The sequence below is a fragment of the Zingiber officinale genome, chromosome 3A, assembly GCF_018446385.1.
Source record: "Zingiber officinale cultivar Zhangliang chromosome 3A, Zo_v1.1, whole genome shotgun sequence".
Classification (NCBI taxonomy): domain Eukaryota; kingdom Viridiplantae; phylum Streptophyta; class Magnoliopsida; order Zingiberales; family Zingiberaceae; genus Zingiber; species Zingiber officinale.
Window position 1 is genome coordinate 2,738,609 of NC_055990.1, and position 72,089 is coordinate 2,810,697.

At 37.6% G+C, this 72,089-nt stretch overlaps 3 protein-coding genes across 3 annotated transcripts; 1 reads left to right on the forward strand and 2 right to left on the reverse strand.

The window, feature by feature from the left end:
* Positions 1 to 6,607: 6,607 nt before the first annotated feature.
* LOC122051031 (nuclear poly(A) polymerase 1-like) lies at positions 6,608 to 10,266 on the reverse strand. The gene is made up of 11 exons (XM_042611942.1): positions 10,074 to 10,266; positions 9,549 to 9,727; positions 9,397 to 9,474; positions 9,210 to 9,317; positions 8,846 to 8,908; positions 8,519 to 8,680; positions 8,029 to 8,142; positions 7,822 to 7,884; positions 7,407 to 7,736; positions 7,050 to 7,214; positions 6,608 to 6,973 (listed from the first exon to the last, which is right to left on the reverse strand). Exons 2-11 carry the CDS (start codon positions 9,660 to 9,662, stop codon positions 6,698 to 6,700), a joined length of 1,473 nt encoding a protein of 490 aa, XP_042467876.1. The 5' UTR covers positions 9,663 to 9,727; positions 10,074 to 10,266; the 3' UTR covers positions 6,608 to 6,697.
* A 506-nt stretch (positions 10,267 to 10,772) lies between these two features.
* LOC122051032 (LEAF RUST 10 DISEASE-RESISTANCE LOCUS RECEPTOR-LIKE PROTEIN KINASE-like 2.7) lies at positions 10,773 to 14,178 on the reverse strand. Its single transcript, XM_042611943.1, has 4 exons — positions 13,335 to 14,178; positions 12,471 to 12,503; positions 12,309 to 12,338; positions 10,773 to 12,221 (listed from the first exon to the last, which is right to left on the reverse strand). The coding sequence occupies exons 1-4, from the start codon at positions 14,092 to 14,094 to the stop codon at positions 10,921 to 10,923; spliced, it is 2,124 nt and encodes a 707-aa protein (XP_042467877.1). The 5' UTR covers positions 14,095 to 14,178; the 3' UTR covers positions 10,773 to 10,920.
* Positions 14,179 to 14,565: 387 nt separating this feature from the next.
* Positions 14,566 to 16,882, forward strand: LOC122051033 (rust resistance kinase Lr10-like). Its single transcript, XM_042611945.1, has 3 exons — positions 14,566 to 15,431; positions 15,556 to 15,582; positions 15,654 to 16,882. Exons 1-3 carry the CDS (start codon positions 14,600 to 14,602, stop codon positions 16,739 to 16,741), a joined length of 1,947 nt encoding a protein of 648 aa, XP_042467879.1. The 5' UTR covers positions 14,566 to 14,599; the 3' UTR covers positions 16,742 to 16,882.
* The last annotated feature ends 55,207 nt before the right edge of the window (positions 16,883 to 72,089 follow it).

Genomic DNA, 72,089 nt, shown 5'->3' on the forward strand with positions numbered 1-72,089 from the left:
GTTGATAATGTCCTCAAGAGGAGCTCATAAGGATTGTCATGTTAAACCCTGCAGGTGGACTTAGTCCGACATGACGATAAGGTTGAGTGGTACTACTCTTGGACTAAGATATTAATTAAATGAGTTGTCAGTAACTCACTTAATTAGTGGAAATTCGATATCTTAAACACAGGGAGACTAACACACTCATAATAAGAAGGAGCCCAAAAATGTAATTTGGGATTGGTGCGGTAGTTCAATAATAGTTCTCTAGTGGAATGAATTATTATTGATAAAATTAAGTTGTGTGTTCGGGGCGAACACGGGATGCTTAATTTTATCGGGAGACCAAAACCAATTCCTCCTCTCGGTCCCTATCGCAGCCTCTTATTTATAGAGTATTATACCCACCTATACCCACCTTCTATATCCACCAATAAGGGGCCGACCAAGCTAGCTTGGGAACCAAGCTAGGGCTGGCCTAGGTATAAGATTGGGTGGCCAGCCCTAACTTGAACCCAAGCTAGTGGGGGCCGGCCAAATTAAATTAAAAAAGAAATTTAATTTTAATTTTTATTATGTGGAAGATATAATTTATTAAAGAGAATTAAAATTAAAATATCTCTCTTGTAAAAGATCTACAAAAGATTAAAGAAAGAGATTAGATCTCTTTCCTTATTTGTAGATTGGTGAGATATTTTATTTTCTCTTTAAAAATTATTCACATGTTGTAAAATTAAAATTATAGAAATTTCTTTTTTATCAACCATGAAGAGATTTGAAGAGAAATTTTATTTTTTAAAATTTCCGGAAACAAATTAGGAAGTTTTAATTGTTGATTGAAACTTGTCCAATTTTGTTTCCATTGATGTGGCCGACCATAAGATTTCAATTGGGGAAATTTTATTTTATTTTTCTCAATTAAATTATGTCAAGGAAATTGAGGAAATTTTATTGTAATTAAATTTCCTAATTTGCCTAGGCCAAGGAATATAAAAGAAGGGGTGAGGGTGCCTTCAAGAGATAACCTTTATTATTTTCTCTACCTCTTTTCCTTGGTGTTGTGGCCGGCCATCATCTCTTCTCCTCTTCCTCTTTGTGGTGGCCGAAACTCTCTATTGCTTGGAGCTCTTGTGAAGGCCGGATACTACTTGGAGAAGAAGAAGAAGAAGGAGAGAAAGCTTGCATCTCTTGGAGCTTGGTTAGTGTTTTGATTTTCTTCCTTGGTGAAGCTTCTTTCTTTGTGGCCGAACCTAGCTAGGAGGAGAAGAAGGTGGTTGGTGGTTTCTCATCTCGGAAGATCGTTGCCCACACAACGTCCGAGGTTAGAAGAGGAATACGATAGAAAATCAAGAGGTCTTTCTAGAAGGTATAACTAGTAGTTTTTCCTTTTCTGCATCATACTAGTTATTTATGGAAATAATACCAAATACAAGAGGCTTACGTTCTAGTATTTCGAATATGTTTTTCGATGTTGTGTTCTTTTGTTTTATTTATCCTTGTGATTTGATTGTTCTTTTCGGTTAACCTAAAGTTATTTTAGGAAATTAAATATTAGCTTTCTATAAAAGGTTTTGTCTAGTCGGTGGTGGTTGCTCCCATATCCAAGAAGGTCATGTGCCTCGCCACGTCAGTACTGGGAACCGATTATGGAAATTAATATTTAATGAAATTAATAACTTAAGGCGATTTGGGTCGAACGTGTTAAGTTCCGCAGGAGACCCAAGTCAAAACCTAAAAGAACGAATAGATTAAGTTTTGGATCAAACGTGTTAAGTTCCGCAGGCGATCCAAAATTTAATTTAAAAGAACACATGGTAGCTAGGAAAAGGTTCAGACCTTTGTACAAAATTTTTGTATAGTGGAACCTCTAGGTTTTCCGAGTAGCAACCAACAAGCTCTCCACCTCATTCTCTCCTTTGTCGTGCAACTCCTGCTCGGCAGAGTGCCTATGATAGTGATCGGGTGTCACTCAGTTCGTCGTGACCACCAATTCTTGGTGGGGTTCACGGTCAGGCCGTTGTATCCTGGGGAGCAGACGACCCGAGTAAGCTTCGAAGCACAGCCGGAGGTGAGGACGAATTTGTTTCAAGGAAACTGCGACTCTTGCATGCCTCGGTCAGCCCACCCTGTGCTTGGCCGACCTGCCCCGCTCGGCCGATCTGCCCTCCGATCGGCTGACCTGCTCGCTCGGCCGATCCGACCTGTCCTCTCGGCCAATCCACCCTCCGCTCGTTCGATCCGCCCTCCGCTTGGCCAATCCGCCCTCCGTCGACCGATCTGCCCTCCGCTCGGCCGATCCACCCTCTATTAGGCCGAATCGCCCGCTCGGCAACACAGATCTAGTGCTTGGCCGATCTGCTCGCTCGGCAACATAAATCTGGTGCTTGGCTGATCCGCCCTGTGCTTGGCCGACCTGCCCTCTTGACCGATCCGCCCTCCGCTCGACCGATCCACCCTCTGCTCGCCCGATCCGCCCTCTGCTTGACCGATTCACCCTCCTCTCGGCGGACTTGCCCGCTCGGCTGATCCACCCTCTGCTCGACCGATCCGCCCTCCTCTCGGCCGACATGCCCGCTCGGCTGATCCACCCTCCGCTCGGTCGATCCGCCCTCTACTCGGCCGAACCGCCCGCTCGGCAACACAGATCTGGTGCTTGGTCGATCCGCCCGCTCGGCCACATAGATATGGTGCTTGGCTAATCCGCCCTGTGCTTGGCCGACCTTCCCTCTTGGCCGATTTGGCCTCTCGGCCGACCCACCCTCCGCTTGGTCGACCTGCCCTCTCGGTCGATCCACCTGCTCGGTAGCACAGACTAGCGCCTCAACTGATCTTCTTGCTTGACAATTCTTCGGCTCGTAGCAGAAATCAACCCCTACTGATAGCCTGAGATTATCCGCTCAGGTTATCTTGATTGTAAGTTAAATTTAATTAAAACAATTTAAATTCAACTAATATCCTGTATATCTATGATAATAAATTATTTATATCTAATATTATATAATTAAAATTATAGATGATAACTTGGATCCAATAACACATATTGAGAAGCTCGCTGAAGACATCAATATCTTTTCCTCTGAATTTTGACACTTTAAAAGTTTGAATTAACGCTAAATGAACATTGTCGTGCCTTCAGTATTTATTATTACATCAATCACTTTTTGGCCATTAAATTACGCTTTTTTAGCTAAAACATTAAATATTATTACAAGCTAAAATTTGCACGATTCTAAAAAAAAATGAACTAGGACATTTGGAAGGGTCGTATAGGAATATGTATCCAACATATGTACAGAGTAATAAATCTCTATATAAATTTTTTTTATTCTGTACATCCGATTAGTGTATACTCCTAGATAATCCGAACGTCTCTATTTTTAAAAATAAATTTGGACATCCAGGAGAAACTCCGAACATCTGAACATGTGAGAATTGCTCAGGAATATTCACATGTACAAACTAACCACCTCTATATAAACTTTTATTAATTTATACATCCATTCGATATATATTTTTTGGATGATGTTCATGTGTCTGGACGTCCCGATTTCCACCAATAAATTTTTTAAACCGTAAATATATTAATTTTTTCTTGTCCGCACCTCTAAATAAATTGGGCATAAAAAACTAAGTACAACTATGGATAAAAATACACTGGACACGTGTAACGTCTTTTAGCCGTTGGCGGGGCTGGACGGCTCCTCTCATTCGGCTACGGCTGGAGATTCATCGGCGTTTACATTTATTGCGGATTTGCCGGTCGGTAGATGTGACCATTCCGGGCAAGGATTCAGGGACCGATCCAAATCAAAATTTGGCACCGAGCGTATTTTAAATGCTAATAGGGGTTGGCGGAATCCAACGGCGCAGGATGCGGTTGGGTTGGATCGCCAACCCTACCCACCGTTGATTTGGCATCAGTCAGTGGTCCGTTCGGCCGGCCGACCAGCAGCTCCCGTCGCGGAAATGTCCAGCTCATCGGGTGGTCCCACCGCGGACGGTAGCTCCGGATTTGATTCCAAATTCATAAAAATTGGACGAGGGAGACACTCCAATTTGTCCGCTGCTGCCTCTTCTCTTTCTTCCTCTGCTTTTAACACTTTGGTCCCTGTTGTATTATTATATTATATATTTCAGTACGGACTCGTCTTTTTTCCGGATCCGCCTCTTTTCACTATATAAAGCTGCTGCCGCTCCGCGTCTTCTGCCACCGTGTGCCGGAGACGAAGACTAGGTCTACAGGACGGGATTCGATGGAAGAATCCGGCGGCTGGAAGAGGGGCCGCGACGAGGGAGGGGAGAAGGGGAGCTCGCCGGAGGCCAAGCGCTTCCGCGACGATCTCCTCCGCAGTATCCTCGAAGGCGACGACGACGCCTCCGGAAGCGAGGTTGCTTCCGTCATGAAAAGTCTCGAGGAGGAAATCTCGCTCCCCTCCGCGCCGGTCCCGGGATTGGCGGCTTCCGACCAGCCCGACTTGGGGTACCTTCTCGAGGCCTCCGACGACGAGCTCGGCCTGCCGCCGGCGGCGTCGAGCTCGTCAGGCGTAGGGTGCGGCGCCTCCGAGGCGGCGATAGCCGTTGGAGATGGGGGAGAGGTGGATGGCGTTGAGTTTGGCCAGATCTGGGGGTTCGCTGACGAGATGGACGGATACAGTGGTCTCGGGTGCGGGATCCGGCCGGAGGATAAAGTGGAGGCGGCGGCGGAGGGCCTGGTGTACGATGCTGGGCTCTTTAATTACTCCGACGATCTTTACGCGCCGTCCGATTTGCCGGAGTTCTCGTGGCGGTATTGAAGATTCCGGCAGCCGGGAGGCTTTGGGGAAACGACAGTCTGTAAATTTTACGTTTAGATGGAAAAAAGAAACCGAAAGAAAAAAAATCTATATCTAAAAATTACAGAAATCAAACTCCTGCTTTTCTTAAATTTCCCAAAGACATAAATCGATCGTGTACCTTCAAATTCTTAAATTATTCTTAAAATATTCCTTCAAATCAAATTAATAATAATAAAACATATTTGGATGAATAATTTATTTCTATTATAATTTCTACTTTAAGTCTTTAACAAAGCTATTAATGGGGACGAAGTTCTTGGTTTAGTATGACTTAAATATCATTCTAAGACAAAAAAAAAAAAAAAATTATCCTCTCATGACGATCTAATGTTAACATATGAAATGTTAACATCATGAGTATACGGAGATACAATTTTATTCACACTATTAAATTTTCATATGTAATTTGTCAACCTTTTAGTTTTGGGAGTATTCACATTATTAAAATTCTTTTCATACTTATCCGTATTTAACGGATTAGGGACGGATCTAGTGAGGGACGGTATTGACGATTACTCTCTTTATTGGTGATGGAGATTTTATCTGTGAAGATAAAGAATATCATCTTTTATTTTCCGTATAAAAATAAATTTTTTATATTTAAATTTTTGGATCTACCATTTACCAAGGCCCTGATCCATTATAACGAATTATGATAGATAAAATTTAATGAATCCCACCTACTAAACAAGCAAGGGCCTATGCCTAATCCTGATCCAGAGGTTCCCGCCTGACTTGGAAGCGGCATGAATCATGGCGGATGGAACTTAACTTTCGACGAGTAAAATCACTATGTTTATCCATTAGACCATCTCCAATGCACATCACCAAATTTGGTGCAATTTTCACATCAAAATGGTGATATTTCAACATCAAACACTATTTTAACTCCAACCCATCATCACCATATCACACCAAAAAGAAATATTCTTTAGAATATTCTATAATTCTTATTAATTTTTTTTATATGATAATTATTATATTTAAAATTAATACTTCTTAATATTTGATATTTTAAATTTTTTAAAATTTAGTATCCAACTAATTAATATATATATATATATATATAATTTTTATTTTTAATTAGTGATCTTCCTGAATATTAGTATTATAATATTATTAAAGTAATTTTAAGTTTATGTGTGCTTTAATAGTATCGTTTGTACCATGTACTTGTTTGTTAAGCTTAGTTAATTATGTTTTTAAATTTATATTAGTAATATTTTAATTTAATGTCATTACTATCTTTATTTTGTATGTCAATATAATGGGTAATGTATTGTATATTTATGCATATCAAAAAATTTAATATTTTATTGTATTATGTTTATGAAATTAGTGATAATTTATAAATGTAATTATAATTAAAATATATTAAATAAAATTAAAATAATAATTTTAATAAATTAAATATTTACAAATATACATAATAAAATTTAAATATTCTATTAAATGCACTTAATTTAAATTTATAATAAATAATAATTACATTTAATTATACTATAAATAAAGAAAAAGAAAATAATAATTATTAATTAATTACATTTGATTTTATAATAATATAATAACAATAAAAATAAAAAAATCTCTCCATCACCAAATATGGTGATGTGAATAGTGCACCACCAAATATGGTGTTGCACTATTCACATCACCATATTTGGGATGGGTTTTGGTGTATGGGTTGGAATAATTTGGTGTCAAATTGACACCAAATTTGGTGTTTTGGTGATGGATTGGAGATGCCCTTAGATTTCAACACAGTTGAAGTTGACAGAGTGCATTCTGGATTAGGCTATTAGTTTGCAATATTTATAAATAAGTCCATTATGTTTTAGAAATCACAAGTTGGTCCTCGAAATAACAAGAAGCCAAGATGGTCATACACCACCAGCGAAAACGAATGGTGGCACATTTCTTCGTTTTACGTGGCTAACTCGAATCTCCATTCCAGGTTTCCACAGGGTATACATGCTGACAGAATGCTTAAACTCTTCCACAGTTGCCCTTATGTCAAATTGTCCACCTTCCTCTACCGCTACTCCTTGCTTTCTCTGAAGGCCCATAAAGTAACAGCAATGAAAAGGTCTAGATCTGTCTGAAAAATCACGCGGACAAGGGTGACACTGAAGCATGCCAAAAGTGTGCCTTTCAATCTGTGAAAGAAGTTCCAAGTTGTTAAAAACCAATTATTTAACAACCAAATACATATACTTCAATTTAGTTGTTTACCTTTAGAGTCAATTTACAAAGACGCGATTCCACCCAACCTTTCCAGTTCCTAAGGTCCGAATCATTTTCAGCAGTCATATCAATCTCCAGATAATTTTTGTAGGCTTCAAAAAAGGGAAAAGGCTCAAACAGACGATCCCAGTCAGCTTTGCTAGCCTCCATTGCCTGACACATTGTCCACCATAAGACACTTTGAAGATAGATAAAACTTGTCAACAAGATTGGTTAATTATGACATGGATACAGTTGATTAACTATAGTAAAACACTGGCTTACTACTGTAGACAACAGACATCAAATTCATGCAAATTTATATGCTATCAATTGGAAATAGTAAAGTTATATAACATAATTTACCTCACATATTTGATTTCCGCGTCGAAACTCTTCCATCATGACATACAATGTGCTCGATGATACATTGTAGCTAGAATTCATACAAGGATATGCAGGTGTTATTATGGGCATTTGATGAAGTCTGTCTCTCATGTTTCTTCTTGGATCCCACATAGGAAGACCAAGAGTGCCCTCTTGAAGCTCACAAAGCATCACAGGATTTGGCCATCGCCACTGGGTGTAAACACGGAAAAAGCATGATACCAGCATGCTTGGCAGTGCATTTGGGTACAATTGGCATATTCGAGCAACAAGTAATGCACAATCTATGCCACCAAGGAACCCCATAACCTGGCAAAACTTAAGGAAAAATCATGAGGAAAAACTATCGTGTGGTGAAGGAAAAAGATACCAACGTAAAATATGATAAAGATACATTTGAGTATACTCCACGACGCTTTGCCCAAAACCTCATGCAGCGCAAAGTTGTGCGAAAATTCTGGAGCAAACAAAATAAAATGTATAGAATTTATAAGATCGCACAAAAGTACAAATTGGGTAACTCAAAAGAAGGTATACATGTTTGCTATTTGTTTTACGGTTCATGACTTCTAAAATTCAGGGGACTATGGCAAAGTGGCACCTGAATATTTGGCACCAAGCGTAAAATTTGTTCAGTGTCTTTGCACTGATTCAAACTGCGAACACTCTGCTCATCAACATTTTGTAATATTGAGTCATGTGAGATATCTAGGTCCTGAAAGGCAAAGATATGAGAAATTATAAACAACTGAGAATATAACAATGCTACAAAAGAACATTGAATCAGATTTAGTAATTCCAGAAAAGAAGAGATAGCCAGACACCCAACGCGCATGCAATCAGTATAGGCGCCATAATAGGATCACACATAATGAAATACATAACTACTGAATATTTAAACTCTTTACGCAAGATATACCAAACTGCATCCCCAATTCTAACCCACTAGCAAGTTAACATGAATTTATCATGGCAAAAGGATATGAAGACAAACTTTCTCAACCACCAAAGGAAAGGTTTGACACCATAAAGCAAAATCTTCTTCACACAGTAATAAAAGAACCGTTTGAAGGAAAAAAAGGAGAACTTACTTCAGGAATGACCCAAAGTGATAGTTTAGCATATAGAAGATATATGGAAACTCCATTGAGCTTAAACTTCATTACAGGGACATAAGCATCTGGAATAGGGTGCAGTTCTGTTACTTGTGGCATCTCAAACAACATGTTATGCAGTTCTGTGAAGAAATCTTCCTGCAAAACCATTAAAACATTCAAACATAGGTTGTAGATACAAGTACTTATTTCAAATCTACAGCAACACAGCCATTAAGTTGTATACAAATTGCTCATGTCAAAAAAAGTGAAAAAAAACAAAACAACAATATCTAAAGATAGATATCAATCTATAAATCTTACTTCTCTAGTAACTTGTCGTGGACCCACACACAAAGTGTTTATATCCTCACCAGGCCCGTGCACCTAAGATTAAGAAAAAAAAGAGAGAAATTAGAGAGCATCACACATCATATAGAATAGGCACAAACTCAGAAATTTTCAAAATGCTCTAACTATTTCTAATAAACAAAAATGTAAAAGTAAATTTGGGGCCTAATCCTCTCATTATCAATCACGTCCAAAATAACACAAAAAATGTATGAACCTTTCACGATAGTTCCTCATATCCTACTGGATAAAAATGGTTTCATGTGATGAAAATCGGTGTTTAACTAGCAGCAAAAGTGGCACAAAATTGCAGAATTTTATAGAAAGATGAGAGCACCCCAAGTCGGTAAGATCCAAAAGTAAATATCTTTGCATTTGCCTCTTGGACAGATACTTCATTGAATCCCTTAGCCCTGCTAACTTTCTTTACCCAAAGCTTCACAATCTACAAAAACTCAAAAAACATTAATACCAGAAAAAAGAGGCGAAGAATATAAAAAAGGCATCAGTAATAGATGTCCAACCTGCTCCAATTTTTTCGGAACCTCTTCTCTGGAGACTGCTTCTTCCATACTTTCATACAACCCAACATGCTCAATATACTGATGAAAATATTACAACAACACAGTCATTGACAACAAGTTTAAGGGAAATCATCTGGTTTACAAGGTTGAACCTTTTCCAGCTCCTGTGTCTTGATGAGATCATACTCTGTCGGCCCACTCCACGCGATTGGCTCAGTGACCCCAAGATGACCGTTAGTCTGTTTAACGACTCCAGAGTTCTCCATGGGTGATAGATAACCCTTGCTTGCCAAAAAGATCTAAAGTTTTATATTTCTGATATGCACCGTGCCTGGTCAATAGAATTACTGAACTAAATCAAAACCCTACACCTCTTGATTCAATTACAGGAAAAAAATTGAACTCTTAAAATATTTTTTATCCTAAATTTCATACAATAAGCATCTAGAGATGACACTATAACACCATCTAGGAATGACTACTTACAAATGCAAAGACACAAGTAATCCATTCAGTTCAAATGGAGACTTATTTCAAGATATTGATATCAAAGCCTAAGCACAACAATGCACCCAAAACTAAATAACCATCAACAAGATTTTTTTTTTTTTTAAAAAAATGAACCAAATATTAGACAATTGAAGAAAATAGGAGAGATCCTCTGGAAGAAAACTTACCGCGATGGCGTTGCTTCTCGCACCCTTGCTCAGCCTCGCCGATGGGAACCGCTGGCGATGCCGATCTAGTCTTCCCAGTGGATAAATCGAAGGAGGAGGCGGAGAACTCTAGCGAAATGTGGGAGAATGATCCGGGGAGAACGACGGCGAAGACCAAGAGGCGAGTTGTAGTATAAGACGCAAAAGACCGGGTTGATCTAACTGAAGTCGTTGGCTGGTAAAATCAGTGTTGAGAAAATCGGACAGGACTGGCCGGTCCGATCGGTCGAATCGTGAATCGATCTGTGATCCGATTCGGTCAATCATTAAAGTCCAAAAAATAAAAAAATCAGTTAAAATCGATCAAAACCATTTAAAATTGGTTAAAACAGTTCAAAATCACATGTTTAAATAGGATTGAAGTATCAATTTTAATTATTGAAGCATTTTATATATATATATAACTAACTGTTGAACCATCAATTTGACCGGTCAAACTTAAAAAATCTACGATCCAATTATCTCACCGGTTCAATGACTGATCCGGTTTTCAAAACATTAGATAAAATAAATTTTATTAAGTGAAATAAATAATTTGAACTAAATTCACTATAATAATTATTTGAGAAAAAATAATAACAGATTATTTTTAAAAAATATATATATAATTTTTATAATACAATTCATTTAGATAAGATATGAAAGATGCATCTTTTCTTATCTCTCTTCTCAAACCCTTGCTCATATTGGATTCTTTATTGAACAACATTCTTGTCTGAAACAACATCTAGACACCTTAAATTAAACATATCGAAACATTGCGTTGACATCATGAAAGAACATCTATCTATATTTACTTGCTCTAAATTTAAACATCTAAATGTGTATCGTTTATGTAGTCACTAGAGCAGCTATGTTCAAGCATATCTGAACTCTCTGAGCTTTCGGTCTCAGTGATCTCTACCATTTCAATTTCTGATGGAAACAAAAGGGAAGGCTTCGGTGGCAATGCCAGATCTTCCAAACTCCCTTCCAACAGTTCTACAACTTTATGCATAGAAGGCCGATCGTCTGGCTTTATTTGTATGCACCACAATCCTACAATTGCTAGCTTTTTCGCCAACACTGATTCGATTTCTTCTATTTCAACATCAATTATTATGTCCTCACCTTTCAGCACCTGATCATAGAGCCAAGCAGGGAAGTAGAACTCACTCGACTGTTCCTCAATAGCAACCACTTGTGGTTCATTGATGGCCCCTATGATCTCCAAAATCATCCTCCCGAAACTGTAAACATCAGACTTATAGGAGATGCGTCCTAAGCTTCTATACATCAGTTCAGGTGCAATGAAACCAAAAGTCCCTTTGGGAGTAGACACTGAGACCGCACTATTTCCGGCCGGGTAGAGCTTTGCTAATCCAAAATCTGAAATCTTTGGTGTGAAACTCGCATCAAGTAGAATGTTGTGAGGCTTGATGTCAAAATGAAGAATCTGCATTTCGCAACCGCGGTGCAGATACTCGATCCCTCGAGCTACTCCAAGAGCAATGTCATACATTTTTTCTAGCCCAAGAGCACCACTTTTAGTTTGTTCTTGTCGCTTGGTGTAGATGTACTTGTCCAAAGAACCATTTTGCATGTAATCATATACTAGTGCCCTTTTGGATCCCTCGTAGCAAAAGCCTATGAGACGGACCACATTGACATGGTGAACCCTTCCGATCGTTGCAACCTCGTTGATGAATTCTTCGCCGTTGTTGTCTCTCGACTTGCCTAACATCTTCACGGCAACCATGTGACCATTAGTGAGTGTACCTTTATAGACAGTTCCAAATCCTCCTTGTCCTAGTTTTGACTTGAAGCCTCTTGTCATCTTCTTGATACTGCTGTAGGAGTACCTAGTTGGAGTTAGATTCTTGTACTTTGCAAGAAATAGCTCGATCTTTTCATTCTTTTTGAGATATTTCTTCCATAGATTCTTGTACTTTTCAAGAAACAGCTCAATCTTTTCATGCCTTTTGAGATACTCCTTCCATAGATTCTTGTACTTTTCAAGAAATAGCTGGATCTTTTCATTTTTTTTGAGATATTCCTTCCACAATTTATAGAACAAGTAGGAGAGTAGGCACAACATTCCTGGTGCACCTCGAATAGCCCAAACACAACCTAAATGAAACATAAAAATTTGAATTCGTCCATATATATTACATATTTCAGAGGTAGATCATGTAGGCATATCTTCAAGAATTATACCTGCTATTTCGAAGAACTTCAATGCATTATCTGAGTATGTGAGAATCAACATGCACATTTTAAAAAGATTGATTAGATAATATGCTAAAATTTAGTTTTTTTGCAGCAATTTCAAAAGTTAGAAAAGAAAGCATAAGCATAGTCAGCTTATTGAAGCATTACCTCTTAGTAGTCTTCTCAAGTGATTAAAGAAACCTACAAGTTGAAATTGAAATCAATAATTGATATGCAATTCAAACGGGATGATTTATTTTTCATTATTTTGCATCATTACTAGAGATGGAGAATTGATCAGCTAAATTACATGCATTTAATTCGACTGATCCAAATAAAAATTGAAGCTTACAAGATTTGACTGACCCATCTCTAAGCTCAAACTCACTAATTCCACTGACCTGACAAGTCTAACCAACCATCTAGATGCAATCTATCCAACTAATGATTTGCTTAGATTAACTAGTTCACTGATCTAATAGGCCAGCAAGACTCACACAATCAATCCACTCAGCTTGATTGGACCAGAGCTAAGAAAATTAGTTGGCTAGATTGATACTTTATTAATATTATGAAAATAGAATGGAGTTAATTTTTCAACTCTTAAAATAAGAAATAGATTTCACTTCAATTGTAGATTCATAAGAAAAACCAATCATTTTGATTATCTATACAATAGATGGACTACAATAGATTATTCATTGCAAGGGATGATTCCACCTCAAATTCCACCTAACTCAACACGCCCTTAGGACAATGCTACTGGGGTGTTGGCTAAGTTTTTCTTTCCATTTTGTATTTCTATTCATATTTTCTTCAATTTATGCCTAATGTCATTGCCTTGCATGTTAATTTACTTTTACATTCCCAATCATCTAACATTTTGAACTAACATTATACTTTAAAGAGATGTATCAACTAGATAGATTTTAAATATCTTAATCTTAAAGCTACAGAAAGCTGTGCTTGTAAAAGATTTTTAAAAAATGTACAGTGACAGAGGCTAAGCAAGAAGTTGGTTAAACTGCTTACAGTGCTTGGATTGGAATGCGCTGTGGCAAGGATTATAGCACCAGTCTGAATCATCATAATCATAAAAAGACTCGCGATATATGCAGCTTCCACCAGCGTCTTCACATATGGGGCACTGGAAAGCCTTCCAAGAAACTTGAAAACCAAGAACTAAAGCAGTGGACCAAATGTCCAAATAGGAAGCCCCGTCTTCAATGGAAGAATCCACTAAATTATAAGAGTAGCTACAGAACCGTCTGTAGTCGGGTACGGACGTGTCTTGAAGCCTAACATAGTGGTGCTCATCGGTGGAGTCTACAGTGCAAGGGCTTGTCGTTAAATATGACGTATCATCATTTACTGGCTGCTGGCAAATCACGAACGAGACGACAGTTGTAATTGGATATGGGATGTAGTTGATATCATATCTATCCACCGATGAAGATAACGAGATTGGCCAAGAAGAGCAGTTGTTGATGCGTAGACCAGGATCGAGCAGTCTCATGGTTTGGTTGTGGTATGAGATTGATACAACTTGAAAATTTTGGCTGCTGTAGTTTACGAGGGTGCGGTTGTGCTGGCAGAGCAGCTCGTACTGGGGCATCCCGCAGTGGCTTGGATCATCCGGAAGCCGGAAGGGGTAGCTGATATTGGTGATGCTGCCACATGAAGAAACACACTCACTTCCTTCGATGGAGGTGCAAAACCCCAAAAAGAGGATGAAGAGAAAGGAAGAGGAAACAACTACAAGGAGACGGAGTGGTGGACTTTTGTGATTCATGTTCAGAGGAGATTTCAATCAAACAACTCCGGAAGTAGGAGATGATAATAATACAAAGGCAAGCGCCACAATTTGGATGTAAGAGTAATTAGAGAACTAAATATTGGAAGCAGATAAATAATGGACTAGTTTAGTAAGCAAATTCAAAGTCAAGCAAACTTGAGCCAAATCAATCCGATTAGTTTTCCACTCATAGTCAATCAAACGAGTAGAACCATTAATTCCACACGGAGCCCATCAAACAAGCAGGTGGACTATTTTAGAGCGCAAATACAGAGTCAGTCAAACAAATAAATCAAATAAAATTAATTTTCCATGGAACCAATCAAGCAAGTAGCATTATTCTACATGGAGTTAATTATCAAACAAGTAGAAGTCAGATCACGCGCCTCTTGAGTTGCTTGTGTTCCACAAGAAGCGGTCAATACTATCCATCGACTGTTATATTAGTCACTAGCCATGGAACAAAGAGAAAGGAGGTCAAGCTTGCTTGGTTTGCAATCTAATGGAGGTTCCCTCCGCTTTCTTCCCTGTCATCCTCATTCTGTTTATCAGCAGCAGCAGCAGCATCCAGACCTGGTGTTTCATGCCCCAAAGCGAGAATAATTGCTCGGTTGCACCGCACATTAATGGCGATTCTGTCGAGATAAGGTTCCCTTTCCGGCTCAGTGATCAGCCAGAGTCATGTGGGTATCCAGGGTTTGAACTCTACTACGAGGGCGAGGGCGAGGGCGAGGGCGAGGGCGAGTCACTCATGCTCAAGCTTCCATTTCTTGATCAGCCATTTGGAGTTTATTATATAGACTATGGTTACCAAGTCCTTTTGGTGTCTGACCCAGGCGACTGCCTCTTCATGAGACTTCTCAATCTCAATCTCTCATCGTCGCCCTTCCGCCTTTTTAATGCAACAGATTATGATACCCCGGAGGTGTATATTCTCGGCCGTTCCTATTATAGTCCACGAATTTCTAACTACGAGCCATATTATGGATATAATAAGCCTCTCAATTGTTCATCAAGAGCATCATCACATGGTGGCTATTTGGCAGAAATTTATTGTGCAAGCCATCTTCCTGGTTACTACTACTGGGCCACGGACTTACCCTCGGAAACACTTGCATCATTCCAATGTCAAGTATTGACAAACGATAAGTTTTTTATGTTTATAAACGACGATGGGCCGCTATATAATCTTTTGCTCCTGAAATGGGATCAACCAGACTGTGGATATTGCGATTATGGTTGTAGACTTAACAGGATAAGCAATGAAACTGATTGCTATGTCCCGACATGGAATGATCCTCCATCATTGTATCTTGATCCAAGTTTCGGCAAAGGTAATGATTAACTTTTATTTATTTATTTTTTTCACTTCTCTGCTTGCAAATTTGATCAAATTTTAACTTGCAAGCAGAGATGTCATCCAAGCAAATTTGATCATTTTGTTTTTTCTTTCTGCAGCTTCCCGAGCAAGGAATCTCACCATAGGCGAGTTCCTCCCTCTTCGATCTCTACAATTTGATTTACATGCACCATCTAACTTAATTTTACTCCTGCAGGTCTTGTCATTTCGATAACTTTTGTGGTAGTAGCAATCGCAGTTCTGATAACCCACATAATGTTAATGAGAAAGATGAAGCATAAGAAAAACCTCAAGATTGAAATTTTCTTGAAGGAGTACCAGCACATGAAACCGACAAGGTATTCCTATTCGCAACTCAAGAAAATGGCAGACAACTTCAAGGTAAAACTAGGCCAAGGAGCCCACGGCAGTGTGTTCGAAGGGAAGCTACCCAACGGATTGCCCATGGCTGTTAAGGTTCTTGACAATCAAACTCTAAGTGGAGAGGAGTTCACCAACGAGATTGACACAATTGGGAGGATCCACCATGTCAACATCGTTCGCCTGTTAGGATTCTGCGTCGAGGGACCTGCAAGGGCACTTATCTACGAGTTCATGCCAAATGAATCACTAGAAAAGTACATAGCCATGGAAGAGGGAAAGAACGTGTCCGTCTTCTCTTGGACCAAGCTGCACGAAATCAGCATGGGCATAGCTCTGGGGATGGAGTATCTTCACCAGGGATGCGACCAACGAATCCTTCACCTCGACATCAAGCCACAAAACATCTTGCTCGACCAAGAATTCAACCCGAAGATATCCGATTTCGGGCTGGCAAAATTGTGCTCCAAGGAGAGGAGCCTCGTGTCCATGACTGCGGTCAGGGGCACCGTCGGCTATATAGCGCCAGAGGTTTTCTTAGGCAGCAACAGCACAGTTTCGCACAAGTCCGACGTCTATAGCTTCGGAATGCTGCTGCTGGAAATGATTGGTGGAAGGAGAAAGATGGATGAATCGGACGAAAGTTCTCGCCAAATTTACTTCCCGGAGTGGATCTATCAGCAGTTAAAGCAAGGGGGAGAGCTAGGATTGGTCACTGACAAGGAGGAAGACGTTGAGATTGCAAAGAAGCTGACGAAGATTGCGTTGTGGTGCGCGCAATGGAGACCAGTGGAACGGCCATCCATGAAGCTGGTAGTTCAAATGCTGGGAGCAAGCCAGGAAAACTTGCCGATGCCGCCTAATCCCTTCGCTTCTTGTCTGGAGGAAAAGATTCTGGATTGCATAGATATCGTAGAGGAATAAAAGGTTGCTTACATCGATGAATGTAAGAGAGAGAAATTATGTATGCATATGGACTGCCTTAATGTACTCTGTTTGTATAAGTTTCTTTGTCAAAAATGTTTGAAGAAACTTGATAAGAAATCAATGTTGGTTATTATCTTTAATTTGTAGACTTAATTGTGAGTTGTGTATACCAGTAAAATTAAATCTATTAAAGTAATAAAATTTAAGTTTATTAGATTTCAAGTTATCATATGTGAGTTGAATGTGTAGAACTTTAGCCCTATTTGTTATCATTTATACGTTGATAACAGATTGATTGTCTATATAAAGAGAGTTTTTCAAAGGTTTAGGATATCATCTTTAAGATGTTTCTTCATTTCTCATTAAGAGGATTTGATGCCGTCAACCATAATCCTCTTAGAAGATCAATCTTCTCTTGCTTCCACTACTTTTTCCTTAGGGTTTTTGGATCGTTTAGATGACGCTAGAGACAAAGACAATGACTTTTCAATTACGTTTCTTGTCTTTTGTTTATGTTTTTTTTTTTTGGTTTTCTTTGTCATGCTTTCATTGAAATTAGATCCATGCTCATGTTCTTATATTTCCTATTATGAGTTCTTATTTTGTTTCATCGAATTCATATGATTTGGAGATTTATGAGAACCTTTCAATTGGTATCACTGCTAAGGCTCTGCTTCTTCAATTTCATGGTAATACAATTTAGGTTTTTCTTCAATTTATTGTGTTCATACTAGATTAGGTTTTGCTAATATACAACATGTTTAATTGTTGAAATGCTTCAATCAGAAAACCTAGGAAAAGCTTGCTCTTCTATGTTTTCATGATTTTCAAGAAGAACATGAAGAATAGAAGTGAACCGCTGCCATCTTCAAGAAGAACTGCCATGTTTGATCCATTTTAGGTCAAAATTGTGACTATGTAATGGATCCCCTTAGTCGGGCAATCGATTATCAAGTCTAAAATTATGAACAGAACCAAGTCGAATCAATTTCCCAATTGATTCAATTGACACCAATCGATTAGCACGATTGAGTTAAATACATGATCAATTTTTAATCAATCAGGTTAATCAATTTAATGTTACCAATTGATTGACAATTTTTTTTCAATCAATCAGCTTAAAATCATGACAAATTGATTGGAATCGATTAACCTAATTGATTGATACTATTAATCGATTAGGAAGTTTATCCAATCGATTAATAGAAAGAAATCATGATAAAATTGATTGGAATTGATCAGCCTAATCGATTGGTGTCATAATCGATTAGGAATTTGAGACAATCGATTATACCCTTAAAATCATGATTTAGAAGGGTTTAATCGATCAGCCTAATCGATTAGTTTCACCAATCGATTAGGAATTTGATTCACTCGATTATAGCCTTAAAATCATAGCGAGAAGGGGTTTAATCGATCAACTTGATCGATTGAGGTGGCCAAATCGCTTTTACCCCAATTGATTGGCAATGTTGAAATCAAATATAGAAGGCTTTTAGATCGATCAGTCAATCGATTGACTCAAATCATTAATAGATTACTTGCTCTGATGTCGCATACAGTAAATTTTTAATCGATTGAAGTAATTGATTGGGTGATACTAATTAATTGTCATAAGATATCAATGATTAATAAACCTGATTTTGGGTTGTTAATGTTGATTAAGTGATTATTTATTCGGTTAAAGTTCCTAGGATTTTCTTGGATCTATCTCCAAACGTACTACTAAATTAAACTATTGTGTAAATCCAAAGAAAGACACATTAGGTAAATTTAGTATATCTTGTGTCAATAGATATATATCTATGCTAAAAGTAATTAGTCTAAAGTAAAATTACTTTTATGCTAGATATATGTTTCCAAGTAATCTACAACTATAGAATAGAATTTATTTTGTTCATCATGCATAAAATATGTCACATAAAGGAAGATATATTGTATGACATATTAAAGTTGTTGTAAGCTATTGACCAATTTATAACTCGTATAAATTATCGAATTATGTGCATAATGGGTCGGCTTAAAAGAAGGTTCATTATGTAGTCAATTAAAGTTCGAGTTATATTAGAGAGTATCGTTAATAAATTATATTTTAGTTGATAGAGTAAAATATAATGTTATATTAGACATCTAAAGAGCCCATTTATATATATTTAAAACTTCATTTTATTTGCATAATCTTATATTTTATTCTTGCTCTTAGCTTTATTTAAATCGTGAACTTATATAATCTACACTTTTTAAATTTTAGTGAAATCTGTAACTGCCCAGTATTAATTGTAGGACCGTTGAGAATTAAAGAGAAGGGGTGGTGAGTCTCGTATCTTTAAAAACTTTTCTTTTTATAAAACTTATCAAGTATGCAGTCGAAATTGAAACAAGAAGATTAAAAATGACATTTGATTTTTTATTTGGTTTGGAACCTCCAAGAACCTAGGACCGTCAGATTGTATCGATAGGTTAATTCATTAACAATATTTCAAGTACAATGATATGATAAGATATGCAATTAAGTACAATATTACCATCAAAGGAATGGCAGTAGTTGAAGCGCTTTGTTGGTGTTGCTCTCGAAGCAGAGACTTGTTTGAAGATGAGCTTGGCGTAGAGAATGAGAGCACGATGTTGAGTAGTTGTTTCTTTAGCAAAAGTGATAATGGACTTTGTCCTTAAGCCCTCTTTTCATAATCGAGCTACCAGCTGATCAAATTCCACTGATCCAACTGAACTTTTGAATTCGGATTTCATCAGTCGACTGATCTTAATAATTCATTGATGGAACCCAACCTTCGTAGGTTTCCTTCTAGCTTCTCGATCTGATTCACCGTGAAATTAATTTGATCCGTCGACTAATCCATTCTATTAGTCGACTGAATCCAAACTTTTCATTTTGATAGATCTGGCCGATCAATCTGATCTTCGTGATATCTCCTGATTCGTCGATAGAACAAAGCCTATCTGTCAACAGAATCAATATTTCCTTTTCGCTGGATTTGGTTGATTGAATCTAATCTCCGTAAATCTTTGATCCATCGATTGATGAACTTGATCAATCAACGGAACACCATTTTTCCTTTTGTGTTTTGATCAGGAACTCAATCATTCTATGTTTCCACAAATTAGTCAACGAACCTTCTTATCTATCGATGGAACCATTAAAGTTCACTTCCTGCAAAACAATATTAGAACAAAGATAATATTTACTCCACAAAATTGAGTTAGATTATATATATGCATGAGTGAGACGGTTAGGACTGTATTGATCTTAACTTAGAAACCTCGATTAGTTTCTTCAGTTGAATCGGCGCCTAAGGTTTGTCCCTACCGGGACATGACCTCACTACAGTCCCACCAGGAGCTTACCTCAACTCACTTGTCAAACATTTGGCCCTTCAAACTTGTTTGGTCTTTTTCTGCTTAGTGTTTGATTGTCTGATTCACTAAGACTTTCCTTGCAATACTAAATTAGTACAACAACAACAATAATAATGCAAAATAGTGTTGGTAAAACTATACATAAGTTTACCAAAATTCGCTGGTCTGGTCGACCGTGCACGGTTGACTGGAAACCTTTCGGTCAACCTTGCTTGGAGTTCACTCCTCCAAGACTTCTCATCACCTAGGGTTACCTCCCCTAGGATTTTCCACTAGCTATCTTCACTCACCAGGACTTTTCACTATCTAGTTTCACTCACCAGGACTTTCATCACCTAGATTCACTAACTAGGGTCTAGCTTCATTCACTAAAACGTTCACTTTACTTGGAGTTCACTCATTCAAGACTTCTCATTACCCTCGTAGTCATTCGGTAGACTACTCGCACGAATAGGTCAACCTTGACTAAGCTCCATTAAACATATTGTCAAATAAACATCAAAAATCCTAGAAGTTGATTACATCAATATTAATAACATCCTTACACTAGACCTGACCCCGGGCCGGGTCTAGCTTGGGCCCATAATCGGGTTAACTGATCAATTGCCAGTTGACCCAGTTTTTTAGGTCGAACTGGAATAGTCCCGATAGGTTCACCACAATTCTAGAGCTTAAAAATCAACGGATCGCTAGTTCGGCCTACCGGTTCACCCCAATTTTTTTTTGCGCAGATCCTAGCAGTTGGAACCGCTGGTTAACCGGCGGTTCATAGCTGTTGAGGGGGGTGAGAGTGTTTTTGGATATTTTTTCAACGGTTAAGATCATTAGACCATTTTTTTATAAATGACTATGATTTAGTGTTCATTACTATTTAAACTCTATAAATAGAGTTTATTTCATTATTTTCACACCCATTTTCTCTACTCTTAATCTCAATTTCATATTCTCTATACACTTTTGTCTCCATTTCTATGCACTTTCATTTCTAATTTTCAATTACAATAGAAGGAGGTCGTGGAGGTACATCATCTCTGTTGATACAGTCTGACCTGGCTGTTGTTTTGATGTTGACACTGATTTAAGTTTGTATCAGATGTTAATTGAACTCGGATTGATTACTGATCAAGGTTGATCATGTGGAAGGGAAAAGTCCAAGTTGGAAACTTGGCACGCGAAGTCGGAGAGAGCTCGTTCTCCGGACTAGGTCAGAGAGGGCTCGGTAGCTCGTTCTCTGGACCTGACAAAGTCGGAGAGGGCTCGGTAGCTCGTTCTCCGGACTAGGTCAGAGAGGGTTCGGTAGCTCATTCTCTGGACCTGACGAAGTCGGAGAGGGCTCGGTAGCTCGTTCTCCGGACTAGGTCAGAGAGGGCTCGGTAGCTCGTTCTCTGGACCTGACGAAGTCGGAGAGGGCTCGGTAGCTCGTTCTCCGGACTAGGTCGGAGAGGGCTCGGTAGCTCGTTCTCTGGACTGGACGAAGTCGGAGAGGGCTCAGTAGCTCGTTCTCCGGACTAGGTCAGAGAGGGCTCGGTAGCTCGTTCTCTGGACCTGACGAAGTCGGAGAGGGCTCGGTAGCTCGTTCTCCGGACTAGGTCAGAGAGGGCTCGGTAGCTCGTTCTCTGGACCGGACGAAGTCGGAGAGGGCTCGGTAGTTTGTTCTCCGGATTAGGTCAGAGAGGAACCTAAGTGGACATTCCATGGTACATTGGATCGGTCGGCAGACCGATCCAGTGATACATAAGATAGTGAAACTAAGTTTCCATGGATCGGTCTGGTGACCGATCAGGAAACACTCAGTAGCACACTGAGTGTAATCTGATCGGTCTGTAGACCGATCAGGAAACACTCAGTAGCACACTGAGTGCAATCTGATCGGTCTTGGAGATCGATCAGGAGATGTATTGCGAAGAGAAGAAGGCGGGGATCGGTCGTGGAGACCGATCCACCTGCAGTCTGATCGGTCTCCACGACCGATCAGACAATCTGTGGACCGATCAGGATATGTCTTGATCGGTCCATGGATCGGTCTGGTGACCGATCCATACACAATTGTTCGCTGTTTCTGCGATTCCTCCACTGCATTTGATCTGCCTGATTCATGTGATATAACCCTCTGTGCTGTTAGCTTTTGAGTTTGCAGGATCACAGGTATCATTCCAAGCCTAATTTCAAATTAAGTCCATAAGAGGAATACGACAAATGGCCTTTCTGCTGTGATTCGCGGCGCATGGTGCATTTGAAGCATCAATGGCTACTGGTGTGATCTGGCTGCGATCTGCTTGACTCCTGGTGATTGGTTCGAGCTCAGAAGACACCAGTGAAAACTGTGATTTCATTGGTGTGAGTTCAGAGAACCAGGTAAGGAGGAAGAAGGGATTGGCTGCAGCGATGATTCTGTGCAGTTTGACCACGATCCGTGACAGCAGAGAACAGGGGCTTAAGAAGCAGTAAAAAGCGAGAGGAAAGAACAACAAGAAAGTAAGAAAGTGAAAAAACGTTCTGTTGATCGTTGAGGTGTGCTAAGTTCTTGAGCTCTCGGGTGAGATACTGCGATCTGTGAGTTCTCTGTTTCCACTGATCCTCGCGTGGTTGTAAGCGTTAGTTCATTCTTCTTTGCCACCGAGCTCTGTAAGTCTTGTGCTTTAATATATATATTTCTTGAGACTTTGTGGAGAGGTTACTCCACCGACAAGGAGGATCTTTAGCCGGAATTTATCCGGGGTGCGATCTACCGAAGATCAAGGGGCCGTCCACCTTACGGACACGCCGAGGAGTAGGGGCAAGTTATCCCCGAACCTCGTAAATCCGTGTGTTAGTGTGCTTGTTTCCTCTTTGTTTTAGTTTCCTAATTCCGCTGTGCTAACAAGTTTCTTTGTAGAAATTTGTGTTTAAGTTTTTAAGAGGCTATTCACCCCCCCTCTAGCCATCTAAGATCCCAACAAGTGGTATCAGAGCCTGGTGCTCTTCATCTGGACTAACATCCTAAAGAGCAAGAAGATGGCCATGAAGGAAGGATTCAACACCAATCGTCCTCCCTATTTCGACGGAGCAGATTTTCAGTATTGGAAGAGTCGCATGGAGTATTACCTCAAGACTTATATCTCCACGTGGTTCTCGGTCAAGGAAAGATTCACACCACCGAAGGATGAAGAAGGTAAGGAACTCGATTCATCAAGGTGGTCTACCGAACAAACTCGTAAAGGGCAAGCCGATGCCAAGGCGGTAGTCACCTTACAATGTGGGATTGCCAAGGACCAACTCGTCAAGGTAGGTCCATTCTCGAGTGCAAAAGATTTATGGAACAAGCTTATCGAGCTCCAAGAAGGAACTCGTGATTCTCGGATAGCCAAGAGGGACCTATTCTTGAATCAACTACAAAATCTCACCATGAAGGAAAACGAAACGGTAAGTGAACTACATGGGAGGTTCAAGGAAATCATCAATGGTCTACATTCCGTAGATGAACGCGTGGAGAATCGCGATCTAGTAAGGTACGCTCTTAAAGCCTTTCCAAGGAATGCCTTGTGGTCATCTATGGTAGATGCCTACAAGGTTTCCAAGGATCTTTCCATTGTTAAATTAGACGAATTCTTTTGTGAAATGGAACTTCATGAACTTGCTAACAAAGGTCAAAGAGAGAAAGGTATTTCCTTAGTTGCAGAACCAAAGAACAAGGATGGAAGAAGAAAGAGGGAAAAGAAGAAGGAGAAAGAGATTTCTTCATCTACATCCTCCTCCGAGTCTGATGATGAAGGCGGATCATCATCAAGCGAGATGGCCAACTTCGTGAGGAGAATTATGAGAAGAAGCCGAAGATACAAAGGAAAAGGTAAACCTAATGATCAAAATATCGATAAGACTAATGTTACTTGCTATGAGTGTAGCAAGAAAGGCCACTACCGGAGTGAATGTCCAAAACTCAAGAAGGAGGAACGGGCCAAAAAGAAGGAGGAAAGAGCCAAGAAGAAGAAAGCTCTCAAGGCCACTTGGGATGAATCTTCCTCAAGCTCATCGGAGGAGGAAGAGAAGAAGGAGAAGAGTACTCGGCAATTGGCACTCATGGCAAGGGAGGAGTCCGAGTCCGAGAGTGATGACTCAAGCACTTCAGCCGCGGCTTCATCATCTTCGGATGATGAAGAGGTAACCTCTTCTCACTTAGAAAAATGCTATAAGACTATTACACATTTGTCTACCTTGCTTAAAAAATCAAAAATAGAAAATAAATTATTAAAAGAAGAAGTAGAAAACTTGAGGGCCCTTAGGGAAGATGAGGTTGATGACCTACATCTAGAGGTCCTTGAGGATGAGAACAAGGCCTTGAAGGGTGAGGTTGAGAAACTCAAGAAAATGCTTGAAAAATTCTCAACTAGCTTTAAGACTCTAGACATGATTCTAAATGCCCAAAGGGCGGTCTACAACAAGGCTGGATTAGGATACCAACATAAGGAGTCTAGCTTTATTTCTTTAGTGTCAAGAACCCAATTTCATAGATCGCATGTTTCTAGGGTTCATGAGATTAGGAAGAAGGTAACAAAGGCATGGGTGCCTAAGTCTTTCATTGTAGATGCATTAGGTCCCAAGATTTGGGTACCTAAAACATCTATCTTTCGTGTCTTATAGGCATTGGTAAAGGGGGAGCGTCTATCAACTTGGTTTGTTGATAGTGGATGCTCCAAGCACATGACCAGGGACAAGTCACTATTTTCTACCATTCAAAACAAAAATAGAGGTAATGTGTCATTTGGTAATAATGGTAGCCTTAAGGTTATAGGAGTTGGAGAGATTCATATATCCGAATATCTCCAAATCAAGAATGTCCTTCTAGTCAAGGGGATGACTTTTAATCTCCTAAGTGTCAGTCAATTGTGTGATACGGGTTACACAATTGAGTTTCATTCGAGTCAATGTCTAGTCAAAAACATTGACATACTTGACACGGTACTAGTAGGCACAAGGGTAGATAACATTTATCAAGTTTCTTTTAAAAGTGCTACTAATGCTCTTGCTAAGTGTTTCATGTCAAAAGAAGAAGAATCGTGGCTTTGGCATAAGAGGTTGGCTCATGTGAACATGAAGAATATCCGGAAGCTGGTCAACAAAGGGTTAGTGCGAGGCTTACCAAGCATCAAGTACCAAAAGACCAAATTGTGTGATGCATGTCAGAAGGGTAAGCAAACTAAAGCGTCTCATAAAGGTAAAAGCGCTGTAAGTACAACTACTGCCTTAGACTTATTACATATGGATTTGTTTGATTGCAGTAGTGTTATTTCATTAAAAGGAAGTAGATACTGTTTAGTGATTATCGATGACTTTACTAGGTATATATGGACCTTCTTTTTGAAAACTAAGGATCAAACCATAGATATTTTTATTTCCTTTTGTAGAAGAACTGAAAATGAAAAATCAACAACAATTAAAACCATTAGAAGTGATCATGGTGGCGAATTTCAAAATCATAGGTTTTTAGAATTCTGTCAAGAAAAGGGATATAGGCATGAGTTCTCTACTCCAAGGACCCCACAGCAAAATGGGGTTGTGGAGAGAAAGAACCGAGTCTTACAAGAGGCTGCACGAAGTATGCTCAATGAGTACTCACTACCGAGTTACTTATGGGCTGAAGCTGTAAATACAAAACCGAATCCTGATATATAGGTTTTTAGGAAAGACTCCCCATGAACTTTGGTTTGGAAAACCCCCTACAATTAAACATCTTAGGGTGTTTGGTTGTAAGGTGTTTATTTTGAACATCAAGGACCATCTTGGAAAATTTTCGGCCAAGGCTGATGAAGGGATACTGGTCGGGTACTCGCTTACCAGCAAAACCTATCGAGTCTACATCAATAGGACTAAATTGATTGAAGAGTCCTCTGATGTAGCTTTTGAAGAAATCCCTAACTTAAATGATCAATCAAGGGATGTAGGAGAAATTCAATTTGAACTTAGAAGGCTAAGTTTGAATGATCGAGACATAGAAAGAGTCGAAGTTGACTCTGATGATGATGAGCAAAGGCAACAAAGAACTCAATCTGATCCTTTGCCTGATATTGAGTCCTTGCCTGTACCTAGTGAGACCATTCATGAGGCACCACCAACACCAAGACAATCTAGGATAGCCACTAGTCATCCCCAAGACCAAATTGTGGGAGACATCCAACAAGGGGTTAGGACTAGGTCATTCTTTAGAAATGAGTCTAATGAAGTCGCATTGATTTCAGAGATTGAACCAAAATTAGTTGATGAGGCATTGCGCGATCCTGATTGGATCATAGCTATGCAAGATGAGTTAGGTAAATTTGAAAGGAGCCAAGTGTGGGATTTAGTTCCTAGACCTACGAAGACCACCATTATTGGAACTAAATGGGTCTTCAAAAATAAGTTAAATCAAAAGGGAGAAGTTGTAAGAAACAAGGCAAGACTTGTAGCCAAGGGCTATAGTCAAGTCGAAGGTCTCGATTATGATGAGACTTATGCTCCCGTGGCCCGATTAGAGTTCATTCGTTTGATGCTAGCTTTTGCTGCACATAGAGGTTTCAAGCTCTATCAAATGGATGTTAAATCTGCCTTCTTAAATGACTTTATTAAAGAAGAAGTCTATGTTGAACAACCACTGGGGTTTGTGAATACCGAAGCTCCAAACCACGTGTACAAGCTCAAGAAAGCACTTTATGGGCTTAAACAAGCACCACGAGCTTGGTACGAAAGGTTGTCAACATATTTACTAGAAAAGGGTTTTGTAAGAGGCCAAATAGACCCAACACTATTTCTGCGTAGAGATGGTGAAAATATTTTTGTAGCCCAAGTGTATGTCGATGACATAATTTGTGGCTCAAATAACAAGGGCTATTTGAATGATTTTATTTCTCACATGGAAAGTGAGTTTGAGATGAGTCTAGTAGGAGAATTGACATTCTTCCTTAGACTTGAAATCAAACAAACTCGAGATGGAATTTATGTCCATCAGACGAAATACACTCAAGAGATGCTCAAAAAATTCAAAATGAGTGACTCTAAGGAAGTATCCACTCCAATGGCGACAAACACTCGTCTTGACAATGATGAGAGTGGGAAACCAGTTGATCTAACACAATATAGAAGCATGATCGGTAGTCTTCTATATCTCACAGCTAGTCGACCGGACATACTTTTTGCTGTGGGCATGTGCGCTAGATATCAAGTTTGTGCCAAGGAATCTCATTTAACTGCAGTTAAGAGAATTCTAAGATATCTCAAGGGCACAATTAGAGTAGGACTGTGGTACCCTCGTACAGAGTCTTTTGATTTGATAGGCTATACCGATTCCGATTATGCTGGATGCAAATTGGATCGGAAAAGCACTAGTGGGGGTTGCCAATTTTTAGGTTCATCGTTGATTAGTTGGTCAAGTCGGAAGCAACATTGTGTTGCTCTCTCCACGACCGAGGCTGAATACATTGCTATGGGAGAGAGTGTATCACAATTGTTGTGGATGATTCACACTCTAGAAGATTATGGACTTTCATATAAAGGAGTGCAAGTATTGTGTGACAACATTAGCACAATAAACCTAATGAAAAATCCAGTCCATCATTCAAGGACCAAACACATTGAAGTGCGTCATCACTTCATTAGAGATCACGTAGCTAGGGGAGACATTGCACTCACATATGTTGAGTCAAAGTCAAACTTAGCCGACATTTTCACCAAACCCCTTCCGGAAAATGAATTTAGTCATTTAAGGAGAGAATTGGGGATGTGTTTAGCTCAATAGACCATTAGGATTTCATCATGATCAATAAGGACAACTAAAACTACAAGAGAAATTGGGAAATTAATTTGGGCAACTTGGGGACATCTCACACAAACTATAAGGTTTAACAAATTATTTTTGTTTGCTAAATATGGGGTGAGATGCTAGGATCAACCAAATTATTCAAAATGTATCATGCATCCCTTAAATAATTAGGTTGAAGAGACATAAATTGAGTATGGGGAAGACCATTACATAATTCATGTGTATTTGGCTCCTAGATCTTACTCATATATTCCAACCAAGGAATCTTGGTTGGACCTGTGTCTAGAAATCATCTAACCTTGTTGATATGTTGATTGATACCCTTGATTGATACCTTCCTGATTTTGATTGAAAATAGGACAAGTTGACATATTTTGACAAACTTGTAACTACTCATAGCAAGGATATATTTCGAACCGATAGCCTGAGCAGATTTATTACCTTGGTTCACTATAGATCATAGTTTCAGCAAACAAACAAAACAAACTTCTCTGGTTTTGAAACTTTGAGATTCAACACATTTGTTATGAAGTGTCTGAAACTTTCGAGCCCTAAATAATTCCAAATCATTAAAGCTCATCATTAGGAAATATTCATTGGTATCACTGAATATACTCTGTGGGCTCTTCAGATCCTAGGTTCTTAACTTGGAAGTTGTTGAACCAAGTTTCAGAGCTTTCGATACGAATTTCAGAGACTGAAATCATTGATTATCAGACACTGATCGGTCCAGAGACCGATTAGGATGATATCTGATCGGTCTCTACGACCGATCAAGAGAGTTCCACCTCACTGTTCGACTTCTGATCGGTCCGGGGACCGATCAGGAGGTTCCCTGATCGGTCCCCATGACCGATCAGGAGGCTCTGGCACGCTGATCGACCTCTGATCGGTCCGGGGACCGATCAGGAGGTTCCCTGATCGGTCTCCACGACCGATCAGGACACTCCCTGACCGATCAGGACGTTCCCTGATCGGTCAGGATTTCTCCTGTTCGGACAGCCGTCCGATCTTATGATCTGCTTTAACCTCCCCCAATCCTTCGTCCTCTCATTTCACGCCGAAAACCCTAGCCGAACCACTCCTCAGTCCCGACTCTTCTCTTCATCTTCTCCGAAAGCCTCAAATGGCGCCCAGGTAACTTCCTTTCTCCCCGAAATCTGTTCATTTTTGGCATTTTAGTTTCTTTTCACAGTGTATCTCAGTGTGTTGTCTCGGTTCTCCACTCTGTGGCTCCTGTGGACTCCCATTTGCCCCGACCATGTCCCATTTTTGACCTATTTAGGAAGAAATCAGCCAGTGAGGGTACGTCTAAGTCATCTGCTGAGAAATCCAAGTCCCAGGCACCCTCCCGACCTCAACCTGCCTCTTCTTCGAGATTCCCGAACCGACAGTTTGAACAAGTGTTTCAACAGAGGACATTCAAGCTACTCCCATGTCGATCTGTGGATCGAAAGTACATGGATGAGTTTTGTCCCTCTGTATCCGAAACCCTGGCATATTACAAACTTGACTCGTTAGTCTACCTAGAAAGGGACATCAACTATGACATAGTATCTGAATTCTACAATAATCTACATCAAACCAGTGATGGTGCTTATAGACCAGAGTCGCTAAGAGAACTATCGATTTCTCCGTCGTAGAATTCTTTTGGTATCTAGGTTGCCGAATGGTTTCAGGAGATCCTTTTCCCATTTATCCTGATTTACCCGATCCTTTACCTCCTCCATTTGATGTCTCACCTGATTCCATCTATGAGTACTTCTTCGGTCATCCTAGACCAGGTGGACTGGATGAGTTGGATGTTGATTTTCCCACCTTTGCCGCCCTACGACTATCTGCCCCTGACTATATTCTTTTTAAGATAGTCACAAACTGTCTTCTTCCAATCACATCCAAACCTCTAGCAGAGATCCGACCCTATCATTGTTTGATGCTTTATGGGTTGCGTCGGCGTCTCGACTTTGACATTATGTCCAGCATATATTCTTCGATCATCTCATATACTCAGCCTAGCAGCTCCACTATTTATATGCCTTATGAACATATAATTACAGATTGGCTCGAGACCCTTCTGATAGATGTGTCTAAGGGTAGGATAGTGAAGATGGTCATACAGGATTGCCGACTTGGGAAACGGGCATTTTCCAAGTCCGGTATCTTGGGACAGAATGGGGCTGTTCGGTGGAAGGATGGGAGAGGTCTGGGAGAGTTACCACGGGCACTTCCTCGACAGGTTGCTGCTCCTCCTCCTGCTGCTGATGAGGCCGATCCTGATCTGCGCTGGCAGATTGCTGAGCTAGAGAGCCGCTTCGATCAGCACGATGAGCTGCTGTCTGTCGAGCTCCATGGATTGCGTGTTCGGATTGACCAGCGCTACGATGACTTACGCAGTCAGCAGTTGGTGATGCAGCAGCTGCTTCTGGGTTGGATGGCCAACTACCCATCTCCGCAGCATTTCTCGGGTCATCCACCTTCGAGCTCCAGCATGCCGCCTCAGGGTTACATGCCTCCCGCAGATGATGATGATGTTCCTCGTGTTGAGGACATTGATTGATATATTCTGTGTGTGTTTTGGATGCTATTTGTTGGATATCTTTGTCTGACCTGGATACTTATGCTACTCATATATTTTTGCTATTCATTTGTCTATTTCTTGCTTTTCCTTATGCTTCAGTTCATATTAATATGTTGTTCCTATGCCATGACTTGATTGTATCTTATCTCTTTCTTACTGTCATATAATACACTTAGAGGGAACTCTAGGTGTATTAAGAAAAAGACAGTATGAGTTAAGGGGGAGCCTTTTGAGTTTTGTCACCTCATTTGCACCTTTTCGGTGTTTGACAAAGGGGGAGAGGATACCTAAGTTTAGAGATGTATGAAAGCTTGATTTTAGAGGAGAAGATAACGGGAAGGATCTTGATTCCCGTTATTGACTTAGTGGTGTATCCATCTTGGGGGGGGGGGGGATCTTGATTCCCCTAAAATTATGAAAATAAGAACATTTCTGATCTAAACTTAAATCGTGTTGTCAAACAACAAAAAGGGGGAGATTGTTGATACAGTCTGATCTGGCTGTTGTTTTGATGTTGACACTGATTTAAGTTTGTATCAGATGTTAATTGAACTCGATAGCTCGTTCTCCGGACCAGGTCAGAGAGGGCTCGGTTGGAAACTTGGCACGCGAAGTCGGAGAGAGCTCGTTCTCCGGACTAGGTCAGAGAGGGCTCGGTAGCTCGTTCTCTGGACCTGACGAAGTCGGAGAGGGCTCGGTAGCTCGTTCTCCGGACTAGGTCAGAGAGGGCTCGGTAGCTCGTTCTCTGGACCTGACGAAGTCGGAGAGGGCTCGGTAGCTCGTTCTCTGGACCTGACGAAGTCGGAGAGGGCTCGGTAGCTCGTTCTCCGGACTAGGTCGGAGAGGGCTCGGTAGCTCGTTCTCTGGACCGGACGAAGTCGGAGAGGGCTCGGTAGCTCGTTCTCCAGACTAGGTCGGAGAGGGCTCGGTAGCTCGTTCTCTGAACCTGACGAAGTCGGAGAGGTCTCGGTAGCTCGTTCTCCGGACTAGGTCAGAGAGGGCTCGGTAGCTCGTTCTCTGGACCGGACGAAGTCGGAGACGGCTCGGTAGTTTGTTCTCCGGATTAGGTCAGAGAGGTGTTGGTTGCTACTCGGAAAACCTATAGGTTCCACTGTACAAAAATTTTGTACAAAGGTCTGAACCTTTTCCTAGCTACCATGTGTTCTTTTAAATTAAATTTTGGATCGCCTGCGGAACTTAACACGTTTGATCCAAAACTTAATCTATTTGTTCTTTTAGGTTTTGACTTGGATCTCCTGCGGAACTTAACACGTTCGACCCAAGTCTCCTTAAGTTATTAATTCCATTAAATATTAATTTCCATAATTGGTTCCCAGTACTGACGTGGCGAGGCACATGACCTTCTTGGATATGGGAGCAACCACCACTGACTAGACAAAACCTTTTATAGAAAGCTAATATTTAATTTCCTAAAATAACTTTAGGTTAACCAAAGAGAACAATCAAATCACAAGGAAAAGAAAAAAAAAAGAACACAATATCGAAAAACATATTCGAAATTCTAGAATGTAAGCCTCTTGTATTTGGTATTATTTCCATAAATAACTAGCATGATGCGGAAATAAAAATTACTAGTTATACCTTGTAGAAAAACCTCTTGATCTTCTACCGTATTCCTCTTCTAACCTCGGACGTTGTGTGGGCAACGATCTACCGAGATGAGAAACCACCAACCACCTTCTTCTCCTCCAAGCAAGGTTCGGCCACAAAGGAAGAACTTCACCAAAGAAGAAAACCAAAATACTAACCAAGCTCCAAGAGATGCTAGCTTCCTCTCCTTCTTCTTCTTCTTCTCCAAGTAGTATCCGGCCACCACAAGAGCTCCAAGGAAGGGAGAGAGGTTCGGCCACCACAAGAGGAAGAGAGGAAGAGGATGGCCGGCCACACCAAGAAACAAAAAGGGGAGAGAAAATAATAGAGGTTCTATCTCATGAAGGCACCCTCACCCCTTCTTTTATATTCCTTGGCCTAGGCAAATTAGGAAATTTAATTACAATAAAATTTCCTTAATTTTCCTTGACATGAATTAATTGAGAAAAATAAAATTTCCCAATCAACTTGTGATGGCCGGCCACAATCAAAAGAGCAAATTAGGAGAGTTTCAATCAACAAATTAAAACTTCCTAATTTGTTTCCGGAAATTTTAAAAAATAAAATTTCTCTTTAAAAATCTCTTCATGGTTAATAAAAGGAAATTTCTATAATTTTAATTTTATTATCATGTGAATAATTTTAAAGAGAAAATAAAATATCTCACCAATCTACAAATAAGGAAAGAGATCTAATCTCTTTCTTTAATCTTTTGTAGATCTTTTATAAGAGAGATATTTTAATTTAAATTCTCTTTAATAAATTATTTCTTCCACATAATAAAAATTAAAATTAAAATTCCTTTTTAATTTAATTTGGCCGGCCCCCACTAGCTTGGGTTCAAGCTAGGGCCGGCCACCCAAATTCATACCTAGGCCGGCCCTAGCTTGTTCCCAAGCTAGCTTGGCCGACCCCTATTGGGTGGGTATATAAGGTGGGTATAGGTGGGTATAGAACTCTATAAATAAGAGGCTACGATAGGGACCGAGAGGAGAAATTGGTTTTGGTCTCCCGATAAAATTAAGCATCCCGTGTTCGCCCCGAACACACAACTTAATTTTATCAATGATAATTCATTCCACTAGAGAACTATCATTGAACTACCGCACCAATCCCAAATTACATTTTTGGGCTCCTTCTTATTATGAGTGTGTTAGTCTCCCTGTGTTTAAGATATCGAATGTCCACTAATTAAGTGAGTTACTGACAACTCATTTAATTAATATCTAAGTCCAAGAGTAGTACCACTCAACCTTATCGTCATGTCGGACTAAGTCCACCTGCAGGGTTTAACATGACAATCCTTATGAGCTCCTCTTGAGGACATTATCAACCTAGTATCTCTAGGACACAGTTTCCTTCTATAATCAACAACACACACTATAAGTGATATCATTTCCCAATTTATCGGGCTTGTTGATTTATCGAACTAAATCTCACCCATTGATAAATTAAAGAAATTAATATCAAATATATGTGTTTGTTATTATATTAGGATTAAGAGCACACACTTCCATAATAACCGAGGTCTTTATTTCTTTATAAAGTCAGTATAAAAGAAACGACCTCAAATGGTCCTACTCAATACACTCTGAGTGTACTAGTGTAATTATACAGTCAAGATAAACTGACACCTAATTACACTACGACCTTCTAATGGTTTGTTCCTTTCCATTTTGGTCGTGAGCTACTGTTTATAATTTATAAGGTACTGATAATATCATCTTCTGTATGTGACACCACATACTATATTATCTACAATATAAATTAATTGAACAACTACAACTAAATATAGAAAATTTGACCAAATGTGATTCTTTATTTATAATGAATGTTTACAAAGCTTAGGCTTTCAGTATACACTCCAACAATCTCCCACTTATACTAATGACTAAGCTGCCATATCTTCTACCATACATCTGATTCCCATTCCCTCCACATGCCGATCGAAAGCTTTCGCCGGAAGAGCCTTAGTGAAAGGATCTGCCAGGTTATCCGCTGATGCAATCTTGGCGATAACAACTTCTCCTCGTTTCACGATATCTCGTATCAGGTGGTACTTGCGCTCTATATGTTTACTTGCCTTATGAGCTCGTGGTTCCTTCGAGTTTGCAACTGCACCGCTATTATCACAATAAATTGTGATGATTTTGGGCAAACCAGGAATCACATCTAAGTCCATTAGAAAGTTCCTGAGCCATACTGCTTCTTTAGCTGCCTCAGAGGCTGCTACATACTCAGCTTCCATGGTTGAGTCCGAAACGCATTTCTGCTTAACACTCCTCCATGAAATGGCTCCACCTCCTAAAGTAAACACATAGCCTGATGTAGACTTACTGTTATTCCATTGGAAATTCCTGTAACCCAAATCGTGTGCTTGGTAAACTAGCATATAATCTCTAGTCCTTCTCGGTACTTTAATATATGCTTTACCGCATCCAATGTCCTTGTCGAGTTACTCGATATCTGTGACCATGCCCAAAGCAGGATATCGTGTCTCGTACATAGCATTGCATACATTATGCTTCCTACAACCGGAACCGCTTTCATGTCCTCTATCTCTTTCGACGTCTTTGGAGACATCTCTTTAGATAGAGCTACTCCATGTCTAAAAGGTAAGAAACCTTTCTTGGAATCCTGCATGCTAAAACGAGCAAGGATTGTATCTATATATGAAGCTTGAGATAGACACAACATTCTTTTCTTACGATCCCTTATAACTTTGATCCCAAGAATGTGTGCACAATCTCCTAAGTCCTTCATATCAAATTGTTTGGACAACCATACCCTTACGTCTGATAATACCCTGACATTGTTGCCAATTAACAAAATATCATCTACGTATAGTACAAGAAATACCACCACGTTTCCGTTACACTTCTTATATACACAAGACTCATCCGGACTTTGAATAAATCCATATGACTGGATTACTTCATTAAACCGGATGTTCCAAGACCTTGAAGCTTGCTTCAGTCCATAAATGGACCGATTGAGCTTGCACACTAGATGCTCTTTGCCTTTTTCAATGAACCCTTCTGGTTGCTTCATATGGATGTTCTCTTCAAGACTTCCATTAAGGAAAGCTGTCTTGACATACATTTGCCAAACCTCATAATCCATATGAGCAGCAATGGATAAGAGTATCCGGATAGACTTAAGCATGACTACCGGTGAAAAGGTTTCCTCATAATCGATTCCCTCTTTCTGAGTGTACCCTTTCGCAACAAGCCTAGCTTTGAAGGTTTCTACCTTCCGTCATCCCTCTTTTCCTTTTGTAGATCCACTTACATCCACGGTTTTTACACCATCGGTGGTTCTACAAGCTCCCGACCTTATTAGAGTACATTGACTCTATTTGAATTCATCGCCTTTTGCCAAGATCCTGCATCATATCTTGGAGTGCTTCATCATATGTCCGGGGATCGGGTTCATGTTTACCGGATCAAATCCAAGACTCTCCCAAAACATGAATCTTTCGGTTGCCTTACAACCCTCCCACTCTGACGAGGCACTCCGTGGTTGTGTATCATGTGTGACACGTGTTGCGGTCTCTTGTGGTACTTCATCTTGTCGTTGGTACTCAAGTAGACGTGTCCTCTCTAAGTTCTTCTAAAACAACTTTGCTCTTGGGCTTGTGATCCATTATATAGTCTTCTTCTAAAAGCGGGCATTGGTGCTAACAATGACCTTCCGGTCTTTAGGACTATAAAATAAACCACCTTTCGTTCCTTTGGGATATCCTACAAACACGCAAACTTCATACGAGATTCTAACTTATCAAGATCGTTTCAGACATGTTTTGGACTACCCCAAATCCGAATATGTCTTAGATGGACTTTCGCCCATTCCACAATTCTATGGGAGTAGAAGAAACGATTTAGAAGGTACTAAGTTCGGAACATACACCTTGTTTGGGTATATCCCCAAAACGAATTTAGTAATTCAATAACTCATCATTGATCTAACCATCTCCATAAGAGTCCTATTCCTTCGCTCGCTACACCATTATGCTGGGGTGTTCCAGTGCAGATTGGGATTGAATCCCGACCTCGATAAGTAATTCCTAAACTCTCCTAAGAGGTATTCGCCACCACGATCTGACCGTAGTATCTTGATACTTTTACCTAGTCGTTTCTCCACATCAGCCTTGTATTCTTTGAACTTATCAAAGCACTCGGACTTGCGGCGCATTAGGTAAATGTATCCATATCTTGAATAATCGTCTATGAAAGAGACAAAATATTCAAAACCTCCTCTTGCCTGGACAGACATAGGACCACACAAATCAGAGTGAACCAATTCTAACACTTCTTTGGCTCTATACCCCTTGGCCTTGAATGACCTCTTGGTCATTTTACCTTCCAAGCAAGATTCACAAGTTGAAAAATTTTCCAACTCAAATGAACTCAAAAGTCCATCGGCTATAAGCCTCTGAATCCTACTTAAGTTAATATGACCAAGCCTTAGATGCCAAAGATATGCTTGGTTCATTTCCGAAGGTTCTTTTCTCTTATTAGAGTTAGAAGATGAGTTATAAATTTCCATGTTTTGCTTTGTGGAAGAAATTAGATTTAAAGTATACAAATTGCCAACTAATGCACCAGAACAGATAATCACTTTATTTCTTTTAATAACTACATCGTTACTGAAAGAAACTGAATATCCATCTAAAAACAGTTTAGAAACTGAAATTAAATTCTTTCTAAAACTGGGTACATAAAGACAATTTCTTAAAATCAAATTTCTATTTCTACTAAAAGATAAGTAGACGTCTTCCACTGCAACAGCTGCCACCTTAGTAGCATTGCCCATGTAGACGGTAATTTCTCCTTCAGATAGTCATCGGGTTTCCTGGAACCCTTGCAAGGAATTGCAGACATGATCAGTGGCTCCCGTACACACCAGGTGTTGGTAGATAACACCGCTAAACATGTTTCAACAACTAGAGTATGAGATATACCTTTGTTTTGGTTCCTACGAGGACGATCCGCCTTCCAATGTCCTGCCTGCTTACAGATGAAGCACTTGCCCTTCGACTTCTTCATTCCACTTTAAATCCGTACTCGAGATTTATTCACTTTCTTTCTGAACCCACTTGTTTCTTCTTCTTCTTTCCTTTCGGTTTAGAAGTAGAACCATTTTCAAGATAGTGAATTTGAGCATTGTGACGAAATAATCCTTCTGCTTCTTGAAGTCAGTAGTTCCGCTAATGAATAAACCATCTTATTCATATTATAGTTCAGATGCTCAAAACTTCTAGGTAGCGTTGGAGGATCATATCGATCTGGGTTTCCCATCAATTTCTCCTCCAAGGATCTATCTCGTTCGGATAAGCCATCATCTTTAGGATATGATCCCTTACGGGAGTACCCTTGCATGGTGGCTGTCATTATCTTTCTCATGGCTTCTTGCCTAGAAGCCCTATCACGATGACCAAAGAGTTCCTTGAGATTGTTCATAATATCATAGTCGTTGGTAAATTGTTGATGTTGCAATACATTTGACATTGAAGCCAAAATGTAACAACGCGTCTCATCCGCTTACCCATTTCCTATGATATTCAATCTCCTCTTGGGTAGATTCACCAATGGGTGCATCGGACACGCTCATCAAGACATATTTATAGCTTTCAGCAGTAAGAACAATGTCCGTGTTTCTTTTCCAATCTATGTAGTTTGGTCCAGTCTATTCTGTTGAAGTATGATGGACGGTGGGTTGAAAGACATCCTAAGAATCACAAATAACTTTTGGTCGGAACTCTAAATTTAGAATAATATTGATTCCTCAAACAATATTATTTTAAATTAACCAACACCTTATAACACAGTGAATTTTGTATGCCACGTTAGTGTGGACGTATACAAAATCAACATTTGTAAAGGATGGTTTTAACCCATTAATTTTATTATCTTGTCAACCTAACTTTTGACAAATAAAATTAATAGTTGGTATCATTTGGCCACACAAATAATAGCAATGACTCCGTTGAGGAGGATACTATTAGATGTGTCTAAGTGTATACCATTACTTGACACTAAGTCCATTAATAAGATTATGCCCCTTCCGTTGGGGAAGATCACACGCTCTTAATTAACTTCCTATAGTCATCCAAAAATGGAAGTCTGTTCTAGTGATCCGCAAACAAGCTCATCCGTTATGGAGGAAGGCACTCAGAGCCAACGCGCAAGCTTGTTTGCATCACTTACAAACCAGTAATGGAGACCATGGGATTTATTTAAAAATCCCTCTCCCACTTAGTTATTTATAAATGAGGAATTTTAACTATGCTAGCCTACTTTACTTGTAAACTAACATGCACACACAGCATAATATAAATAGAGAAACTAATTTTCAACTATTATGGCTTTTATCTCTAGTTGTCCTCCGTGTGTTGTCATCCCAAGCTGCTGCCATATTTGGCCACCGCCACCGGGTCTACTTTTGCATCCATCTTGCTCCTTGTTCCGCTGCGCCTCTGGTCCTTAGAAGGTTCCACGCTTTGCAAGATTCGATCCGCGACATAAATAGAATTTTACATTTTTTATCCTATATTCCATAAAAGGAATGTACATGTATCTAGATCAAAAATAAAATCCTAATAAAACTAAATACAGCTCCTGCTGTATTTGAATACAATCATGCACACACATAAAAATGCCCTTGACATGTCCAAGGGTCCAATCACACACATAATAACTAAAAGCCATAATAGTTGGATCCTGCATCCACAAAGTTAGCACATCCTACTATTAACCTGCCTAAATTATGTATGACATGTGCATAATTAAACTAAATACCAAATATACAGAGGCAAAACCCTAGCTCTGATACCAATTGTTGGTTGCTACTCGGAAAACCTATAGGTTCCACTGTACAAAAATTTTGTACAAAGGTCTGAACCTTTTCCTAGCTACCATGTGTTCTTTTAAATTAAATTTTGGATCGCCTGCGGAACTTAACACGTTTGATCCAAAACTTAATCTATTTGTTCTTTTAGGTTTTGACTTGGATCTCCTGCGGAACTTAACACGTTCGACCCAAGTCTCCTTAAGTTATTAATTCCATTAAATATTAATTTCCATAATTGGTTCCCGATCGACGTGGCGAGGCACATGACCTTCTTGGATATGGGAGCAACCACCACCGACTAGACAAAACCTTTTATAGAAAGCTAATATTTAATTTCCTAAAATAACTTTAGGTTAACCAAAGAGAACAATCAAATCACAAGGAAAAGAAAAAAAAAGAACACAATATCGAAAAACATATTCGAAATTCTAGAATGTAAGCCTCTTGTATTTGGTATTATTTCCATAAATAACTAGCATGATGCGGAAATAAAAATTACTAGTTATACCTTGTAGAAAAACCTCTTGATCTTCTACCGTATTCCTCTTCTAACCTCGGACGTTGTGTGGGCAACGATCTACCGAGATGAGAAACCACCAACCACCTTCTTCTCCTCCAAGCAAGGTTCGGCCACAAAGGAAGAACTTCACCAAAGAAGAAAACCAAAATACTAACCAAGCTCCAAGAGATGCTAGCTTCCTCTCCTTCTTCTTCTTCTTCTCCAAGTAGTATCCGGCCACCACAAGAGCTCCAAGGAAGGGAGAGAGGTTCGGCCACCACAAGAGGAAGAGAGGAAGAGGATGGCCGGCCACACCAAGAAACAAAAAGGGGAGAGAAAATAATAGAGGTTCTATCTCATGAAGGCACCCTCACCCATTCTTTTATATTCCTTGGCCTAGGCAAATTAGGAAATTTAATTACAATAAAATTTCCTTAATTTTCCTTGACATGAATTAATTGAGAAAAATAAAATTTCCCAATCAACTTGTGATGGCCGGCCACAATCAAAAGAGCAATTTAGGAGAGTTTCAATCAACAAATTAAAACTTCCTAATTTGTTTCCGGAAATTTTAAAAAATAAAATTTCTCTTTAAAAATCTCTTCATGGTTAATAAAAGGAAATTTATATAATTTTAATTTTATTATCATGTGAATAATTTTAAAGAGAAAATAAAATATCTCACCAATCTACAAATAAGGAAAGAGATCTAATCTCTTTCTTTAATCTTTTGTAGATCTTTTATAAGAGAGATATTTTAATTTAAATTCTCTTTAATAAATTATTTCTTCCACATAATAAAAATTAAAATTAAAATTCCTTTTTAATTTAATTTGGCCGGCCCCACTTGCTTGGGTTCAAGCTAGGGCCGCCACCCAATTATATACCTAGGCCGGCCCTAGCTTGTTCCCAGGCTAGCTTGGCCGACCCCTATTGGGTGGGTATATAAGGTGGGTATAGGTGGGTATAGAACTCTATAAATAAGAGGCTACGATAGGGACCGAGAGGAGGAATTGGTTTTGGTCTCCCGATAAAATTAAGCATCCCGTGTTCGCCCCGAACACACAACTTAATTTTATCAATGATAATTCATTCCACTAGAGAACTATCATTGAACTACCGCACCAATCCCAAATTACATTTTTGGGCTCCTTCTTATTATGAGTGTGTTAGTCTCCCTGTGTTTAAGATATCGAATGTCCACTAATTAAGTGAGTTACTGACAACTCATTTAATTAATATCTAAGTCCAAGAGTAGTACCACTCAACCTTATTGTCATGTCGGACTAAGTCCACCTGCAGGGTTTAACATGACAATCCTTATGAGCTCCTCTTGAGGACATTATCAACCTAGTATCTCTAGGACACAGTTTCCTTCTATAATCAACAACACACACTATAAGTGATATCATTTCCCAATTTATCGGGCTTGTTGATTTATCGAACTAAATCTCACCCATTGATAAATTAAAGAAATTAATATCAAATATATGTGTTTGTTATTATATTAGGATTAAGAGCACACACTTCCATAATAACCGAGGTCTTTGTTTCTTTATAAAGTCAGTATAAAAGAAACGACCTCAAATGGTCCTACTCAATACACTCTGAGTGTACTAGTGTAATTATACAGTCAAGATAAACTGACACCTAATTACACTACGACCTTCTAATGGTTTGTTCCTTTCCATTTTGGTCGTGAGCTACTGTTTATAATTTATAAGGTACTGATAATATCATCTTCTGTATGTGACACCACATACTATATTATCTACAATATAAATTAATTGAACAACTACAACTAAATGTAGAAAATTTGACCAAATGTGATTCTTTATTCATAATGAATGTTTACAAAGCTTAGGCTTTCAGTATACACTCCAACAAGAGGAACCTAAGTGGACATTCCATGGTACATTGGATCGGTCGGCAGACCGATCCAGTGATACATAAGACAGTGAAACTAAGTTTCCATGGATCGGTCTGGTGACCGATCAGGAAACACTCAGTAGCACACTGAGTGTAATCTGATCGGTCTGAAGACCGATCAGGAAACACTCAGTAGCACACTGAGTGCAATCTGATCGGTCTTGGAGACCGATCAGGAGATGTATTGCGAAGAGAAGAAGGCGGGGATCGATCGTGGAGACCGATCCACCTGCAGTCTGATCGGTCTCCACGACCGATCAGACAATCTGTGGACCGATCAGGATATGTCCTGATCGGTCCATGGATCGGTCTGGTGACCGATCCACACACAATTGTTCGCTGTTTCTGCGATTCCTCCACTGCATTTGATCTGCCTGATTCATGTGATATAACCCTCTGTGCTGTTAGCTTTTGAGTTTGCAGGATCACAGGTATCATTCCAAGCCTAATTTTAAATTAAGTCCATAAGAGGAATACGACAAATGGCCTTTCTGCTGTGATTCGCGGCGCATGGTGCATTTGAAGCATCAACGACTACTGGTGTGATCTGGCTGCGATCCGCTTGACTCCTGGTGATTGGTTCGAGCTCAGAAAACACCAGTGAAGACTGTGATTTCATTGGTGTGAGTTCAGAGAACCAGGTAAGGAGGAAGAAGGGATTGGCTGCAGCGATGATTCTGTGCAGTTTGACCACGATCCGTGACAGCAGAGAACAGGGGTTTAAGAAGCAGTAAAAAGCGAGAGGAAAGAACAACAAGAAAGTAAGAAAGTGAAAAAACGTTCTGTTGATCGTTGAGGTGTGCTAAGTTCTTGAGCTCTCGGGTGAGATACTGCGATCTGTGAGTTCTCTGTTTCCACTGATCCTCGCGTGGTTGTAAGCGTTAGTTCATTCTTCTTTGCCACCGAGCTCTGTAAGTCTTGTGCTTTAATATATATATTTCTTGAGACTTTGTGGAGATGTTACTCCACCGACAAGGAGGATCTTTAGCCGGAATTTATCCGGGGTGCGATCTACCGAAGATCAAGGGGGCATCCACCTTACGGACACGCCGAGGAGTAGGGGCAAGTTATCCCCAAACCTCGTAAATCCGTGTGTTAGTGTGCTTGTTTTCTCTTTGTTTTAGTTTCCTAATTCCGCTGTGCTAACAAGTTTCTTTGTAGAAATTTGTGTTTAAGTTTTTAAAAGGCTATTCACCCCCCCTTTAGCCATCTAAGATCCCAACAATCTCGAGCTCAGAAGGGAAAAGAAATAGTGAATCCATGTGAGGATTCTAACATTTAATCCACCAATGATGAGACCAAGCACCTTTCGACACCTGAAATATAAGTAAGTACTGATGTAATTACTTCTAAGGTTTAGGAAATTTCTCCTCTAAACTAATAATTTCTTATTTATGGTCGCATCTATCTATAATAAAATAATGGAGTAAGTTTTGTAAAACTAATGGAATGAGACCTAAAAATTTTTCACGTGATATACCAACACGTTAAAATTCTAACATATCAATTATTGCAAAATTCATTTCAATATAAGAAATTATTATGTTTATTTTTTGTACAAAATACTAATACTAATATATATTTATTTTCACACCAATGAAATATTTGTACTAGTATTTGTAAAATTTTATCACGTGATGTTCCATTGTTCAATTAGTTTTAGAAAATTTTTCTAATATAATATTAGCTTTAAATAAACATATTAATAATGAATTTTTATTTTCTTGCATATTACCTATGAAAACTAAATGGAATAAATATTTTTATTTTATTCCTAAAATTTATTTAATTACATTTGCTTTAGATCCTATATTTATAGAATAGGTAAAGTGAGAGAAAGGAAAACAAGAGATCTTAGCCAAATAAAATGTATTAAAGATGAATGTAATAGGGTATTAGTAAATGATGGAGAAATAAAAGAGTGGTGGAAGAGGTATTTTCATCAACTTTTTAATAAAGGTTTAGGTGACCAACTTAACTTAGGTAATTTAATTAAGTCAAATGAGCATAGAAATTTTAATTTTTATCATAAAATTCAAACTTCAGAAGTAAAACAAACTTTAAATAAGATGCACAATGGAAAAGCCGTTGGATCAGATGATATTCCGATAGAGGTATGGAAGTGCTTAGGGAAACAAGGTATTGAATGACTTATAAAATTATTTAACATGATATTGAAAACGAAAAGAATGTCTGATCAATGGAGGATAAGTATTCTAGTTCCCTTATATAAGAACAAGGGAGACATACAAAATTGTGTAAACTATAGGGGTATTAAACTAATGAGTCATACTATGAAACTTTAGGAAAAAGTAATAGAAAAAAGATTAAGGAAGGAGACCACAGTGACAGAAAATCAATTTGGGTTCATGCTTGGAAGGTCGACAATAGAAGCTATACATCTCCTTAGACAATTAATTGAAAAATATCGGGAGCAAAAACAAGATCTACACATGGTATTCATTGACTTAGAAAAAGCTTATGATAGAGTCCCAAGAGAAATTATATGGAGAATTTTAGAAAAGAGAGGTGTTAGCGTAATATATATTGAATTAATTAAGGATATGTATAAGGATGTAACGACCAGAGTAAAGACTTCAGGCGGAGTAACTGAAGCATTTCCAATAAAGATAGGGTTACATCAGGGATCAACCCTAAGTCCCTATCTTTTTACACTAATTGTGGGCGAACTCACTGTGCACATTCAAGACACAGTACCGTGGTGCATGTTGTTTGTAGATGATAGTATTTTGGTAGATGAGACACGTGAAGGAGTAAATGCTAAGCTAGAATCTTAGAGGGAAACACTAGAAGGGAAATGTTTTAAGCTTAGTAGATTAAAGACAGAATATATGGAATTTAAATTTAGCAATATTAGAAGTAATGAAACAATTGTTAAGATAGGAGAGGACGAGTTGCCTAGAACCAAGAGATTTAAATATTTAGGATCATTTTTATAAAATGATGGAGGGATTTGTTAGAGTGTATACTAAAAGCCTAGCTTTTGGTATAAACATTTATCTAGAAATAAGAATCACATTGGTCAAATGTCTATATTTATGATAAATGTAGTTGTTCAATTAATTTATATTGTAGATAACATGGTGTGTGGTGTCACACACAGAAGATCATGTTATTGGTTCCTTATAAATTATAAACAGTAGCTCACGACCAAGATGGAAAGGAACAAACCATTGGAAGGTCGTAGTGTAATTAGGTATTAGTTTATCTTAACTATATAATTACACTAGTACACTTAAAGTGTATTGAGTAGGACCATTAGAGGTCGTTTCTTTTATATTGACTTTATAAAGAAACAAAGACCTCAGTTATTATGGAAGTGTGTGCTCTTAATCCTAATCGAATAACAAGCACATATATTTGATATTTATTTCTTTAATTTATCAATGGGTGAGATTTAGTTCGATAAATCAATAAGCCCGATAAGTTGGGAAATGATATCACTTATAGTGTGTGTTGTTGATTATAGAAGGAAACTGTGTCCTAGTGATCTAGGTTGATAATGTCCCCAAGAGGAGCTCATAAAGATTGTCATGTTAAACCCTGCAGGTGGACTTAGTCCGACATGACGATAAGGTTGAGTGGTACTACTCTTGGACTAAGATATTAATTAAATGAGTTGTCAGTAACTCACTTAATTAGTGGACATTCGATATCTTAAACACAGGGAGACTAACACACTCATAATAAGAAGGAGCCCAAAAATGTAATTTGGGATTGGTGCGGTAGTTCAATAATAGTTCTCTAGTGGAATGAATTATTATTGATAAAATTAAGTTGTGTGTTCGGGGCGAACACGGGATGCTTAATTTTATCGGGAGACCAAAACCAATTCCTCCTCTCGGTCCCTATCGTAGCCTCTTATTTATAGAGTACTATACCCACCTATACTCACCTTCTATACCCACCAATAGGGGGCCGGCCAAGCTAGCTTGGGAACCAAGCTAGGGCCGGCCTAGGTATAAATTGGGGTGGCCGGCCCTAGCTTGAACCCAAGCTAGTGGGGGCCGGCCAAATAAAATTAAAAAAGAATTTTAATTTTAATTTTTATTATGTGGAAGAAATAATTTATTAAAGAGAATTAAAATTAAAATATCTCTCTTGTAAAAGATCTACAAAAGATTAAAGAAAGAGATTAGATCTCTTTCCTTATTTGTAGATTGGTGAGATATTTTATTTTCTCTTTAAAATTATCCACATGTTGATAAAATTAAAATTATAGAAATTTCTTTTTATCAACCATGAAGAGATTTTAAAGAGAAATTTTAATTTTTAAAATTTCCGGAAACAAATTAGGAAGTTTTAATTTGTTGATTAAAACTTGTCTAATTTATTCCTTCATTGATGTGGCCGGCCATGATTAATTAATTAGGAAATTTTATTTAATTTTTCTTAATTAATTGTTGTCAAGGAAAATTAAGGAAATTTTATTGTAATTAAATTTCCTAATTTGCCAAAGCTAAGGAATATAAAAGAGGGGGTTGGGGTGCCTTCATGGGGGATAACCTCTATTATTTTTCTCCCTCTTTTTTTTTCCTTAGTATGGTGGCCGGCCCTTCCCTTTCTCTTCTCTCCTCTTGATGGCCGAAACCTATCTTTCTGGTGGAGCTTTTGTTGGTGGCCGGATCAAGGAAGGAGAAGAAGGAGAGAAAGCAAGTCTCGTCTCTAGCACCCCTTGGAGCATTGGTGGTGGCCGAAATTCTTCATGCTTGAAGAAAGTTATTTTGGCCGGCCATCTTCTTCTTTTCTTCCTCTTTGTGGTGGCCGAAACTTATCTCTTGCTTGGAGCTCTTGTGGTGGTCGGATCTAGGAAGAAGAAGAAGGAGAGAAAGCAAGTCTCGTCTCTAGCATCTCTTGGAGCTTGGTTGGTGTTTTGATTTTCTTCCTTGGTGAAGCTTCCTTGTTGTGGCCGAACCTAGCTAGGAGGAGAAGAAGGTGGTTGGTGGTTTCTCATCTCGGAAGATCGTTGCCCACACAACGTCCGAGGTTAGAAGAGGAATACGGTAGAAGATCAAGAGGTCTTTCTAGAAGGTATAACTAGTAGTTTTTCCTTTTCTGCATCATACTAGTTATTTATGAAAATAATACCAAATACAAGAGGCTTACGTTCTAGTATTTCGAATATATTTTTCGAAATTGTGTTCTTTTGTTTTTTTTTCCTTGTGATTTGATTGTTCTTTTCGGTTAACCTAAATTTATTTTAGGAAATTAAATATTAGCTTTCTATAAAAGGTTTTGTCTAGTCGGTGGTGGTTGCTCCCATATCCAAGAAGGCCTTGTACCTCGCCACGTCAGTACTGGGAACCAATTATGGAAATTAATATTTAATGGAATTAACAACTTAAGGCGATTTGGGTCGAACGTGTTAAGTTCCGCAGGAGACCCAAGTCAAAACCTAAAAGAACGAATAGATTAAGTTTTGGATCAAACGTGTTAAGTTCCGCAGGCGATCCAAAATTTAATTTAAAAGAACACATGGTAGCTAGGAAAAGGTTCAGACCTTTGTACAAAATTTTGTACAGTGGAACCTCTAGATTTTCCGAGTAGCAACCAACAATTGGTATCAGAGCTAGGGTTTTGCCTCTGTGTATTTGGTATTAGTTTAATTATGCACATGTCATACATAATTTAGGCAGGATAATAGTAGTATGTGTTAACTTTGTGGATGCAAGATCCAACTATTATGGCTTTTAGTTATTATGTGTGTGATTGGACCCTTGGACATGTCAAGGGCATTTATATGTGTGTGCATGATTGTATTATAAAATACAGCAGGAGCTGTATTTAGTTTTATTAGGATTTTATTTTTGATCTAGATACATGTACATTCCTTTTATGGAATATAGGATCAAAAATGTAAAATTCTATTTATGTCGCGGATCGAATCTTGCAAAGCGTGGAACCTTCTAAGGACCAGAGGAGCAGCGGAACTAGGAGCAAGATGGATGCAACAACTAGACCCGGTGGTGGTGGCCAAATATGGCAGCAGCTTGGGATGACAACACACGGAGGACAACTAGAGATAAAAGCCATAATAGTTGAAAATTAGATTTTCTATTTATTGCTTTTATATTGTGTTGTGCGTGCATGTTGGTTTACATATTTAGTAGGCTAGCATAGTTAAAATTCCTCATTTATAAATAACTAAGTGGGAGAGAGATTTTTAAGTAAATCCCATGGTCTCCATTACTGGTTTGTAAGTGATGCAAACAAGCTTGCGCGTTGGCTCTGAGTGCCTTCCTCCATAACAGATGAGCTTGTTTGCGGATCACTAGAACAGACTTCCATTTTTGGATAACTATGGGAAGTTAATTAAGAGCGTGTGATCTTCCCCAACGGAAGGGGCATAATCTTATTAATAGACTTAGTGTCAAGTAATGGTATACACTTAGACACATTTAATATTATCCTCCCCAACGGAGTCACTACTATCACTTGTGTGACCAAAGGGAAACCAACTATTGATTTGTCATAAAACTAGATTGGCAATATAATAAAATTAATAAACCCCTCTTACAAATGTTTGAATTTGTATACGTCCACACTAACGTGGCATACAAGATTCATGGTGTTTGAGGTAATTTTATTTGTCAAAAAGTTATATTGACAAGATAGTCAATGGGTAAAACCCTCCTCTTACAAATGATGAATTTGTATACGTCCACACTAACGTGACATGCAAAATTCACGGTGTTTGAGGTGTTGGTGAATTTAAATAATATTGTTTGAGGAATCAATGTTATTTTAAATTCAAACAGTTTTGACCAAATATTTGATCAAAGACAGATCAACTATTAATTTTATTCGTCATAAAGTAAAGTTGACGAGATAATAAAATTAATGAATAAAATCTCCTCTTCGATTTTGTATACACAAAATTCATGGAGATTTTAAGGAGTTGATCTTGACCAAATATTTTTGTAATTCTTAGGATGTTTGTCAATCCCTAGTAGTCATACTATAGGAAAAGACTTAGTAGTCCCAATTGTAATGATTGAAAATAGGACTTGTGTAACGACCTAACTCCTGGGTACTAAGCTGTGAGCCGGATCGCTACATTAACTACTGATGCTACTGTGCGGAAACTGGGAAAAATAAAATTTCACTAGTTGACCCTATTAAACTGACAACTGGTACACCCATGCTGTTATAAGGAAGAGTTCAAGACCTTTCCGGTTGGGGTATATGTGCTAAGGAGGATACTTGACCTCCCATCTGAGCTAGAACTCGAATCTAACTTCCCAGCTAGCTGTTGTTCGATCCACGGATCGATCAAACTTGCCGCGATTCTGTACTCCGCTGGATCGGTCTGCGGATCGATCCAGCAGAGGCTGGATCGGTCGGCAGACCGATCCAGGTGTATCTGGATCGGTCTGCAGGCCGATCCATGCACTCTGTTCGATGCTGGATCGGTCGGACGACCGATCAGATAGATACAGAGCTCTGATCCATCTGGATCGGTCGGCTGACCGATCCAGGAGAAGGAATGGCACTGGATCGGTCTGCTGACCGATCCAGGTTCTGATAATCTGAAACGAAATCAGAATTCCTGATTTCCAGCACTGATTCGTGCCAAAACCTCACACTACCACTATCTAATGCATAATAAACATTCTAGCAACATGTAGTACCAATTCTAAACTTAAGCTAAAGCATGGTTTACTAGTTCACGGCATTTTAACAACTTAAAGTGCATGAAGGTATGAATTTCTAAAAGTTCTAATTGCTTAAAACATGAAACTAAACCAAATAACTGAAAAGTGCTAAAGTAAATGCTAAATCCCCAGAGGATCTTTTATTCCAGTTCCTTCCACACACATCCTCATCTGCATTGACCTCCAACCTCCACTACTAATCCATTTTCCTTTTTCCTGTATCTGCAGTATAAGGAAAATAGTATCTGTAAGCTTTGAGCTTAGTAAGAAACCATCTACCTCACAAAAACATGCAACGATGCATTTCATGACTTTTAAAACATGCTATTTGAAAACTGAACTGAGCATGACAACATGGCATGGCATACAAAAGCATAAACTGGAACTGAAACATGGCATAGCATATAGATTGAACATGCTTTAAACTGAACATGGCATACTTATAAGCTGAGCATGAAACTGAACTAGTCATGCATATATCTAAATCTGTACATAAACTCAAATCATGTAACTGAACCTGAACTGAACTGAAAGCTAAATTAGTGTTCTCATCACTGGTTTCAAATTTGAAAACTATACATATAATAGATGAAAATACTAAACATCCTGCTGGGGCCCTATTTACTGTGCGCGATCCCTGCAAGTTCCGAATCCAGCAGGGTTACTAGGTTATCTGAACCTAGGGACGACTGTGGGAGTCCAGCCCATGGATATCTGATCCAAATACAGTGCCAACTGAATAAAAGTAAAATACTGAATACTGTTTTATTTTACTTTGCTGTTCTAGGTTATCTGAACCTAGAGCTAGGTTATCTGAACCTAGAGGCTACTGTGGGAGCCCACCCAATGGATATCTGATCCATTTAGCTGTAATAACTGATAATAAGCTGAATAAAATGTTTCTAATACATTTTACGTGCTGTTAGGACGCCTACTGGTGCATCCTTCTGAACTGGGCATTCTACCGAATGCTTGGTGTGCACTAAAAGCACACCCTAAAACTGAAAACTGTAGAACTACTGAACTAATGCCAAAACTAACAAGCGAGAGCAATTATACTGCAGGTGAGGGGTTTCTTACCTCAATCGCAAGGTTTTCTTACGATTCTAACCGCTAGGTTTTCCGGAAAACTGCTTCGTTCGACGAACCGCTTATGTCCTCGCGTTCCTCTCGCGGAGAAGAACCTTTTTCGTGTTGGAGTCATCGCCGGAAGATGTTCCCTTGACCCTTGGCTTGGTGTGCCGTGCGTGAGGAAGAGGGGAAGAAGCGGCGGTGAGGTTTCGGTGGTGAGGGTTGAGAGATTGCCGAACCCAAAAATAAACCAAAACCCACTTAAGTTTATATTTATATTAAGTGGATAACTAGGCCCAAAACAAATATAAATATAAATGTTTCCCTTCTCTTTCAGCACGGCCCTGCTGGGTTCAACTGGTTACTAGCATTATCCCTTAACCCATAGGTCTCGGGTTCGATTCCCGCCTAAGCTATTTTGTGACTTATTTGTTTTTGCTACTTCCGGTACTCCAAAAATTATGTAAAAATATCCTAAAAATCTAGAGAAATCGTAGGATATTTCTAAAATAAATTCGGGAATTTTTCGGGCTTTATAACTTGGACATTAAGGTAGACTGTCTTCTTAGAACTAAGAACAATTTAGGTGTATTTAATTCATTAGTTGAAACATGTCTAGTGGTGTTATCTACCAGAACCTGGAGTGTAGATACAAGATGCCATTAATCATGTCTGCAATTCATTGCAGGGTTCCAGGAAACCCGACAACTAAATGAAAGGTAAATCACCGTCCACATGGGCACTACTGTAAAAGTGGTAGCTGTTGCAGTGGGAGATGTTTATCTTTTGATAAGAATAAAACATGGATTTTTGAGTAATTGTCTTTACGCACTAAGTTTAGAAAGAACTAGTTTTCAGTTTCTAAACTATTCAAAGAACTTGATATTCTGCCTCTTTTAAAAATAAAGTTGTTATTAAGAAAAAGAGGGAAGTTATTTGTTCTGGTACGTTAGTTGGCAATTTATAAATCCAATAACTCTCACGATGCAACAAATGGAAATTAGTAACACATCTTCTAACTTTAAGAGGAAGTAACCTTCGGAAATGAACCAATTATATCTTTGGCATCTAAGGCTAGCTTATATTAACTTGAGTATGATTCATTGGTAGCTGATAAACTTTTGAGTTCATTAGTAGTGGAAATCTTTCCAACCTACGAGTCTTACTTGGAAGGAAAATAACCAAGAAGCTTTTAAGTCCAAGGGGTATAGAGTCAAAGATATATTGAAATTGGTTCATTCTGATTTGTGTGATCCTATGACTATCCAGACAAGAGGTAGTATTGAATATTTCGTCTATTTTATAGACAACTATTCAAGATACAAATAAATTTACTTAATGTACCGCAAGACTAATTACTTTGATTAGTTGAAAGAGTATTAGGCTGATGTGGAGAAACAACAAAGTAAAAAGACACTATGGTGAGATCATAGTGGCAAGTACCTTTTGGGAGAATTTAGAAGTCACTTATCAGAAGTAGGGATTCAATCTCAACTAACTGCATCTGGTACACCCCAACAGAATGGTGTAGTAGAAAGAAGGTAAAGGACTCTTATGGAATAATTAGATAGATGATGAGTTATTCAGAGAATTACCAAATTTGTTTTAAGGATAAAACTCTGAAAACGAAAGTGAACATAGTACCTTCCAAGTTAGAACTCTCTACTCATATAGAATTGCTGTATAGGTGAAAACCTATTTTAAAGCATATTCGGATTCGGGTAATCCAGCACATATGTTAAAGAGAGACAATGATAAGTTGGATAGGAGTTCACTTGTTTGAAAGTTATCCTAGATAAACAAAAGTAGGTTTATAGTCTTAAAAATCAGAAGGTCATTGTTAGCATCAATGACTGTTTTTAGAAAAGGACTATATAATGAACCACGTGCTCATAAGTAAATTTGTTCTTAAGGAAATAATAAAGGACATGTCTAACCTAGTACCAACTGTACAAGATGAGATACCACAAGAAAACTGTAACACGTATCACAAATAATACACAATTGAAGAAAGTACCCTGTCGTAGTGGGAGGGTTGTTAGGCAACCTAAATAGGTTCATGTTTTGGGAGAGTTTTTGGATTCGATCCCTGGAGGACATGAACCTGATCTCCGGTCATATGATGAAGTACTCCAAGATAAAGATGTAGCATCTTGGCAAAGAGTAATGAATAACAGAATTAGAATATATGTATTCTAATAAAATCTGGAAGCTTGTAGAATCACCAAATGGTGTAAAAGCCGTTGGGTGTAAAAAATAGGAAAAGAGGGATAGACAGGAAGGTAGTAACTTTCAAAGCAAGGCTTGATGAAAAAGGAAATTTTTTCACTGGTAGCCATGCTTAAGTCTATCCGGATTCTTTTATCTATTCGGCAAGTGGATGTCAAGACAACATTCCTTTATGGAAGTCTTGAAGAAAGAATCCATATAAAGCAACCAGAAGGGTTCATTGCAAAGGGCTAAGAGTATCTTGTGTGCAAGCTCAATCAGTCTATGGACTGAGGCAAAGCTTTAAGGTCTTGGAACATCCGGTTTATCAAAGTAATCTAGATCTATGGATTTAGTAACCGGATAAGTCTTGTGTATACAAAAGGTGTGATGGAAGCGTGGTGGTATTTCTTGTACTATACGTAGATAACATTTTTGGTAGTTGGAAACAATATCAAAATGTTGTCAGAAGTAAGGGTATGGTTGTTCAAACAATTCGATATAAAGGACTTGGGAGAATGTATATATTTTTAAGATCAAAGTAATCGCAAGAAAAGAATATTTTACTTATCCCAAGCTTCATATATCAGAAAAATCCTTGCTCGTTTTAAGCATGCAGAACTCCAAGAAAGGTTTCATACCTTTTCAGGATGGAGTAACTTTATCTAAAGGTATATCTCTGAAGACATCAAAGAAGATAAAGGAAATTAAGGCAAGTTCTTTATGCTTCGGTTGTCGGAAGCCTAATGTATGCTATGCACGAGATCAGAAATCTGTTTTGCCAAGGGCATAGTTAGCAGATATCAAAGTAACCCTGGACAAGGACAGTGGATTGCAGTAAAGCATATATTAAAGTACCTTAGTGGCACTAGAGATTATATGCTAGCTTACAAGGCAGTTAATTTGGTCCTTGTGGGTTGCATGGATTTTGACTTCCAAATCGGATAGGGACAATAATAAGTCAACCTCGGGGTTTTGTGTTTATTTTAGGAGGTAAAGTCATAACTATGGAAGAGTGATAAGCATATGTATTTTTCTGGTCGCTGTCATAGAAACTTAGTATATGGCAAGCCTCTGAGGTAGCCATAAAAGCTGAATGACTTAATAACCTCAAGATAGACTTAGATATGATTTCTGGTTTGTCCAAAGATTATTACAATTTATTGTAATAATGTTGGTGCAGTAGCAAACTCGAAGAAACCATAAGTCTATAAGGCAAGTAAACACAATAGAGCGCAAGTACCACCCAATACGAGAAATCGTATAAACGAGGAGAAGTTGTTGCCGCCTAGATTGCATCAGGTGATGACCTATAGATCCTTCCACCGAGGTCCTTAAGGCAAGAGCTTTTGATGGACATGTTGAAGGGTTAGGAATCAGATGTATGGCAGCAGATATAGCAGCTTAGTCTTTTAGTATAAGTGGGAGATTGTTAGAGTGTATACTAAAAGCCTAGCTTTTGGTATAAACATTTATCTAGAAATAAGAATCACATTGGTCAAATGTCTACATTTATGATAAATGTAGTTGTTCAATTAATTTATATTGTAGATAACATGGTGTGTGGTGTCACACACAGAAGATCATGTTATTGGTTCCTTATAAATTATAAACAGTAGCTCACGACCAAGATGGAAAGGAACAAACCATTGGAAGGTCGTAGTGTAATTAGGTATTAGTTTATCTTAACTATATAATTACACTAGTACACTTAAAGTGTATTGAGTAGGACCATTAGAGGTCGTTTCTTTTATATTGACTTTATAAAGAAACAAAGACCTCAGTTATTATGGAAGTGTGTGCTCTTAATCCTAATCGAATAACAAGCACATATATTTGATATTTATTTCTTTAATTTATCAATGGGTGAGATTTAGTTCGATAAATCAATAAGCCCGATAAGTTGGGAAATGATATCACTTATAGTGTGTGTTGTTGATTATAGAAGGAAACTGTGTCCTAGTGATCTAGGTTGATAATGTCCCCAAGAGGAGCTCATAAAGATTGTCATGTTAAACCCTGCAGGTGGACTTAGTCCGACATGACGATAAGGTTGAGTGGTACTACTCTTGGACTAAGATATTAATTAAATAAGTTGTCAGTAACTCGCTTAATTAGTGGACATTCGATATCTTAAACACAGGGAGACTAACACACTCATAATAAGAAGGAGCCCAAAAATGTAATTTGGGATTGGTGCGGTAGTTCAATAATAGTTCTCTAGTGGAATGAATTATTATTGATAAAATTAAGTTGTGTGTTCGGGGCGAACACGGGATGCTTAATTTTATCGGGAGACCAAAACCAATTCCTCCTCTCGGTCCCTATCGTAGCCTCTTATTTATAGAGTACTATACCCACCTATACTCACCTTCTATACCCACCTAAAGGGGGCCGACCAAGCTAGCTTGGAAACAAGCTAGGGCCGGCCTAGGTATAAATTGGGGTGGTCGGCCCTAGCTTGAACCCAAGCTAGTGGGGGCCGGCCAAATTAAATTAAAAAAAAATTTAATTTTAATTTTTATTATGTGGAAGAAATAATTTATTAAAGAGAATTAAAATTAAAATATCTCTCTTGTAAAAGATCTACAAAAGATTAAAGAAAGAGATTAGATCTCTTTCCTTATTTGTAGATTGGTGAGATATTTTATTTTCTCTTTAAAATTATCCACATGTTGATAAAATTAAAATTATAGAAATTTCTTTTTATCAACCATGAAGAGATTTTAAAGAGAAATTTTAATTTTTAAAATTTCCGGAAACAAATTAGGAAGTTTTAATTTGTTGATTAAAACTTGTCTAATTTATTCCTTCATTGATGTGGTCGGCCATGATTAATTAATTAGGAAATTTTATTTAATTTTTCTTAATTAATTGTTGTCAAGGAAAATTAAGGAAATTTTATTGTAATTAAATTTCCTAATTTGCCAAAGCTAAGGAATATAAAAGAGGGGGTTGGGGTGCCTTCATGGGGGATAACCTCTATTATTTTTCTCCCTCTTTTTTTTTCCTTAGTATGGTGGCCGGCCCTTCCCTTTCTCTTCTCTCCTCTTGATGGCCGAAACCTATCTTTTTGGTGGAGCTTTTGTTGGTGGCCGGATCAAGGAAGGAGAAGAAGGAGAGATTTGGTGGAGCTTTTGTTGGTGGCCGGATCAAGGAAGGAGAAGAAGGAGAGAAAGCAAGTCTCGTCTCTAGCATCCCTTGGAGCATTGGTGGTGGCCGAAATTCTTCATGCTTGAAGAAAGTTATTTTGGCCGGCCATCTTCTTCTTTTCTTCTTCTTTGTGGTGGTCGAAACTTATCTCTTGCTTGGAGCTCTTGTGGTGGCCGGATACTACTTGGAGAAGAAGAAGAAGAAGGAGAGGAAGCTAGCATCTCTTGGAGCTTGGTTGGTGTTTTGATTTTCTTCCTTGGTGAAGCTTCCTTGTTGTGGCCGAACCTAGCTAGGAGGAGAAGAAGGTGGTTGGTGGTTTCTCATCTCGGAAGATCGTTGCCCACACAACGTCAGAGGTTAGAAGAGGAATACGGTAGAAGATCAAGAGGTCTTTCTAGAAGGTATAACTAGTAGTTTTTCCTTTTCCGCATCATACTAGTTATTTATGGAAATAATACCAAATACAAGAGGCTTACGTTCTAGTATTTCGAATATGTTTTTCGAAGTTGTGTTCTTTTGTTTTTTTTTCCTTGTGATTTGATTGTTCTTTTCGGTTAACCTAAAGTTATTTTAGGAAATTAAATATTAGCTTTCTATAAAAGGTTTTGTCTAGTCGGTGGTGGTTGCTCCCATATCCAAGAAGGCCTTGTGCCTCGCCATGTCAGTACTGGGAACCAATTATGGAAATTAATATTTAATGGAATTAATAACTTAAGGCGATTTGGGTCGAACGTGTTAAGTTCCGCAGGAGACCCAAGTCAAAACCTAAAAGAACGAATAGATTAAGTTTTGGATCAAACGTGTTAAGTTCCGCAGGCGATCCAAAATTTAATTTAAAAGAACACATGGTAGCTAGGAAAAGGTTCAGACCTTTGTACAAAATTTTGTACAGTGGAACCTCTAGGTTTTCCGAGTAGCAACCAACATGATTGAGAGAGACGTCTTACATAGAATACAAGCAGGATGAGTGAAATGGAGGGGAGTGTCAGGTGTTTTATATGACCGTAAAGTACCTCTTAAACTTAAAGGTAAGTTCTATAAAACCGCAGTTAGACCTGCTATGTTATATGGAGCTGAATGTTGAGCTATGACTCGAGCACATGAGCATAAGATGAGAGTTGCAGAGATGAGGATATTAAGGTGGATGTGTGGACATACGAAGATGGACAAAATAAGGAATAAGTGTTAGTTACAGCCCTAGAGCCGATCATTTGATGATTGTATGGACTCATGTATATCATATTTTTGTATATTAATAAAGACATTGGTTTTTTGTTATTATGCTTATTTGTATTAGTGTCAGATAAAATAAGTATAGTAACGTCCTTGAGTAGAACGTTCATACCTATATCAATCGATTAGTTGAATCGATAGTGAGATGATATAGGGAACACTACTCTAAATCATTCCTAGTCGAGTATTAACATTCAGGGACAATGTTAATACAATAAGACTAGCATGTAGGTCAGCTCGATGACTTGATCTCACAAGTCATGGATATAGAGATATCAAGCTGACACATGGGTATGCATTAGAGAATGTATACTGAATGACCCGCCATGAGAAAGTATCATGGATCGTTATATGAGTGTCATATACTTTCTCATGTGGCTATTAGTATGACTATTAGTCCTTAGACCTGAAGTCACCATGGATCCCTACATAAGGAGTTATGTACTTTAGTTTCGTCAAACGTCACCCGTGCCGGGTGGACTATAAAGGCGATTACTGGGTATATAACAAATTATGCAGAGGGATGTGAGTGATGTAGATGGGATCTATCCTCCTATATGACGGGAGAGACATCGATATTCTTGATAGAGTGAGACCACGAAGTGTATGGCTATACCCAAATGAGTCAATATGAGATATTGAGCTCATTTGATTGAGTGAGTCTACTCGGAGTTCAAGATTTAGATTGGGTCGAGGATGACACGGTCTATGCCTCACATTGATCAATCTAGATGTCTAGGATAGAAGGACACTTGTCACATATTGTGAGGAGTCACAATTAGTAGTCACAAGGTGATGTTGGATCTCAACATTTCTTGTAACTTGGGTAGCAATGATGTATTGCTAGATGCCTCTCATTGCTTATGTTTTTAAAGGAGTTTATAACATTGCCAACGTTACAAGAACCTATTGGGTCACACACAAAGAACATGTGCATGGAGATTAGGTTCATATGATGAACCAATAGGATTAGATTCATATGATGAATCAAAGATTGGATTCAAATTAGACTTATTGAGTTAGACTCAATTAGATTCAATTGTTGAATGAGTCTAATTTAAATTTGATTCATGAGTCAATTTATATTAATGAATTGAGATTCATTAAATTAAAATTGACTTGAATCAAAGCTTGGATTTAACTCAACAAGGAAGAGCATTGGTCAAGTTTGACTTGACCAAATAGAGGTTGACACATCAAGTTTTGACTTGATGAATTGACACATCATGAGGATGACTCATCCTACATGGCATGCCACATCATCCCCTTATATAATGGTGTGCCACCTCATGGAGGTTACACACCATTAATCCTCTTAATGTGGCCGGCCACATTAATGTGGGGGTTACACATGTGGTGGCCGGCCACACTAAGTGAGGAGAGGGTTTCATTTGGTGGTAATTGAATGGTGTTCAATGCTTCTTCTTCCTTGGGTGCTTCTCCCTCTCTCTTGCTTGCTGATGGTCGTGGCTTCATGGTGGAGAAGAAGTGAGAGTTGATTCCAAGCAACTAGGTGGTGTGAAGGTCACAAAAGGAGAGTACCTAGAGGAGTGTGTGAGTTCCTTTTTCCCTTCTCTCCTTTCTCACCTTTTAGATCCAATCCGAGAGCCCTAGAAAGTGCTAGCACACTTGTGGGTTCTCCTCTCCATCTTTGAGTGGTAGAAGACCACTCCTTGTTCGTGTGGATACCGCTAGAGGACCGTTCGCTTGACGGTCTCGAGATCCGGCTGCCTTTGGACGTTGCGGGATTGCGAAGGGCACGCATCAAGGGTAAATGTTTTTCCCTCGTAGATCTAAGAGTCGATCGTGTTTTAAACTCGTACTCGTATTTTTCGAAAGTTTTACCTTGCACAAGATCCGTGGCTTGGGCGATTCGGGGTTTCCGCGACGCGAAAAGCGGTTTTCGCGGCCCGAAAACCCAACAATGAGAGCATTAGAGAGAAAGTCAGAGTTGCATCTATTGAGGACAAACTCCAAGAGACACGTTTAAGATGGTAAGAACATGTACTTAGACGACCAATAAATGCTCCAGTTAGGCGATGTGAAACTATGATAAACATGCATATCAAATGAGGAAGAGGAAGACCAAAAAAGACTTGGTTAGCAACAATAAAACAAGATAAAATTTATTTAAATATAGATGATGATATAATAGGAGATAGAGCTCAATGGCGTAAAAGGATTCATACAGCCGACCCCACCTAGTGGGAAAAGGCTTGGTTTTTGTTGTTGTTGTTTAGATCCTAGATTTAAATTAGAAGTTTTACAAGAAATGCTAACTTTATATTATGACATTTTAATTCTAATTAAATATTATTTTTTCTTGATCAAGTTAATATTGTATATAATGTTATAATTTATTTATATGATATTTATAATTAATATTATGAAAAATATGGAATACAAACTAATATTTTTGAAATGCAACAAACTATTAGTAGTAATTTAAAATTTATAAAAGCATAACTTTTATTAAAAGAACGGACGAAATGTCCACGAGGATTCTCAAGTTTCACATAAGAACTTGAGCATTATTTTACGACTTCTTTTGATTTTAATGAAGCAGATAGTGAAAAATTCGATATCTTAAAGTGATTGTCACAGAAGGTTTAAAGTTTTCTTGTCCTCTCCGTGATCGTTAAAGAAATTTTAGCATGTTTAGTATCAACTGTTGCTGTGGAGCAGATGTTTAGTGTCAGCGGTAATATATTAGATAAATGATGATCAACTTTGTCTCCCGACTCATTTGAAGCCCAAGCATTACTCGACGATTGAACCAAAGTTGAGAAAAGAATCCAAGAAATGTAACTTTCGGATGACGAAGTTGAAGATTTTGATACCGAAGAAATAAATACAACAAAAATGGGAAATGGAAATGAGTAACAACACCACTTTCAAATGTAAAAGGGTAAAAATGTAAAGAACTACGTGGACTTTGATTCCCCTATATCCTAAGGGGATACGTAGGCAACTTAAATGAGTACAAGCTCATTTTTTAAAATAAATTTTTAATTTAAATTTTTAATTTTTTTAATATAATAATCTTGAACTATGGTGAATCATGGCGAACTGTGAACTAGGGGTGTAAATGAACTAAGTCGCTTGTGAACTATTCGAACCTCGATTCGATAAAAGTTCGTTTGAGCTCGTTTAATGAGGCTCGTTAATATAAACAAATCAAACTCACGCTTCACAATACTTGGCTCGTTAGCTCGTGAACATGTTCATTAGAAAGCTCATAAATCAAATTTTAAATGAAAAATAATAGTTTTGCATATTGAATTTATAGATTTTACACTCTACTAATGAAAAATATAGACAAATATATTAAATTTATTTATTAGAATAAAATTATAAATTTTAATAAGAATATTATAATTTTCTTTAAATATATAATTTAATTTTTAATTAATATTTAAATTTATAATTTATATTTATTAAACTCATTTAGGCTCGATAAAAGCTTGAATAAGCTCATGAGTCATGAATATATTCGTTAAATAAAGCTCGAGTTCGGCTCGATTATAAACGAGACAAATTCAAACATTCAAGAGTTCAGCTTGGCTCGGCTCGATTACACCCCTACCATGAACCGATGGTTCTGAATCGTGAACCATAACTATTTTGGACAGTTAAGTTAGGAGTCGACCTGCTAGAAATCGTAGAATCGCCAGTTCCAAATCGTCGAACCATCAGTTTTGAATCGTGGTCAGGTCTACCTTACATTAACTGGTTCAAATTTTGCTAAATGGAAAAAGTATGTTGTCGTAGTCTCAGGCTGCAGGACTTAAACTATGCATTGAGACATGATCATCCCATACCTTTACCAGTGCTAGCACTATAGAGCAGAGGCTGAATTTGAAATGTGGGAACGATCGAACTCCATGTGTCTAAATATTATGAGGCTTTCTATTCCGACACCAATTAAAGGCTCAATGACTAAGGGAGAGGATGTTAGGAGTTTTCTTAGCCAATTAGCAGACTATTTCATGGCAAATGAAAAAGTTGAGACTACTACACTTCTTTCAAAGTTGGTAACTATGTGGTATAATGGTAAAGGAAAGATCAAGGAATACATTATGGAGATGTCCAATATCGACATAAGTCTGAAAGCACTTAAACTCGATATATTTGAGTTTATGTTAGTGCATTTCATCTTGATGTTTGCACCTGCACAGTTCATTACTTGTAAGATTTCATATAATACTCAAAAGAAAAAATAGACATTGAATGAGCTTATAACTCAGTGCGTGCAAGAGGAGGAGAAACTGATGCGTGAGATACCTAAAAGTGCTCTCCTAGCATCTGGTTCCCAAGGTTAGGGTAAGAAGAGAAAGAGGATCAATAAAGAAAAGGGAAAGCAAACTGCAGATTCTAAGGGTTTTGGCCATAAGGAACAAAAAAAGTAGGATAAGGAGTCTACTTTTTTTTTGCAAGAAGAAATGAAGAAGACTGCCAAAGTACATCAACTGACATGTAAAGAAGGGTAAATTTCTTACTCTTGTTAGTTTAGAAGTCAATTTGATTTTGTACCCACTAACACTTAGTGGATAGATATCAGCGCTATTACTCACATAAGTATCACTATGTAGGATGTATCAAGAGCTGACTTGCACATGATATTGTATGGAGAATGGAAAGAAGGCTAAAGTTAAATCAATTGAAGTTTTTTGACTTTGTTTAGGAACTAATGTTTTCTAGATTTAGAAAATATATTTATTATACCATCTTTTCGATGGAATTTAATTTTCATTTTTTGTTCAGACAAATCAAGTTATTCTGGTTCATTTAGAAATGAAATTTTTAGTATTTTTTTATTTAATATTAGTTGGCAATTGTTCTTGTTGGTGCGGTTAACACTAACGGTCTAACTCAAGTTTTGATGAATGACAAAATAGGTTAAGTTAGTTTCACTGTTATCTAACACTCTGATCGAGTATACAGGCAAAGCTCAAATAGGTCGATGGGCTGACCGGATGTCTAGCACGAAGCCCAGCTAGGTCGACGGGCCGACCGGATAGCTGACACGAAGTCCAGCTAGGTCGACGAGATGACCAGATAGCTGGCACGAAATCCAGACGGATCGACGGGCTGACCGGACGTCTGGCAGATAAGTGAGGGTAAGTCACTCGAGGGGAGTGACTGTGAGGACGAGTTCCCGAGAAGGGAACTTAGGCGCTGATTCAACTTAGAACCATTTCGGAACTCTAAGTTGAAATCTTGACTAGATTCCGGTCTCGGTGAGACAAAATCTAATTACTATTCTGCTTATCTATAAATTATACTAACATTTTATTTTATAGGATATAATTTATACTTGCCTTGAACTAACATTTTCTTACAGGAAGAAGATTGTCGGAAAACAAGGGTCCGGGCGCCCGGAGGCAAGTTTTATCCCTATCGTCGCCTCGCCATGTGGAGCTCGCTGACTGGCTTGGCTATGTCACATTCAGGGTGCCCTGAAGGGATCCAGACACCCCAAACCTCCTATATAAAGAGGGTGAAGGCTAAAGCAAAATAAGACTGACGATCTGCTCTCCCATGCTCCTGCGACGCTATGAAGACTCTCTGACAAGTGTTATTTCTTTTTCTATATTTCTTTTCTCATTGTTGGTTTTGTCTTCTCTAATTAATTCCTGTACTTAATTTGTAATAACTGTTCAAATTATTAGTGATTGCCCAATGAAAGCACTCAACTAGTGCGGACCTTGGAGTAACTCGTCGAAGGCTCCGAACAAGTAAATTGACCCTTGTTAGCGTTGTCGTTGTTTTTACTTTTCCGCTGCTTACTCGTTTAAAGTTTTAAATCGCTATTCACCTCCCCCCTCTAGCAAATTCTTGATCCAACAAGTGGTATCAGAGCAAGTACCTCTCTGATTTGGTGCAACCACCAATTAGACAGGGGGTGAAATTCGTTTCTTTCTTTTTCTTCGATTTTCAGTTTCTCGTCACATTCCAAACTAGGATTGTTACCTTTTTGGAATATTTTTCGTCGCAATTAATCTGAATTGGTGCAACACCAATTCAGTTTTTAGTTTCCCTTCATTTTATTCCGTACTATTAATCCAAGACCTAGTCTTAGGATCTTTGTGTCTATTTGTTTACTTGTGTGCAAATTAAAATGTCTCAAATTGAAGGCTTCAGCACAATACATCCTCCCCTTTTCAACGAGGATGATTTTTCATACTGGAAGAAGTAGATAGAGGTCTACCTGAAGACCGATTTCGACCAATGGTTCAGCGTCACCAGAGACTACAAGGTGCTAGTTGACAACTCCGAAATTCCATTGAACCCGGAATAGTGGACTCCGGACATGAAGAAAAAATCGTCAACAGACTTTAAAGCACTCAACACGCTACAATGCGGACTGACGAAGGAAGAGTTTAACCGAGTAGGACCGCACCAGAATGCGAAAGAACTATGGACAAGTTGATCGAGCTATACGAAGGAACGAGCGACGCCAAGGTAACGAAACGCGATCTCCTTTTAAATAAGTTATTTAATATTAAAATACAGGAAGAAGAAACCGCAAGTCAACTGCATGTGAGGATCAAAGACATCCTCAATGGACTCCACGCGATAGGCCACCAAATGGAGAATCGTGATTTAATTAGGTACGCACTGAATGCCTTTCCACGTAATACTTTGTGGGCATCTATCGTGGATGCCTACAAAATTTCAAAAAAATTATCCAAATTAAAACTCGATGAATTGTTTTGTGAATTAGAATTACATGAGCAGACTAACGCTGGATCCGAGAAAGGTATTGCCTTGTTTGCAGGTTCCTCCAAAGAAAGGACAGACCAAACCTGAACATGAAGATGAGTCCGACCAGAATTCTGAAGACGAAGAGTACCTGGTGAACCTGGTAAGGAAAATGTTCACCAGGAGGAAGAAGAGCTTCAGCAAGAAGGACCTGCAGAAGATCAATACCCCAACCGAACCAAGGAACGTGACGTGCTTCGGGTGCAACAAGAAGGGGCACTACAAGAAGGAGTGCCCGAGATTGAAGAGTGACAAGACGAAGACAACCAAGAAGAAGGCTCTCAAAGCGACATGGGACGACTCGTCTTCAGAAGAATCGGAGGTCGAAGATCAGAGGCACCAGAGTCACCTCGCGCTGATGACTCGCGAAGCAGAATCGGAGGACGAATCGGAAGATGGGTCCGAACCCGAATTAAGCCACGAGTCCGTACTCGTTTCCGAAGGTCCCGAAGAGATATACTTTAGTTTGAATAAAAAGTTTTTTAAAATTATTGCGTGCGTAAATAGAAAACTAATCACAATAGAAAATGAAAATGAATTGCTCCTTGAGGAAAATCAAAACCTCAAGGAACAAATAAAAAATGCTAATCCGACTCAAGACTTAACACTTGAGGAGGAAAATTCAACATTAAAAATAGAGATTAATAAACTAAAAGATCTTCTAGAAAAATTTACAACAAGATCTAAGAATTTAGATCTTATCTTAAATAATCAAAAAGTAATTTACAACAAAACCGGACTTGGCTACAAGTCAAGTTCAAATAAAACATTTAAATCACTAATAACCTAACATAAACAATAAAATAAAGCGTGGGTTCCGAAAGCGTACTTAACCACGCAAGTAGGAATCAACCAGTATTACATACCCAAAGATAAAATTTATTATGTAAAATCACATAAATCAAATCAAAAACCAAATTACAAATCTAAAACAACAAATTCAAAATCAAAATGTCTTAGAACCCATAAAAAATAAAAATATCATCAACTTAAATTTAATTATAAAAACAGACATAAACCAAAAACTAAAGCTTAAAAATAATAGACCAATAATTTGTGAGAGTGTATACTAAAAGTCTAGCTTTTTGTAAACATCTATTTCGAAATAAAAGAATCACATTGGTCAAATGTCTATATTTATTTGCTAAGTGTAGTTGTTCAATTAATTTATATTGTAGATAACATGATGTGTGGTGTCACACGTAGAAGATCATGTTATCAGTTCTTTATAAATTATAAACAGTTGCTCACGACTAAGATGGAAGGGAACAAACCATTGGAATAGTCATAGTGTAATTGGATATTAGTTTATCTTGACTGATAAATTACACTAGTACACTCTAAGTGTATTGAGTATGACCATTTAAGGTAAGTTCTTTTTATACTGACTTAATAAAAGAACAAAACCTTAGTTATTATGTAAGTGTGTGCTCTTAATCCTAATATAATAAAAAGCACATATATTTAGTATTTATTTCTTTGACTTATCAAAGGGTGAGATTTAGCTCGATAAATCAATAGGCCCGATAAGTTGGAAAATAATATTACTTATAGTGTGTATTGTTGATTATAGAAGGAAAATGTGTCCTAGTAATCTAGGTTGATAATGTCCCCAAGAGGAGCTCATAAGGATTGTCATGTTAAACCCTGTAGGTGGATTTAGTCCGACATGATGATAAGGTTGAGTGGTACTACTCTTGGACTAAGATATTAATTAAAGAGAGTTGTCAGTAACTCATTTAATTAGTGGGCATTCGACATCTTAAACATAGGGAGAATAACACACTCATAATAAGAAGGAGCCCAAAATGTAATTTGGGATTGGTGCGGTAGTTCAATAATAATTCTTTAGTGGTATGAATTATTATTGATGAAATTAAGTTGGGTGTTCGGGGCGAACACGGGAAGCTTAATTTCATCGGGAGACCAAAACCAATTCCTCCGCTCGGTCCCTATCGTAGCCTCTTATTTATAAAGTATTATACTCACCTATACCCACCTTTATACCCGTCCTAAGTTGGCCGACCAAGCAAGCTTGGAACCCAAGCTTGGGCCGGCCAAAGCAAATAGGATAAGCAAGTTGTGTGGCCGACCCTAGCTTGGAGCCCAAACTTGGTGTGGTCGGCCAAATCAAATTAAAAGTATTTTAATTTTTAAATTTTTTTTATGTGGATTCCATGGTTTTAAAAGAGAGTTTAAAATTTAAATCTTTCCTTTTATAGCTTTCTACAAAAGATTTGATATCTTTCCTTATTTGTAGATTGAAAGGAAGATTTTAATTTGAGAAAACTTTCCTTTTTTGTAACCATGTTCATGATTTAAAAGAGAGTTTTAAAATTATAAATTTTTTCTTTTATAAGTTTATACAAAGGATTAAGAAAAGATTTGATATCTTTCTTTATTTGTAGATTGAAAGGAAGATTTTAATTTTAAAGAAAACTTTCCTTTTTTAGAAATCATCTACATGTTTAAAAGAAAGATTTTAATTTATAATTTTTTTTTATAACCAACCATGAAAGGAAAAATTAATAGAGAAATTTTTATTAAAAATTTCTAGAAACAAATTAGGAAGTTTTAATTCTTGTGTTATTAAAACTTTCCTTGTTTGGAGCTATGAGGTGGCCGACCATGATATTTAAGGAAAGGAAATTGGTTTTAATCAATTAAAATTTCCTTTTCATGGTAAAGAAAATAAGGAAGTTTTTATTTAAATTTTCCTTATTTGCCAAGACCAAGGAATATAAAAGAGGGGGTAGAGGTGCATTCATGAGACACAACTCTATTCTATTTTCCTCCCTCTCTTCCTTGGTGGTGGCCGGCCCTAGACCTTGCTCTTCTCCTCTTCTCTTCTTCTTTAGTGGCCAGTTTCATCCCTCTCTTGGAGCTCTTGTTGGTAGCCGGTTCTAGCTAAGAGAAGAAGGAGAGAAAAGATGTTTTGTTTCTAGCATCCCTTGGAGTTTGGTGGTGGTGGCCGAAACTCTTCATCCCAAAGAGAAGTGCTTGGCCGAAACTTACAAGAAGGAAGAAGAAGGGCTTGGGTGGTTCTCATCTCGGTAGATCGTTGCCCACACAACGTCCGAGATAAGAAGAGGAATACGGTAGAAGATCAAGAGGTCGTTGTATACAAAGAAAGGTATAACTAGTAATTATTTTCCGCATCATACTAGTTTTTCTTTGTATGAATTCCAAACACAAGAGGCATATGATTCTAGATTTTCGGATTTGAAATTCGAAGTTGTGTTTCTTTTCTTTTATTTTTCGATCTTGTGATTCGATTGTTCCTTTTGGTTAAACCTAGAGTTATATAAGAAAATTAAATATTAGATTTCTATAAAAGGCTTTGTCTAAGCGGTGGTAGATGATCCCATACCCAAAAATGCTTAGTGCCTCGTCATGCAGTCCTGGAAGCCAATTTTAGAAATTAATATTTAATTAAATTTATAACATAGGTGGATTTGGATCAATAATGTTAAGCATCGTTTGTAATCCAAGTCTAAACTATTAAGAACATATAAGTTAAATTTTAGAATCAATAATGTAAAGTTCTGTTTGCGATTCCGAATTTAATTTCTAAAGAACACAATAGGTTGTTAGGAAAGGTTCGACAATTGTACAAAATTTTTATACAGTGGAACCGGTACGATCTTCCTAGGATCAACCAACATAATTCAGGGGGAGGCGCCAGAATAGCTGGCACCTCCAAAATTAATCTACTCGGCAGGATAACCAAAATCAATCTACCCGGCAGGGTAATTATGAGTAGTTCAAAGGAAAAATAGTTTAACTTGACCAATGGTACTGGTGAAGTTTTGGATGATAGTACGTTAGGGAAGCTATGTCTATGCATGTCTAGGAAGATATGACTTCGACCTGGTGCATTTGGCTTAGTGAAACTAATCGAAACTATCCTTTACGGATCCTAACCAGTTAGACCAAGGTTTTGTATTAAGTTTAGTGGATAGGACTATTTGGAAAACCTCGAAAGCATGGTTACTCTAATGATGTCCAAGTGACTCACCATAGCCTAGAAGTTTTTCCGAAGAATGCATGTTTGTTGAGCCCAAAGCTAAACCTGAATCTAACATAAAATTAAACCAAATCCTAAAACTAAACTTAATTCATCTTACAAAATTATAAGATTACCTGATTGAAAATTTAGATCAGGTGAGATGACTAAAAATTAAAATTAAAATTAAATTAAATTAAAATTAAATTTAAATTAAATTTAAATTAAACTAAATTAAATTAAATTAAACTAAAATTAAATTTAATTAAAATTAAAATCAAAATTAAATTAAATTAAACTAAATTAAATTTAAATTTAAATTTAAATTAAATTAAATTAAAATTTAAATTTAAATTAAAATAAAAAAATAAAACAAATTCTTTTTAAAAATTATTTTTAATTCTTTTAAATCATTTTTAAAAATTCATTTTAAAAATTCTTTTAAAATTATTTTTAAATTCTTTAAAAATTCATTTTAAAAACTTTAAAAATTTATTTTAAAAAAATCTTTAAAAATTCATTTTAAAAATTCTTTAAAAATTCATTTTTAAATTCTTTAAAAATTCATTTTAAAAATTCTTCAAAAAAATCATTTTAAAAATTCTTTAAAAAAATCTTTAAAATTCATTTTAAAAATTCTTTAAAAATTTCATTTTTAAAAATTCATTTTAAAAATTCTTTAAAATTTTCATTTTTAAAAATTCATCTTAAAAACTTTAAAAATTCATTTTAAAAACTTTAAAAATTATTTTAAAAATTCTTTTTAAAACTTTAAAAATTTATTCTTAAAAAAATTCTTTAAAATTAATTTTAAAAATTCTTTTAAAAATTTTCTAAAATTATTTTAAAATTCTTTAAAAAATTGATTTTTAAAAATTCTTTAAAATCATTTTAAACTTTAAAAAATTATCTTAAAAACATAGAATAACCATTACTCTTACCTAACTACGGTTGAACTTAAAACATAGAATAACCCTCAATCTCTACTTTTTGTAGGAAATCAAGTGGATCTTGGACAGTTGTTGCTCCAAATATATGACTAGCAATCACACCAAATTCACTCAACTTACCTATAAAAGTTTAGGAATAGTTGCCTTTGGTAACAATGGCAAACTCAAGGTAATTGGTATAGGTAACATTGAGCTTTAAATTAACTTCATTATTACAAATGTTTTACTTGTTGAAAATTTCAAGTATAATCTCCTTAGTATCAGTTAATTGTGTAACACTAGATATAAGGTTAGGTTTTTGTCTTCAGAATATCTAATCAAGCATCTAGAAAACCCTACGATAAACCTAAAAGGGTTTAGAAAAGATAACATCTATGTAATTAACTTATCCACTTCTTCAATTAAGTGTTATTTAACACACAAAAAAAACTTGGTTATGGCATAGAAGAATGTCACACACTAATTTTGGAAATATAAGTAAATTAAATGGATTAGTTATAGGATTACTAAAATTACCAAACTTAGACTCAACAATATGTAATACCTATCAACAAGGTAAACAAACAAAATCTACTCACAAACCAACTAATCAAACTCTAACCAACTCAATACTAGAACTTTTATATTTAGACTTATTTGACTCTCATGGGGGCAAATCAATAAAAGGAAGTTTATATTGTCTAGTAATAATAGACGATTATTCTAGGTTCACTTGGGTAAAATTTTTAAAAAATAAAGATGAAACGTTTGAAATCTTTACAAACTTTTGCAAACAAGTTGAAAATGAAAAGGACCTTAAAATTAAAAGAATTAGAAGTGACAATGGGGGGAATTTAAAAATCATAACTTTAATAAATTTTATCTTGAAAACGGATATCATCACGAATTTTCGTGTCCTAAAATCTCCCAACAAAATGGAATAGTAGAAGAAAAAATAGAACCTTACTTGAAGCCGCTAGAACTATGCTGAATGAGTACAATTTACCTAAATACTTTTGGGCAGAAGCTGTTAGTACAACCTACTATATGCAAAATAGGACAACACTAAATAAAACATATAACAAAACCTGTTTCAAAATTTATTACAATAAACAACCCAATATAAAATACTTTAAAGTATTTGAGTGTCCTGCTTTCATCCTAAACACAAGAGAACACTTAGGAAAATTCACTTTTAAAGTAGAAAATAGAATTTTTGTAGGATATTCACTGAACAGCAGGGGCTATAGAATATACAATAAAGTCACATTAAGAATTGAAGAAACCATAAATGTAAAATTTGAGAAATCTAACCAAAACATAGAGCAAATCCAACTCCAGCCAATTGAGTTTGTTCAAGGCAACAGTAATCTGGAAGGAACCAATCAAGATTTAAATCACAAAGAGGAACAAGAAATTCAAGAAACTCAACCGCCTAGAACTATAAGAGTCAACCCAAATCATCCAATTGATCAAATAATTGGTGATCCAGACTTAAGGGTTTAGACTAGGTCATCCTTTAGAAACTTAAGTCAAATCTCTTTGATTTCAAAAATTAAACTCAAAACTGTAGCTAAATCGTTGCTTGATCCAAACTAGGTCATAGCTATACAAGAAGAACTAACTCAATTCGAAAGAAATGAAGTGTGAGATTTAGTACCACCACCCAAAAATAAGAAAATAATAGCAACAAAATGGGTGTTTAGAAATAAATTAAGCGAAACAGGGGAACTTACTAGAAACAAAGCTAGGCTAGTTGCTAAGGGGTTTAATCAAGTAGAAGGACTTGAATATGATGAAACTTATGCCCCAGTAGCTAGATTAGAGTCCATTATAATGTTACTCAGTTATGCAACCCATAAAGGGTTCAGACTGTATCAAATGGACGTTAAATCTGCATTCCTAAATGGACTAATAAAAGAAGAAGTCTATGTAGGACAACCACCTGGGTTTGAAAGTCTAGAACATCCTGACTATGTCTTTAAACTAAAGAAAGTCTTATAAGGACTTAAGCAAGCACCGAGGGCATGGTATGAAAGATTAACCTCTTACCTAATATCTAAAGGATTCGACAAAGGTCAAATTGACTCAACCCTATTCGTTAAATTAATAAAAGAGGATATCTTTATAGCCCAAATATATGTAAATGCTATAATTTTTGGTTCTACCAACTCAGAAGTCTTAGAAGAATTTACAAATCTAATGGAACAAGAATTTGAAATGAGTTTAGTAGGAAAATTAACTTACTTCTTAGTATTACAAATCAAACAAACAAATGAAGGAAATTATATTTATCAACAAAAATATACCAAAGAATTACTTAAAAAATTTGGGATGGAAAATATTAAAGAAATAAAAACACCTATGGCAGTTAACACAGTCCTAGATGACGACCCCAATAGAAAATCAATTGACTTAAAATACTATAGGAGTGCTATAGGTAGCCTAATATACTTAACTATATTTTATTTGCAGTTAGTATGTGTACTAGATACCAAATCTATGCTAAAGAATCTCATTTGACTCAAGTCAAAAGAATATTTAGATACCTTAAAGGAACATCAAATGTAGGAATTTAGTATCCTAGAACTAAGAATTTTGAATTAATAGGGTATTTTGACTCAGATTACGCCGGCTGTAAATTAGACTGCAAAAGATAAGTGGTGGATGTCAACTACTAGGTCCATCACTTATCAGCTGGTTTAGTAGAAAGTAACACTATGTTGTTCTGTCTACAACTGAGTCAGAGTATAACGCTATAGGAGAATGCGTTGCACAACTATTATGGATGATGTGCACCTTAAAATATTTTAACTTAAACCTTACAAATGTAAAAGTGTTAATTGATAATATTAACTCAATTAATTTAACAAAAAATCTTATGCATCATTCAAGAACCAAATACATTGAAATTAGACACCACTTTATCAGGGATTATGTCACTAAAGGAGATATTGAACTCAAGTACATTGAATCCAAATCTAATTTAGCTGGCATATTTACCAAACTCCTCCCTGAAAATGAGTTTAGCAATCTACGTAGAAAATTAGGAATGTGTTTAATAGACTAGGGTCCTTGAAATTCTTAAAATTGTTTTCAAAAATTGATTATCTCTAAATTCTATGGTAAAACTTTTTTTATGTTTTTAAAACTTCCAATTTTTAGAATTTCAAAAATAGTTTTAGCCTTAGACTAGAATAATTCCTTAGAAAGCATGTTCCCTTAGAACTAGTACTTGAGCATCTCACCAACGCCCTAGAACTCCCTTGTTTGTGATTGTCGAACATAGAAAGGGGTGAGATGCATAGACAAATTGTCTGGACTTAAGATGCTTATTTCAGTGCATCGACATAAGTCCGGGCGCTAAATACCAAACAGACATTAATCAGGTTAAGTTATTCAGCTTAGTCAAACACTAACTGATTCCAATTAGATTTAATATGACTAACCAAGTGAAAGTTGTTATCTTCTGATAATCAGTAAGTAACTAATTGGTTAGACAGTTATTTTTTTATGTCGGGTTCAGGGGGAGGAATTAATTATTTTCACATTTATTCTCCTTTTATTTTAAATTAGTGTTTGAAAAATACTTTCTTAAAAATATTTTAAATCTGATAATATTAACTCTTATAAAACTAAGTTTTTCGTAAGATTTGGAGCTCATAAATTTTTTTACTTGGCTTTAAAAAATG

Bases quoted from the DNA above. Each gene is read 5' to 3' on its own strand.
- LOC122051032 (XM_042611943.1), bottom strand. From the start codon at position 14,094: ATGAATCACAAAAGTCCACCACTCCGTCTCCTTGTAGTTGTTTCCTCT. The intron at 12,504-13,334 runs GTAAGCAGTTTA...TTCAACTTGTAG, and splicing joins CGCATTCCAATCCAAGCACT to GTTTCTTTAATCACTTGAGA. The intron at 12,222-12,308 runs GTATAATTCTTG...TGTTTCATTTAG, and splicing joins GAAGTTCTTCGAAATAGCAG to GTTGTGTTTGGGCTATTCGA.
- LOC122051033 (XM_042611945.1), top strand. From the start codon at position 14,600: ATGGAGGTTCCCTCCGCTTTCTTCCCTGTCATCCTCATTCTGTTTATC. The intron at 15,432-15,555 runs GTAATGATTAAC...TTCTTTCTGCAG, and splicing joins TGATCCAAGTTTCGGCAAAG to CTTCCCGAGCAAGGAATCTC. The intron at 15,583-15,653 runs GCGAGTTCCTCC...TTACTCCTGCAG, and splicing joins AGCAAGGAATCTCACCATAG to GTCTTGTCATTTCGATAACT.
- LOC122051031 (XM_042611942.1), bottom strand. From the start codon at position 9,662: ATGGAGAACTCTGGAGTCGTTAAACAGACTAACGGTCATCTTGGGGTC. The intron at 9,475-9,548 runs GTTCAACCTTGT...TATTTTCATCAG, and splicing joins AGACACAGGAGCTGGAAAAG to TATATTGAGCATGTTGGGTT. The intron at 7,737-7,821 runs GTATCTTTATCA...AAGTTTTGCCAG, and splicing joins GTCGTGGAGTATACTCAAAT to GTTATGGGGTTCCTTGGTGG.